The following is a 68,713-nucleotide window of genomic DNA, read 5'->3' on the forward strand; positions in this document are numbered from 1 at the left end:
TTTGAATACTTGTTTATTAGGGAGTGGTGCTACTTGACAGTGATTAGGAGGTGTGCCCAGGTTGAAGTAGGTGTGGCCCTTGCTGGAGGAATTGTATCTCTGGGGGTGAGCTTTGGGGTTTCAAATGCTCAAGCTAAAAAACCCACTGTCTCTTCCTGCTACCTGCCAATCTGGATGTGAACTCTCAGCAACCTCTTCAGCCTCCCGTCTGTCTGCATGCTGCCGTGCTTCCCACCATGACAAATATGGACTAAATCTCTGAAACTATACGTCAGCTCCAATTAAATGTTTTCCATTATAAGAGTTGCCGTGGTCGTGATGTCTTCACAGCAATGAAACAGTGACTAAAGCACCAAGTTTATAATAATGATAATGCAGTTAATAAAACAGCTATTCTTCCTGAGAATTATGGTGCATGCCTTTAGCCCCAGCACTCCAGAGACAGAAGCAGTTGGATCTCTGTGAGTTTTAGCCAGCCAGGTCCATCTAACCCAGGCCAGCCAGAACTACCTAGCGAGGCCCTGTCTCAGGAAAAAACAACAAAGCAACTGTTTGTTTGTTTGATTTTTATTATTTGTTTGTTTGTTTCTCAAAACATGGTTTCTCTGGGTAGCCTTGGCTGTCCTGGAACTTAGCCTATAGACCAGGATGGCCTCAAACTCACAGAGGTCTGCCCACTTCTGCCTCCCAAATGCTGGGATTAAAGGCATGCACCACTACTGCCCAGATGTAACTGTTCCCTTAAATCATACTTAGACCTACTTTGAGACTGTTGTCCTTTTAAACACAATTATTCCGTAAATAAAAGTACTATTGTTCCATTTATATATAAGGAACTAAGACTAAAAAGTAAGTGACTTCTCCAAGAGAATATAAATTTGGGGTGTGGAGAACTAGTATTTTCATGCAAACTTCTCTGCCAGACTCCTTTCCCTAACCTGTAGTCTTTGTTGAGTCTTTTAAGTGCTTTTGCATCCTTGTTGCCCAAGCTATGATCAGCAACAAGCAACCACCTGGCAGCTTGTTATAACTGCAAAATTTAAAGCATCTCATAGGCTATGGCCCTAGTTAGCTACTGCTGTCAACTTGACTTAGCCCAAGGTTATTTGAGGAAGTCTTGATTGGGGAATTGCCCAGATTGGGCTGGCCTGTGACCATGTCTGTGAGGAATTGTCTTGACTGATGGTTGATATAGTAGGACCCAGCTGACTGTGGGCAGCACCACCCATAGGGAGCCAGGCCTAGCCTGTATAAGAAAGCTAACTGAACAAAGCAGAGAACAAATCCAGAAGCAGTATTCCTCCATGCTTTCTGTCCCAGGTTTCTGTCCTGAGTTCCTGACTTGAACAGGAGAACTGAAGGAACCCTTTCTTCTTCTAAGTTGATCTTGGCCATGGGGATTATCACAGCCACAGAAACAAAACTAGAATGCTAACTGAATCAGAAATCTCCACATAAAGGATGGCATTAGCCATTGACAAACCTGATGACCTGAGTTCAATCCCTGGGCACACGCACACATGTGCCACTCCCATGCACATAAAATAAACTTAAAAGTGTAATAAAAAACGACTTCTGTGGTTGCTGATCACGTAAAGAGTATTGTTTTTTGACACTATGAGCATGTGCAGAATAGATCAAGAATGCAACAAATTGTCTACAATAATCTAGAGTTAGGGATTTTCAAACATGTTTGTGCTGGAAGATGGTATATCTTATTGGTAGATTTGGCAGTAGGGTCACTGAGCCACATAAGGAGAGAACCAAATCCAAAAAGTTGTCTCTCATCTTCACACAAACTCCATGACATGTGCACCCTTTCCAATCATGCATATACATATACAGTGATAATAAATACAATTAAAAATAAATTTGATATAGACAATCATTCCCAATTCACAGGAAAAATTAAACTTTTTCTCATCGATTTTTCTGTTTCACCCTTCTTTACAGAAATGCCTACAGCAAACACTCCTTTCAATAAATACTTAATGAGTGCCTACCAAAGGCTAGTGTGCTGTTCTAGAGGCTTCACATAGAGCAAACAACCTCCCCACATCCCTGTGCTACTCTCTGCATCTTCAGATCTTTCCCCATGAGCGGTCAGATCCCTTGACAAGACGACACCTCTAGTTTCCCATTCAGTGAGTAAACACAGGAAGCCAAAGCCCTGGCTTTGACAGAGAGTCAGGACATCCAGCTCTCACATCTGCTTTAGCCTCTTGTGGAGGTGGAGAACTCCTTTAATCCTCTCTGGAGAATAACTCCTTCAGTATTCTTTGGGCTGGGAACTTCAAGACGATCCAAGGCTTCAGTGACTCTTACACAACTTTCAAAACCCTTTAAATTAAAAAAAAATATTTGCGTGCCTCTGTGTGCATATGCATGGTAACATGAGTGCCACAGTAAGTATGTAGAGGCCATAGGACAACTTGGGAGTCTGTTTTCTCCTATCGTGTGGATTCCAGGAATCAAACTCAGGTTTTCAGCCTTGCAGGCAGGTGCCTTCACCCGGTGAGCCGTCTCACTGGTCCCTTAAACCCTTTTTATTTTTTCTCAACTTTTTAAATTATTATGTATATTTGGGTATTTAGCCTGCATGTATGTCTGTGCACCACATGGAGAGAGTACACAGATATCCTGGGACTGGACTTTCAGACAGTTGGGAATTACCATGCGGGTGCTGGTAATCGAACACAGTCTTCTGGAAGATCAGGCAGTGCTCTTAATCACCGAGCCACCTCTCCAATCTCCAAAAGCTTGTTTCTGTCTTGGCCCCTGTACAGCCTATACTTGCAGAACTGACATGAAGATGCCAACCTCTACCAACTTCTGACACTTGGTGGGGTGGGGGGGATAGTACAGAATGAATTCCAGGCCAGCTTGAAATATCTTGGAAACAATCTGGAGAGCTTGTTTTAAGAAATTAAAAAGAATCCATTTCATTTTAATGGCATTCTAAGAGGAAATAAAAGTAGATCTGGGTTCATCTTCACTATTTAACTCATCTGTTTTGTTTGTTTTTGAGACAGGGTTTCACTGTATACCCTTGGCTGTCCTGGAATTAGCTCTGTAGACCAGGCTGGCTTTGAACTCACAGAGATCAGACTGCCTCCTGAGTGCTGGGACTTAAGGCATGTGCCACCACTACCCAGCTTTCTTTCTTTCTTTTAAGATTTATTTATTTTATGTACATGACTTCTCTGTTTCCCTGCATACCAAAAGAGAAAATCAGATTCTATTACACCACGTAGTTGTTGGGAATTGAACTCAGGACTTCTGGAGGAACAGCCAGCACCCTTAACCACTGAGCCATCTTTCCAGCCTTTCATCAATTCTTTACACTAACTTAAATTCTCTGTTCTTCTCATTCAAACCCTCATTTTTCTCATTTGTCCTTAAAAGTAAGTATGTGAATAAAAAATATTTTTTTACTTGTAGGTTATTGTATATAAGAAGAGTTCGCTGGTACAGCCTTTATGGCTTAAATTAAAAAAAAATTATGAATGTTTGCCTGCATGTGTATCTGTGTGTCATGTGTGTGCCTGGTGCCTAAGGAAGCCATAAAAGGGTTTTGGATCCTGGGAACTGGAATTATCTATGGTTGTAAACCACCATGTGGGTGCTAAGTGCTGGATGCTGGGAACTGAGCAGGCAGTGCTTGTGACCACTGAGTCATCTCTCCAGCCCCAAGACACACTTGAGTGTGCCAAGGCCTCATATAGCTCAGGCTGGCCTCAAACTAACTCAGTATGGTCAAGGATGAGCTTAAACTTCTGATTCTCCTTCCTCTACCTCCCAAGGGTTGGGTTGCAGGCTTTTGCCACCATGCCCAGTACATGCAGTGCTGGTGATTGAACCCAGGGTTTCTGCATGCTAAGGAATTGCTGGGTAACACCACCAGCTTTACCTTAAAATTTTCAAGTAGCAACAAGATACTGCTTCTTTCAGCAGATCAAAAACTGGTGATATGTGCTTCCACGTATTCAATGAGGCATACATTTCAATTCCTGTAGCTAACCCACAAAGTTCTGTGAGTGAAGAACCTGCTCAAAACACGCCATCTGCATGGTCAAACCCCGACACAGTTCAAAAGAATGAAGTAGATTTTCATGTTCTGGTGTGAAGTCTTAGCTGTTACAGAGTATGTGTATGCATTCCTTTATGTTCAAAGTACACATACAATTTTCACAATGGTGGTAGCATCCTGAAGGGAACTAGGTGACTAGGAGACAGGAAAAGAAAAACTAAGGGAGACTTACTTTTCTTCATGTAACATTTATATCTTCTGAAATTTGTCCTGCACTACCTCCCCATCTCCCTCCCCTACCCCCATCAGGTACTATGTAGCTAAGTCTGGTTTGGTACTTGCTATGTAGCCAGGCAGCCTTTGAACCTTACCATCCTCCTGCCTCAACCTCTGATTTAATTTTGCCTATATGTCTGTGCAACATGTGTGCATTTGAGACTGGAGTTACAGACAGTTGTTAATCACTATGTGAGTGCTGGGACTTGAACCTTGGAAGAACAAAGTTCTTAACTGCAGAGCCCTCCAGACTGCTCCCTCTTATTTTTAAAATACAAAGACTAACAAATAGTTTTTCGATGTTGAAATAAGGTCGAGTTATGTAGCCCAGTCTGGCTAGACTTGTGATTATCCTCCTGCAGCCTCCTTAGCGCTGGGATTACAGGTGTCTTACCACGCGCATCTCATCTACATGGATTCTTCTTCCAGTCTGAGTGTTCTCACTACTGATCCCCTTAACTGGAAACTCTCTCTCTCCTCTAGACAGGGTTTCTCTGTGTAGCTTTGGCTGTCCTGGACTCCCTTTGTAATTCAGGCTGGCTTTGAATTCACAGACCACCTGCCTCTGCCTCCCTGAGTGCTGGGATTAAAGGCCTGCACCACCACACTTGACTCAACTGGAAATTCTTATGTGTGATGAATCATGAATGCTTTGTTAGACTAGAGACAAGGTCTCATATGTATCCTTGTCTATGCTGGAACTCACTATGTAGATCAGGCTGGCTTTGAACTCACAGAGATCCACATGCCTGTCTCCTGAGTGCTGGGATTAAATGGATGTGCCACCACACCAGTCTGTGCTCGATTTTAAATATTCTTATACTATCAATGTTCTTTTCTTGAAATTTCCATTTTGTGTTTTCACTTCTGTTTTACTGAGCCTTTTGGAAAGCATGGGTGACTACAACCTTGTAAAGAAGAGGAATACCCAGTGGAGAATGTGCAAAATCATAGATGGGAAGAAAAACGAGGATCCCTCTTTGCAGCTAGCCTACACCAAAGTGGAGGTTCATTTGAATTGGTAAACTTTCAAAAAGTGCAACTAGTTACTGTTAAAGCCTTCACATTTCACGTTGAATTAATCTAATGACAGCATTTAGATAAGAACCCAAGTTACTCAAGATACAATCAAGAGTTGAACCTGTGTAAAATTTTGAAGCTAAACTTATAGATCTGAAAAGGCTTAAAAACCAACTTGTCCAGACATCATAGTCGATAAAAGTCTTGCCTAAGGTTACAAGGCAAGGTGTGTGTGTGTGTGTGTGTGTGTGTGTGTGTGTGTGTATAACAGGACAAAGGTGAAGAGGTGACTGGTGTCCATGACAGTCTGAGTTGATGGAAGTTTGGCACGCTGGCAGAAGCCTAGTTAAGTTAATCAGCTTAAAGAAGGCTTACAGACCTCAACTTCTCCTTACCCAGCCGGCTCTACAAGAAACCAACTGTCCTTTCTTTTAGGTCTCACCCACCATTTCACAACCCCCCTTTCCATATCTAGAGTTGGAAAAGAAAAAAAAAAGTAAACTAACACAGAGTTTTCACTGTTCCCAGGGTATTTTCAATCAATTCTCTAGTATTCGTTGTGTCCATTTGGGGTAACCACAGAGATATTCTGGCCTCAGTCCTATTTCCTCCTTCTACTATTAAAATCTTTCGCCTAGATTTGAGGTACCCCATTTCTGCCGGCGTTCGGAATCCGCACGCCTTCTCTTAAGGACTTGTGTACAGAGCAAGAACATATTTTAAACAAAGCGAGTGTAAGCACAAGATCAGTCGGGTCCACTCGCTCCCGCGTTTCCCCGTGGGCGTTGTGGTATTCTACGCAGCACAGACTACAAGTCCCAGGAGCCCGCGCAGCGACGGTGCCTCGGTGAGCTCTTCCCTCGCTCCTTGGAGGAGCGGAGAAAGGTTCTGGCTAGCGCCGGGCGCCCTAGCTCTTCTGCCGGGGCAGTGGCGGAGGCTGGAGGCCCCGCCGAGTGCCGGCAGGGGCGTCGGGAAGGCGGATTCCGCTTTCCTCCAGCGCTAGGGGGCGGGAAGAGGGGGTCGGGCCAGCGGCGCAGCCAGCCGCGCAGACAGCGGGCTGAGCGATGGAGGCCGACGGGCTGCAGTGGGCCGGCGAGTCTGTTTCGGGCCCCGGGCCGGGAGGCGGCGGAATGATCCGCGAGCTGTGCCGGGGCTTCGGACGCTACCGCCGGTACCTGGAACGGCTGCGGCAGAACCTGCGGGAGACCCAGAAGTTCTTCCGCGACATTAAGTGCTCCCACAGCCACAGTTGTCCCTCCTCCCCCGCGGGCGGTGGCGCGGCCGAGCTTGGCCCTGCCGGCGACGTCGCCGAAGCCCCGCTGCCAGCGGGTAAGGACAGGCCCGAAGGAGAGAGGAAAATTGGAGGGTGGCACCCCTGTCAACAAAAACAACCCAGGAGGAGGCGGCTAGTGGGAGTGGGCCGCGGGGCCTGGGCCTCGGGGATCTAAGATGAAGGGGAAGATACCCTTGGGGAGAGGTGGCCAGGGCTCGGGACCTAGAGGCAGTATCCAAAAAGAGTAAAGAGAGTGGGAAAGTTGCTTTGAGTTGGAGGTTCTCAGTTTGGGGACCGAGTCCTTCCAGTTAGGCATTAGCTGTGTGTTGGTGGAGTCCTGGGCGCCTTTGGACTGCACTGGGATGTGTGCCGGCGCGCGGGGTTTGGGTGTGTAAAGTGCTTGCAATCCAATCAAGAATCATTCCTGTGAAGGTGTCCTCTAAATAGGATTCGGAGTTGCCAAAGAAAAAGGATATGTAATGGGTGCCAGCAGTTAATTGATGAGGGACGTTACCTCTGCTGATGGTGAATGAGTTAAGGATGGCTTATTTGTTATTGTTGGGGGTGGGGTGGGGCGGCTCTGATCCCTTGAAGAACTTGCCCTTCTTGATTTTTTTTTTTTTTTTTTCTGGGATGTGTCAGAGGTCCCAAATCATCTTAAATACTGCAAGATTTTGAGCCTCCTTGATTACTTTTAGACTGCAGTTGGTGGGGGGGAACTAAAGGGTTTAACTGCTGTGTCTCCTTAGGAAGTTGATGGAAGGGAGAAGCCACAGTAGTTCCATATAGATAGGCGTCCAGGGTTGGGGGGCTGGGTAACATAACATCAGATATGTCCTTGGTTTTAAAATAGTGATTCTCAAGTTGCAGTGGAGATTGAAATAACCCCAGGTGTATTAAAAATGCCATGTCCTCTGTCTCATGGATTCTCATTGTGTAACAGTGGTAAATGTGAAATAAGAGTCTAATTTGTCAGTCAAAGATGCTGGGATATGATACAGGTGTTTTATTAATACTTTCAGAAATATGATTTAGATGCTGGTGACAAATTTGGACTTAGGGTAAACTTATTAGTTGGACTCTATACTTAGGTGCATGTTTAATGTTTTAAATTTGTCTGAAACTCCAGAGGGGTGGAGTTAAAGATGAGATGTGCTGGTAAGTTTCGATAGGGCCTTCATTGATACTGTTTAATTGCCCAGGGTAACAATTTAAAAAGCCCTTATTTTGGGCCAGCAAGATGGCTCAGATGGTAAATGTACCTACCACCAAAACTGATGATGCCCTGAGTTGATCAGGAGAGAACCTACTCTTAAAAGTTGTCCTCTGACCTCCACACATTGGCCAACACACACACACTCTATTTTTAAAAGTTTATTTTATTTATTTATTTATTTATTTATTTATTTATTTGTTTGTTTATTTATTTAATTATTTTTGAGACGAGGTTTCTCTGTGTAGCGGTGGCTGGCCTGGAACTCACTCTGTAGACCAGGCTGGCCTTTAACACACAGAGATCCAGTTGGCCCTGCCTTCTGAGTGCTGCAGTTAAAGGTGTGTGTCATCATCGACAGGCAAAAGATCTGATTATACCTCAGGAGATAAAGAGCACTAGGGTGATATCCACCTTTTCTGAAGTTGTGTTTTTGACACATCCAGAGACTTGCTCTCTAGGGGTGAACTGGAGGAACTGACCTATGAGGCCATCAGAGAGCAGCTAGTGAGGTGGCCTGTACTTTTAGATGGCCCAGAGGATATGCCCTAAGAGTGCTTTGCAGCAACTTCTTCCATCAGAAGAAGCTGTACTTTAAAAGCCTTCTGTTTTCTGCTCTTACTTTAAAATGACTGTTTCAGAGTTACTCATTAAAAAAAAATTCAGAATATATTTAACATAGAACGATGGAGATTTTCAAAATTTCAAGCATCTTGGTTGGTTTTAGTTTTCTTTAACGGCAAACCTAAGACATAAAAACACCTTTGTATTTTGCTTAATTGGCTTTTCTGGTTGACTGCATCGTGATCTAATTTTTGCATATTTAAACTTTTTCACTCTTTGGAATGTGCCCATCTCTATAGAATCCCAGGAGGACACAGATGAGAGGATAGGGAACAATTTGATTTTGCTCCACACCATGCTTCCCAGTCATCAAGGAGGGTTTTAGGTTTGGGGGTGAGGCTGCACCAGAGTTTTAAGTATCTCTTCTTGTACCTAGTTGAAAGATGCTTTCATCCCAGTTATTTTGGTAAAGGTGTTAGAAAGTAGAGCCAGCTGTTAAAGGACAATTAGCTCTTTGTGGCTGGCTGGAGCTTTTTGACAAGGCCAAAGTCATTGGAGGCTGTCTCTACTTTCTTTTGTGAGTGTTGGTTTCTGATTAATAGGGACTCAGAATGTGAAGGGAAGGGGTGCTCAGTTCTTTTTTTTAATTTTTTATTAATTACATTTTATTCATTTTGTATCCTCCCATAAGTCCCTCCCTCCTCCCCTCCCGATCCCACCCTCCCTCCCCTTTCTGCATGCATGCCACTCCCCAAGTCCACTGATAGGGGAGGTTCTCCTCTTCTTTCTGATCTTAGTCTATCAGTTCTCATCAAAAGTGGCTGCATTGTCCTCTACTGTGGCCTGGTAAGGCTGCTCCCCCCTCAGGGGGAAGTGATCAACGAGCAGGACAATCAGATTATGTCAGAGGCAGTCCCTCTTCCCATTACTATGTAACCCACTTGGACACTGAACTGCCTGTGCAGGGTTCCAGGTCATCTCCACGAATAGTCCTTGGTTGGAGTATGATTTTCTGGGAAGTTCCCTGTGTTCAAATTAATCTTGTTCTGTTGCTCTCCTTGTGGAGTTCCTGTCCCCTCCAGCTCTTACTATTTCCTACTTCTTACATAAAATTCCATTCACTCTGCCCATCAGTTGGCCATCAGGCTCAGCATCTGCTAGGGTGCTCATATCTTAACCTGACAAGTCTTTCTCTGCTTAAAGCAGTGTGATGTTTGAGCAACTGAAGATCAGGGACTAACTATAATTTGAAGTCAGACTAAAAAGATGGCAACCACAATAAAGCAACTTATAATGTTACATCTCATATCATTTGTCATAATATAAAACATTTTTTAAAAATTTTACTTTCAACCACAGAGAACTGGGAAGAACTCCAAACTCCTCTCTTATTTTTTATAGTTTTATATTTACTCAAGTCAATGTATAAATGTAGATGGAAGGCCAGGCTGGGTGTCATGTGCCTGTAATTCCAGCCCTGGAGGCAGTTAGAAAGATCTGTTAAGTTCACAGCCAGCCTGAGCTCTATAGGGAGTTCCAGGCCAGCCAGGGTTACTTAGTTTGCTAAGGTTTTGACCCTGTTGCACACAGCTCTTCCCCCATCAAAAGAAAGAAAGGAAAAAGAAAGAGTAGATGGAATTAGGCATGGCAGCATATGCTAGCAACCCCAGTGCTCAGGAGGCTGAGACAGGATTGTGAGTTCCAGGTCAGTTTGGACTGTGTAGCGGTCGTGATGGCAGTGGTATAGATTAAGTAGAACTTTTTAAATGTATTTTTGAAAGTAGTTTTTGCTTGTACAAAGAAAACTGGACCATAAAAGAAGGTACACTAATTCAGTTCTCCTTTTGTTGTCCAAGTCATTTCATGTAGCCTTGGGGGAGAGTCCCCTCCATCTGTTGAGTTTTTTGTTTTGTTATTTTTCTTCTCCTGCCACATTTAGCAGGCGTTGAACCCTTTTAGGAGTGGCAGGGTAGAGTATTATAAAATAGAAGAAGGAAAAGTATTTGTCTTATTTTATGATCCAATGGAGGTCCTAACTATTGCAGATGGCTTAAACCTCTCCAATTTAAGTAGTTGGAATGACCCACATATGTCTGGTTGAAATGCTGTTGTTTGTGTTGCCTCCTTTTGGTCTTAACTGATCATAACGACATTGTGTCACAGCTTCCTCATCTGGAGATGGGAGTTGTCATCATCCTTACCTCTAGGATTGCTGGAGTTAATACTGCACAGGCTTAGAGCAGCCCTGGTAAGGTGCTAGTCAGCAGCAGCTGCCTTTTGCTTCAGATACAGTCTCGTTGTGTTAGTCTGGGCTGTCTTTAGCTCCTCTGTTCAAGTGATCCCTCTGCCTCTGCATCTCAATGGTAGGATTACAGGTACACAGCCGGCCCCACATTAGCTTTTATTAAATAGACATGTGAGTGCCTGGGATGTGCTAGTCAGCATGCTACATATGGGGGTTAAAAGGTCAAGTAAAGAAATTGGTCTTGTTTGGTAAGTGGATGTCTTCAGTCCTTCCACCTCTCTCCTTCTTCTCTCTGTCCTTTTCCTTTCAACAGAGTTTCAAAATGTAGCTCAGGCTGGCCCCAAACCTTTAACTCTGCTTCACCTCCCAGGTGTGGAGATTACAGGTGGTCAGCACTACTTTTGGCCTACACTTTTCTCTTAAGAAAAACTAATTATAATTGTCATTATTACAGAGCACCTATTTGTATATGTTGGGTGATGGACAAAAAGAAGTTGGAGGCCTGAACTTGGTCCTCTGCAGAGGTATAATCTCTTGTAAATTTATACATATGTAACACATAAAGCTGAAAGGAAAACAGGAAGGTATCATGCCTAGGTTATTGGCCTGCCTGCCTGTCTGTCTGTCTTGTCTGTCTATCTATCTATCTGTCTGTCTGTCTATTAATCTATTCAAGACATGGTCTCACTATGTAATTCTGGCTGTCCTGAAACTCTCTGTAGTCCAGGCTGGCCTCTTAACTCACAGAGATCCACATGCCTCTGCTTCCTGAGTGCTGGGATTTTATGGTGTGCACCATCATACCATCCTGATTTTGGCCTTTTAAAATGAATTCTCAGATTTTATAGCTAGTTGCTTCTTGTTATCTGATAAACATGTTTCTCAGCATTCTTTGGCCTCTTTTTGTCACTCTTTTGTATAAATGGGTTGCCAGAATTTTAGAAGCAAGGCACTAACACTGAAATGTTTATCACAGAATTTAGCCAGTGATGGTGCTGTGCCTGTGACCCCAGCACTCCAGGAGGCTGAGGCAGGAGGATCTCTGTGAGTTAAGAGGCCAGCCTGGACTACAGAGAGTTTCAGGACCCAGGTCTCCAGGCTTCAGGTCCAGTTATGCTTCTGTGTCTCCCTGTGCGTTTCTGACCTGGCTTGGAAATAGACAAACACTCCTCCCAGAGACTGTTACAAATGAGTCCTAATTTGGAACCATACTTTACTGCAGTGGGAGACTTTACCTCATTCATTGACAGTATAGCACGCCTTCCTCAGGCCTCTCATCCTTTCCTAATCTCTGAGGCTCAGAACTTTAGGGACCCTCTTTGCTGATCTGAAGCTTGGGAGGAAATGGCCTCTCTGAGCATAATACCTTTCTGCACCCTTTCCTTTTTAGTCTGTCTTTTACCTCCCTAATCTTTCTTGCCTGAGAAAACCTGTTTCCCATGGCACAGGGAAGCCTACTATTTCAAAGGTTATAAAATTATGGCTGCTCCTAAAAGGAAAAACATTATTGTCTTTAAGCTGTGGTGTACACTGCCTTTAAGTGTCACACTGCTTAAGGGTTTTCTTATCATTTACTGTGTTTTAGTTTTAAGTAATTCTGTTGTTTTTGAGGAATTGTGTCTCATTGTGTAGCCCAGACTGGATTCAGATTTGCTTGGTGCCTCTGCCTCTGCAACCTTAGTCCTGGGATTATAGGCAGAGTCCATGGGGCATGTCTATAATCTCAGCACTCACGAGGCAGGAGGATCACTACAAGTTAGAGGCCTGTCTGGGCTACATAGTGAGTTACAGGTCCACCTAGAATTCCAAGTTATTGGTACTTATTTCATTTTGGTTGGGTTGCTCTTCAGCCGTGGGTTTTGTTTGTTGAGGCAAAGTACTTACTATGTCTCAGCTTCCTGAGTGCTTAGATTATGGACTTGAAATGCCCAGATTTTTTTTTTTATTTTTAAAAATCTTCTAAGATTGTGCTGGATACACTATTTTAATTTTAGAAATCCATGAACCATATTTTAAAAATAATTTCATGTGTGAGTATACTGTACTTATGTCAACCCTTCTCTCTCCTTCCAATTCCGTTATGCTTTCCCCACACCCTCTTCTCAAATTCAAATATATTTCCTCCTTTTCTAGGCACTACACACTCACACACAAAACCTACCTGATCCAACTAGTGTTACATGTATGTTTATGGGTTTAGGGCTGACCACCTAGGCTTGGGCTACCTATCCAGTTTGTCTCTGAAGAAACTGATTTTTCCCTCAGCAGTGAGGCTGGGGTTTTGTGAACCTTTCCCCAGTTGATATGTTGACTGGTGTGGTCTTGTGGTCTTGTGTAGGTCTCATGCAGGCAGCCATATGGTTGAGCGTTCATAGGTTCGAATGACCATGCTGAGCATCTGTAAGTACTTTGTAAAGAAAATATGTATTTTGGTGCTGGAGAGATAGCTTAAAGCAGTGAAGAGCACTGGCTGCTCTTTCAGGTTTGATTTCTCACACCCACATGGTAGTGACTCACACTTTTCTGCAACTTCAGTTCCAAAAAATATGATGCTCTCTTCTGGTCTCCTCAAGTAGTGCACACATCTGGTAATGTACATAATACATACATGCATACATACAGGCAAATCATGCATATACAGAAATTAAAATTAAATAAGTGCTTTAAAAAGAAACCATGCATTTAGATTAAAATCCAGTGTGGTTATTAATTTTGTTTGTGAACTCGCTCTCTCCCATGTTCTGTTTCAGTAGACTAAGAGAACAATGACTCTTTCTGTGGTAAATGCACTTTATAAGCAGTCTTTTTAGGGCTGAGAATGTTGTTCAGCAATAAGAGCACTTGCTTAGAATGTGCAAGACCCCAGAATTGAGCCTTAGCACTGTAAAACAACAAAACTATCTTTTAAAAATAAAACTCAAAAATGTGTTATTGAGGTAAAGGATAATAGAAGTTTCACTCTATATTTACTGCTTAATTCCTACAGACCCTGGGTCTTGTTTCCCTTGTTTGCATGATAGCTATAATATGCTCATCTTCCTTTGCCGACTAGATTTTAAGTGCCTAAGGAGGGAGACTGTTTTTATGTCTGTGTCCCCAGTTGCAGTAGTACGTATGGAATTGTTTTGCATACAGTGGACAAAATACCTATTACATTATTTCCATTTCGGGTAGATGTTAGAATGATGTTATGAAATCAAGTGCAGTTTAATTTTCATTTGAGAAGAACATTTCCACACACTAAGAGATTTGGAGTTTTGTAGACTCATCTATATTTTACTACTTGGATCCTTTTAAAAAAAATGTGCTTTTGGTAGATGGTTAGTTAGGCTTGAGCACCCCCCACCCCCTCATTACAGGTTCAACTTTTATTGGACTTTTTATATGTTAGCAAAAGAGAATTACTAAAAAACCCCAACACTACCATGTCATTACTAGGCTCCTCAGTTTCTCTTCTTTTGCTTCTACTTTCTCAGCTGTGGCAGCAGTAATGGAGAGGGCAGGACTGCGTACCGATTCGGCACTAGCTGTTAGGACAGACCCACCAGTTCCTATTTTTCAGAGACTGTTTCCAGTGTTCCTTGTTGTTTGTTTGTTTCTGAAGTAGATTCTCATTCTGTTGCTTGCTTGGGTGGTCTTAAACTCCTAAGTGTGATCCTACTTCAGTCTCCTGAGTATCTGGGGCTATAGACATAAACCACTGTACCTGGCTGGGCTGAAGTTAGAGTTCGTGTCCTACCCAAAATAATTATTTTTATGTCCCAAAGAATGATTTTCCTGTAATACCAACTAGACTGGAGTGCCGACAATACATGAGAAGTTAGGTCCCTAATGTTCATGCACTCAGCATCTCTCTGTAATCTGTTTTCCCAGGGCCCTGGGATTAGTCATTCCAGATTGCACATAGGAAAGGAAGATTAGCATTTCATCAGGTACTTTAAAGAATCTTCTACGGGTTTGTTGACTGCTTAACCAGCGCCTGTCTTTGAGGGGATGGGGTAGGGCAAATAAGCCTGAAGATCTAAATGGGGCATGGTGGCACACAGCTTTGATCCCAGCACTCGGGAGGCAAGGCAGCTGGATCTCTGTGAGTTTGAAGCCGCCTTGGTCTACAGAGAGAGCTTTAGAACAGCCACAGCTGTTCAGAAAGACACTGTCTTAAAAACAAAACAAACAGAAGGCTGAAGACCTGGATTTAAGCCCCAGAATCCATATGGTGGAAGGAAAAATACCATTCCTCCTGTAAGTTGTCATTTTACCTCTACAGATGTGTGCATGATGCATAAATGTTCACACACACACATACACACACACACCTACTAAAAATATAGCACTGATAAAAAGAGTTGAGGGATGGTGGTTGGGTCAGTAGTAGTGAGAACTTACCTGATTGCAGGGCCCAGGATCCCATCTCCATCACTGCGAAAAGAAACAACACACTTTAAAAAGGAGTTGAGGTAACCTGCACACTTTGTGAGTAGTGATGAATGTCATGTTTGTGTGGTTCAAGGCAGAATGTATTAGCGATCTTCCCATCTATCTCTGCCTTTCTTAGAAGACTGTGAGGCTCCTGTGCAGCCACAAGAGTTGCAAGACCCAAGGTGAAGTTACCCTGCATGTGGGGAAAGAGCCTTTAGGACAGTGGGTTTTGTTTTCTCTGTGGTACAGGTCCCCTGTGGAGATGCTCAGTCTCAGGACAGGCCCTTCCTGGGTTTGAAGATTCAGTTCTTTGGTGGTCTTGGAACTTGAGCCCTGACAGAACATGTGTAGCTGTGGTTGTACTATTGCTTAGAGCTGTATAAATCAGGCTTCTGTATAAGTCCCCTGTGTATAATGTTCCTCACAGTCAGGGGAAGCCAACCACAGCATTGACATGCTATCCCCCCCATCTCAACTGCCAGTCTCATGCAGTATACTTTTGCCCTCTCATGAGTAATATGAATGGTTTGGGTGTATTCCTCAGCTCTGAGCCATGTGGCTGTGGGAATCTTTGGACCAGGCTTGCTTTGGATTGTGCTCCTGTTCCCTGGGGCACTGTTCCCTGGGCAGGAAAATGGAAGTAGGTAAGAATGGTTTTGCTTTTCACATGTCTAGTTAATTGATGTATCAGAATTGTTCAGAGGAAGAATGTCTTCGTTATGTATTCATAAAAGCCTTTGAGTTTTAAAATATATTTCTTTTTAAAAAGTGCCTTTTATCTCTTTACTTGAATAGACGTAAAGTATCTAAATTTAGGTTAATCAGATTAAGAGCTTTAATGTCTTATTTATGTCAGATTGATTCCACTTTGGTGGCTTTTATCCCTTCGAGTCCAGAGAGTAGGGAGAGAATTTCCCAAGACAAAGCTCATCCCTCTTCTCCTCTCTTTCTCTCATCTCTCTCCCTCTAGTCCTCTGTCTTTCTCTCCCTGCCCCCCAAATTTTGCAGACCAGATGCTGCAAGGTTTCAAAATTTGTTTCTATGAAACTTTCTGTTCAGATCAGAGAGACCATAGCTGAGCTGTTTCCAAGTTTTTGTTTTAGAACTATTCTGTAAAATATACTTTAGCTTTTAATGTTGTTGAAAGATCCCCGGAGGGTATCTTCCGTCTGAGAGACCCCCTCCCAAGGAACAACGAGGCCATTCGGATGCAAATAGCAAGAGGCTTTTATTTTGATACACGGGTACCTGGGGCAGCAGAGTCATTCGGAGGACCTGCTGCCCCCCCCCCCCCCCCCCGGGTGGAAAGCTGGGGTTTTTATAGGGTTTTAGAGCAGAAGCGCTGGTACAGAAGCTGGAGGCATGGTTACAGGGGGCTGATTGGTACGTTTACATGAGGGTGATTAACACAAACTGTTTTTAGTTCGACTGGGGCAGCCTGACCGCAGATATCCCAAGTGGGTGACACAGCTGGGGGTTTCTTAATAATTTTTCAGTTTCCCATCTAGCCTTCAGAGTTTTACAAAACAGTGGTGTCCCACAAAATGGCGTTAGCTATGTTTAACTTAAGGTGAGACAGGGGTCTTTCATTGTGAAGGTAGGTAAGTACCAGGAAGGATATGGAGAAAAATAGCCAATAGGAGAAAGGTTATTCTTAGTTTTTGACATAGTAGGCTTCTCTAGGGAAAACAGTTTCACTTTCTCTTGAAAGAACAACTGACCTTCTCTCTGGGGCTGATTCCATGGAGACACAGAAAATTCCTACTAGTCTAACCTGGAAAAGTGGTCTTACTAGTATAGACTAAAACTAAGTGTGGGAGGAAGGATGCCTGTACTCCTGAGGGAACTGTAAGGTTGAGCTTCTCTGCAAGCTTCTTTATTAATGAACTTATAAGTAGGTCTGAGTACTGCTGCCTTCTTATAGATCTTGATTCTAAATTTCATTCTGAACTACTTAGATTAGTGCACTGAAAACACTGTCTTCCCCAAGAGGGAGCTGTAAACCAAAGGAAGATCCAAGAGGGCAGGAGTGAAGATACTGACGAGGAAGGAACATTATTATTATTATTATTATTATTATTATTATTATTGTTGTTGTTGTTTTTGTTATTGTTATTGACAGGGTTTCTTTGTAAAAGCCCTGGCTGTCCTGGAACTCACTCTGTAGACCAGGCTGGTCTCAAACAGTGATCTGCTCACTTCTGCCTCCCTAGTAGATTAAAGGTGTGTGCCACCATGCCTGGCTAGACAACTTTATTAAGTTGTTTAAAAATATACCAAGTCCTGTTGTTACTGTATTTTTTTTTCCTGTAGGGTTAAATATGTCTCTTGCTGTCTTTATTTCCTTCGATTTAGGCCTGTGTTTTTACAGGATGTCTTTTGGGTCATTAAAAGAAAGTACTTTGAAATAATTTCAAAGGCACATAAACACTTTCAGAACCATGAAAAGAGCTTCCTAGAGTTTCCCAGTCATTAATGTTTCCCAGCTGATGGGTATATTATGTCTCATCTTTTTGGAGCCTTTTAAGAGCAAGATGCAGACAGGTTGTCTTTTCTCTGTACACTCCAGCGTACAGTTCACTCAAATAAGGACACGATTCCACATGCTATCATGCAGCTGTCCAAATCAGGAAGTTAGTGCGGATTCACTGCCATCCAGTCCTTAGCCTCATTTGAGCTCATTGGCTGTCCCAACACATGTCCCTGGCATTTCCTTTGAGCACACATTACTTTTAGTTGTCACCCTTCTTTAGACTCCCTTATTCAGGAGCAGTTTTCCTGCCCTTTCCCTGACATCTATGTCTTTGACAAGTTTAGAGAACAGGCCTTACATTGCATCTGGATCTGCATGTCATTTGTGATGACCAGGATTAGTTGTGAACCCTCATCAACATTTTTAGAAAACTGACCTGACACACTCTACCTCACAGAGCCTGTGCTACTGCTTTCATTCTGGAGACCCTAAGCTTGGTCACTAGTTAGGTGGATATCATCTAGGTATCTGTACTTTAACCTCACTATTTCTCCCTTGACTCTTGATTAATCTTTTGTAGGAACCTTTTCTTAGATTCCATTGATAGCCCACTCCTCAAAATCTTTCCTTTTTCTAGACAATTGGTTCTCAACCTGTGGTTGAGACCCCTTTGGCATTAAACGACCCATTCACAGGAGTCTCTTAAGACCATTGGAAAATAGATATTTGCATTACAATTCATAACAGTAGCGAAATTACAGTTAATAAGTAGAAACAAAGTAATTTTATGGTTGAAGGTCACCACCGGTCACAGCATTAGGTAGGTTGAGAGCCACTGCTCTAGACCTAACACCCACTGACATTTTCACTTGCTCAGTGGTAGTTTCCATAGCCATCATTCATTCTTTCTTCATCTGGTTCTGTTCTGTTTGATGAGGAGCTTTTCTTTCTTTATATCTGTGTGGAGTGAGGTTTGAGAATTTTTTGAGTGGCTCATAATTTTTAATATATTTTTTAAATTTTATGTACAAATTTTTCTGCTTAGTGAGTCCCCCTTCAAGCTGGTTCTAGTGTCCTTTTGGTGTGTCCTCAACTTTGAATGTTCCTAATGGTTAATGCGCTTTCTTAAAATTGGCAGAACCTAAGGCCTCTGTGAAGCATATGCTTGGCTTCCTTCAAGGACCTGCTTCCCTTTCTGCATCTGTAACATCCTAGCTGTCTGGTGTGTTTCTGTTCCCTGTGCACTATGATGGTGCCAGCACTTCCACTTGTCTTCATCTTTTCACATGGCTCCTGGTGGTACCAGCTGCTAGGGAGGCCTCCCTTTCCAGTCTAGGACAACCTGTATGATTTTTTAAAACATGGAGGTCTTCCTAGAGCTGTCACACAGAATAACTTTAGCCATTTTTTGGCATCTGGGCTTGCGCGTTTAGCTTGAGCATTGGCTGCCTGGATGCACTTTAGCTTTTCATCTCCAAACACCATCCCTTCCATCACAGTTCTTTGGCCTACTTAGTTCCAAAGCTTCTAAAACTCAGGCTATCCAAATGTGTTTCTGTAAGTCAGGTCTCCTGTATCATTCAGAGTCTTTTATGTTTAGTGGGTGCTCAGAGAGTTCTTTACAAATGATAAATATGTTTCTTGTCTAGAAACTTTTCTTTAAGCTCCTGGGAATTTCAGAGTTCAATACTTTGAAACTTGTAGCAGAAAGACTGTGTAGCACTTCTTTTTCAACTTAGGATGATCCTTTCCTCTACTCTTCGCACATGTAGCTAAAGTAAAATATCACTACTCATTTTGCAAATGTATGTTTGTATCATGGTTCCTTTCAGCAGTTATAGACTCTATTTCACTTGCTTTTAGACAGGACTTATGGTAGTTTGCCATAAAAGCACATACTATATATAAAAGTTAAGTTAAAAATGAGATACACAGACAAGAAAGAAAGAAAGAAAGATAGGTAGATAGATATATAGGTGGGTAGGTAGATAGGTAGGTAGGTAAGGTAGGTAGGTAGGTAGATAGATAGATAGATAGATAGATAGATAGATAGATAGATAGATAGATAGATAGATAGATAGAATGAATGGAGAAAAAAACCCTGAATGTGGTTGTAGTGGTATACACTTGAATCTCAGCAGTAGGAAGGTAGAGGCAGGATGATTGTAAGTTTGAGGCTGGCCTAAGCTACAGAACAAGACCCTGTCTCTAACAAACAGAAGGAAGGAATGTGCTTGGGCATCAGCTTAATTAAAAATTGAATGACTCTGATGTTCTTGTCAGTGACAGCTTCTCCATCTCAAGGGTCATATCCCAGTCTCCTGTAGCAATAGCAGTGATGGATTGAATTAGAGTTTCATGTACATGGAGCTTCTGAACTGTTGACCCCAAATCCAGGGAACATGATTGTGGTGCTCAGGTTTGGTGAAGAAGGGACAGCTGTGTAGAATGACACTAGTTGCAGTATGACCTAATAGAGTGGGGAGGCCCAGCATGGCCTGTCTATTCAGTTTCTTGGGTTTTTATATAGCTCTCTATACCTCTATATCCTCAGTATGCAGCAACACCGCTGAAATCAAGAGAAAAGAAATGAAGTATGGTGACTCACATCAGTAATCCCAGCACTTACAAGGTGAGGCAGGGAGATTGTCATGAGTTCAAGGCCACCTGGGTTACACTGATAGCCCATTGTTGTCCAGGACTCGATTTATAGACCAGGCTGGCCTCACCTGAGATCTGGAACTAATAGAGATCTGCCTGCCTTTGCCTCCCTAGTGCTGGTATTAAAGACATTTACCACATTCCTGGCTCTGAGAGCCTGTCTTAAAAAAAGGAAAAGGAGTGAATTTTCTAGCTTATATGGCTGACTTGGTATGGAGGATTTTCCAATTTCCATTTCCACCTCAGGGAAGAAAATACTGAGCTCTATGGCTTAATTTGGAGGAGGGTAGAAAACTGGCAGACAGAAGAACCAGGGAAGAGACTATTTAAAAGGCCTTTCGGTGTTTAACTCAAAAGTATCCAGCATGCCAAAGTGCCATATTTTTTGGCAGTCTATTTTCTGGGTCCCAGTAAATTGCAATAGTATAAAAAAGTGAAGACCAGAGTTACATTTATTCCAGATAGTACCGTAGGCTGCTGTTCCCTTGTCCTTTGTTCACATTATTGATTGGGTAGAAAACAAGCAAGAGGGGGTATGCATGGAGCCAAGCCTATTGGCCTTTCTGCATATACAATCCAGTGTATACCAACAGGGCACTAGTGACATGACATGCTACTTCTCTTTTTGGGAGTCTTAACTTTAAATCCAAACAGTATTACACCCTGGCCGATGGGAGGAACACTCAGAACTCCTTAGAAAAGCACCTACAGCTTCTTCAGAGAAGGGATTCAGAAAGTTTTAAAGCAGTTGTGTTTTTGAGGTGCATGAGTCAAAAGTAACTATTTGTTTATAAGCTTTACTCTCTGGCCAGGTGTGGTGGCACACACCTTTAATCCCATCACTCGGGATGCAGGTAGATTTCTGTGAGTTCAAGGCTAGCTTAATCAGTTCCAGGATACCCAGAGCTACATAGTTAGACCCTGTTTTGAAAAAAACACCCTTCCCACTTTCATTCATGTACATGCCATGTGTGCTGTGAGTGGCAGTGCCTGCAGAAGCCAAGAGAGCGCTGGACTTCTTGGAGCTAGAGCTGCCGGCATTGTCTGTTATGAGTTCTGTGATGTGAGGGACTCTGAGATAGACTGTGAGTTGTCTGACATGAGGGATGGGAACTGAACTGAAGAGTAGCAAGTGCTTTTAACCACTGAGCCATCTCTCCAGCCCTGTTTGTTTTCATACAGCTTCTAATTACAGCCCAAGTTGGCTCCTGACCTTACTGCCTCCATTCTCCTAGTGCTGGGATTACAGTGTGAGCCACCATGCCTGACAGGTCTTTTGTTTTCTCCCTGTGCTTTATTCCTCATGGTTGAGAGCACCATGCATAGGGGCTGTATCAGTTTAAATTGAAGTCCTACAATTAACAAATTTTGTATGTTTAGCCCTGGCTTGGATAATGGCATCTGGTGGGGGCATTTTGTCGTCTTGCTGCTGAGACCAAGGTATAGCTCTTCACAGCCTTTTTAGCTCCTGAGGCAAGTAGAGAAGCCTGGATTGCTTTTGATTTTTTTTAAAAATCATATTTCCTAATTTATAAATGAGGACAAAACTTTTCTGGTAGAATCAAGTACATTGAGATGAGACAAATAGAGATCAGAAAGGGAACAAAAATATTATTTAAAACAAATAAACACAACAGCTTACTCCTTTGTTTGCGTTTCTTCCTCCTGAACTTTTGTTAGAAGGAAGTTCAGTCAAGATAACTCTGTATTTAAGAACAACCACCGTGAGGAAAAGTCAGAGAGAAAATGCCTTGGTTTGCACTTAGGACAATTTGGTTTGAATTTTCCTGCAGTCAGAGTTGGCAGGGTTAATGTGCACCAGCTGAAAAGCCCGCTGCTCCCTTCTGGCAGCCCATATGCAGATACTGCTGTATTAATTACTAAAGAAAACTCGATTAACTCACAAGCCCTGTAACTGTCTGAGAGGCAGCTGCTGCAGCTCAGAAGCAGGTTGCCTTCATCCCTCCTATGTCAGGCACAGCTTTTAATTTCTTCTCTAAAGCATGCTAAGACTGCACTGTAGGTCCTTAGAGCCCCTGGCTAGTCTAGTTTCCTTTGATCTGTGTTTAACAGTAGTTCAGGAGGAGCTTTCATAATTAAATTCACACACAATTTAAAAATAAAAACAGCAAGGCGTGGTGACACATGCTTTTAGAAATCAGAAGCATGTGGATCTCTGAGTTCTAGGCTAGCCTTATCTAGCCAGGGCTACATAGAAAGACCCTGTCTCAGTATAGCAACAACAACCAGGCCAGTTAAAACTAGAATTTAAAACTGGAAAGAGTGTTAAAGGTAGTCTAACTCTCTCAGTTCATAGATGAGCAGTGTAAGGACCAGAAAGGGCCAGTAGCCCACCAGGATCAGAAAATCACCCCAGAGCTGTTCCCATTGCCAACTGCGCTCCTTGTCACAAAGGTACCCAGAGAAGGAAGATCACCCCATCTGCTTTCAGCTTCATTTCTTTCAAGCACTTATGCAAAGCTTACAGACATGTTAGAGATCAGTGAAAAAGCTAATGCTTCATGGAGAAGGAGAGGGCTTGGATAGTGTTTTGTTGAAAAACCAGAGTAGCAGTGCCCATGATGAAGGCCTTCCTAGCTCAGTAGGTTGCACATAGAGTCCTGGCAGAGTGCCTGGAAATAGGAAGCAGAACTGGGCTCAACCTCAGCTGCCTTGCCAGTACATGAGCATTGGCTGCTTTGACTGTAGCAGTTTGTGTCTGCAGACTATTTTTGTGGAGAGATGAAGCACGTGAAGGTGATGATTTGGGTCAGATGAATAATGAGGTGTGTCTCTGTGGTTTTGGCTGATGCAGCATGCTTTATTGGCTTTCCTGTTGCTGATAGTTAGTGTCAGAAGGTGTCCTGAAAGAAGCTTAGGTTGGTTTTGTTACCCACTCTCCTAGAGGAAGCAGCAGCGATAGAACTCACTTAAGACTGTTGAGTTGTTTTACTTATAAAACAGAATGTCTAAGTGCAAACAGACACTTAGTCACTTAAGTGAGAATCTGGGAAGGACTAGGAAAAGAGGAAGACGGGTACATGTAATGAGGGTGAAGGCAGGGTAGCTGACGTACTTTTTGCAAATTCTGCAGTTCTGTTTTCTTCACAGCTACTCACTATGTAAAGATGGAGCATTATAGAAATGATGGTTTGCTTGAAACTTTATCACGATGCTGTACTTTGCAAATGTAGTAAAGCAGTTCTGTAGACAACTCTTCGCAACCAATGAATTCTTACACAGAACAAATAACTGTAGAACTTTCAAATGCTGTCAGTCATTGTGTTGGGTGCTGAGGATGCAGAGAAATAGGGAGGCTTTTCATGCTTTGATTCTTAGAAACAGTAATAGAAGAACCTCTGCACCGTATGGTATATATTATGGTATATAGGGGACAAAGGTATGTGGGACTCAGGACTTGCCTATTGTTCTTTGCTAAGTAATTACACAGACAACTGCTCTAGAGTGTAGGCCAGAGATTAGACCTGTAAGTAGCCTGTTTACTCTGTACTCATTAAATACCTTGCTCAGAAACAGGCACTCAGGAAGTGCTCTCTACATTTTCAGAGGAGCCCATCTCTTTTCCAGGAGAGTAGATTTCCTGTTATAATGTTGCTGATATATGTGGTGAGGCCAGGGTGCTGTACTCATAGATAGACACGAAACAGAGAACCATAATAAATACAGACAGGGATCTAGGGAGGAGAGACCTCTTGAACCTTTCTGGTGATGTCACTTGTGGGATATAAGAGAGCATGAGGCAGGTACATTCTGAAGTAGAACAACCTTTTCATGGCGTCAGGCCTCTTGCTTCAGGAACAAAGCAGCCTACAATGGTTTGAGATAAATTGTTAGGTGACCAAGGCAAATAGTATCTCAGTGTAACTACCTTAAGCTTCAATTATGACATGTGTGTTTGGCTCAAAGATTGGCTTTCTGAATCTTAGATGTTGGGAGATCCCGTTACTGAAGCAATTTGAGAGTAGTAGGTTCTTCCTTGAGCATTTCTAGGAACCAATTCCATATTCTTTCCCAGACAGGGTTTCAAGATGTTTGATTTTTATAATAGTACTGAAATCTGTTTGCAGAAGTGAGCCCTTTAGATTACGGTGTTATCTTCATAGGAGATTATTTTTGAGATCACATCTCTTAGAGTTGTCTAGATTTTATCCTGCTGGGCAGTTTTGTCCCTTTGTCTTACTTTTGATCTTGCCAGCCATCAGTAAAAAGAGAATGACTTGATTAAGGAGTATAGATCTCAATTAAGCATCCAGTGTCTTGAGAAAACTTGGCAGATGGGGTGCTATGGTCAGCTATCAGGATGATGAACTAGAGAACACGTTAGAATTCATGCCATCTGGGAGGGGTTTTCAGTGTCCAACCCCTTGTGTGTATTAGCATTTAGGAATAAAATAAGTTTAAATGAAGAGCATAAGCTAAACCTGTGTAGGGCAGGGATTTTAAAGGGCTGCATATCCAAATATTCTGCCTTCTATCAGAAGGAAGGTTGTTTTTCTTTAAGTTAAATTTATTTATTTTTATTTTATATGCATTGGTGTTTTGCCTGCATATTTATCAGTGTAGGGTATCAGATCCCCTGGAAATGGAGTTACAGACAATTGTGAGCTGCCATGTGGGTGCTGGGAATTGAACCCAGGTCCTCTGGAAAAGCAGTCAGTGAGTGCTCTTAACCACTGAGACATCACTCCAGCCCTTCCATGTCACCCTATCTCCCACCCCCACCCAGAAGGAAGGTTTTGATTTTGATATATTTAGAAAATAGTTTCTACTTAGACTCAGACCCTAGTTATTGCCAATTAGTGATCTTGCATTTGTGATGGAATCCTTGAAAATTCCTTAAGATGTCCCTCCACTGTATGAAAGAAGAGGGACTGTCAGATCACTGTCACCTTGTTTTCCATGATGAGCTGGCCAGGTGACTCTGACATTTGAAGAATGTTTTCTAAGTAGTGCATTTTCTCAATACCTCCTTTAACCAAAAGTTTCCTGGGAGCTTTCCCTCTAGGACTCTGCCATTCTAGTTGGGTTTCTGTGTGAGCCTCTCTCTACTCCCCTCACTCTGTATCTACTTCTTTTCCTCTACTCTTCCCAACCAGGCCAGCTGAGCTGCATTTCCTTCCCACCTAAGGAAGAGAAGTATCTCCAGCAGACTGTGGATTGCCTTCCCTGTATATTGATCCTCGGCCAGGACTGTAATGCCAAGTGCCAGCTGTTGAACCTGCTGTTGGGGGTGCGGGTGCTTCCCACCCTCAAGCTGGACAATGACAAGAGCTGTAAGCTTCGGCGCCTCCGCTTCACCTATGGGACTCAGACTCGGGTCAGCCTGGCACTCCCCGGTCAGTATGAATTAGTACACACGCTGGCGGCACACCAGGACAACTGGGAGACCATCCCTGAGGAGGACTTGGAGGTTCACGAAGACAGTGAGGACGCTGCTCATGTGTTAGCTGAACTTGAGGTGACAATGTGTCACGCTCTCCTACAGGTACCACCCTCATACATGCCTGCACCAGTTTCTTTTCTGACTTTTTAGGAAAAGTAGTCTGCTGATGGATTCTGGGCTGTGAAAGGAACATAGGCTGAGAGGACTGTAATCCAGGAAGCTGTGTGAGCACAAGGGGTAGCAGTTTCATGCCTGCCTCTGCTGGGCCCTGGGGAACATCTGTTTCCACCAGATGGAAAAGGATATGTGGTCGTTGCATCTTGACAAGATCTTGCAGAGTAGTTATCAAAGTTAGAAGGCCCTTTTCATTTTAGTAAGAAGAGATGGCTAGAGACAGGTCAGTAAGGGACAGTAAGATGATGAATAATTAATATTCTTAACAGAACGGAGACAATGTGAAAATTTTTACTGCTTTCTCCTCAGTGCTAGCTGTTAATTTACTGAATGGGGCAGCTTATTTCCCTGACCTTATAAAGAACACAGGTCTGATTCAATATAAGGGAACAAAGCAGCCCTTTCATTTGAAGAATACCTTGGCTTTTTCATGTAAATTCCCAAAGAAAGCATGTGCTATGTCATCTCCTATGCTATCATAGTGCCTCTCCAACCTATCTCAAACAAGAAGGCCTCCTCTCTTTTTCTGACCTTCCTTTGCTGCTAGAAAGCTAGGACTCTGTCATGGCTAGAATGAAATGGGAGTTGGTGAAGGATGTGATGGTTGGGTGAAAGTGGGTAGGATTAAAAGAGCATGATAATGCTCAGAATTCAGGGTTCATCACTTTGGTGTCTGTGCTGCATGGGACGGGCTAGTTTGGCTGGCCACCTTGGGAGAGTGCTTCTTTGTTAGTACCTCTCCATCTATCTCTCTTCTGAGATACTTGGTCTCTGTCAGTGAATGAATCCCTTGGTAGGCAGTCTTCTCACTTCTGCATGTTTCTTTTATCTTGATGTGCTGGAGAGAAGTATGTATTGATCCCTATTTTCTCTCAGCCTCCATTTTAGTGGTGGGCTGTTTTCAGGCACTCTACTGCTGAGCTACCCACCAGCATTTTTTGATTACATTTCTGGGGTTTTCCTTGGCTTTGTTGATTGATTGTGGTGTGTGTGTGTAAGCCAGAGCAGTGTATGTTGGTGCCTTCCTCGATCATTCTCCATCTTATTATTTTTTAAAGATCTATTTTTATTTTATGTGTATTGGTATTTTGCCTGCATGTATATCTGTGCACATGTTCTGTGCCTGCAGAGGCTAGAAAAGAGCATTGGATCCCATGAAAGTAGAGTTACATAGGATTGTTAGCTGCTATGTGGTGTTGGGACTTGAACCTGGGTCCATTGGAAGAGCAACCAATGTACTTGCTTGCTCTGCCATCTTTCCAGTCCTTTCTCCTTATTTTTAAAGACAGGGTCTTCCACTGAATGTGAAGGTTACTGTTCTAGTGAGGCTAGCAGCCAGCAAACTCCTGGGATCTACCTGTCTCTGCCTCCCAACACTGGGGTTACAAGCCCTCCCCACTTTGCCTGGCTTTATAGGAATACTATGTATTTGAACTCAGGTCTTGTGGCTTTCACATGAAGGGAAAGCTCTTACCCACTGAGCTGCCTCCACAGCTCCTTGCATTTAGCTTATATTAATTTACTTTCCTTCCATGAATTGATTAACAAAGTCAGTATAAGGAAAGTGCAAGTTGTTCCCTTAGTGTATATGTGAGCACATATCTTACTACCGAGAGCTCCCATGGCTTGCTGCTAATAGATGATAAGTGTGCACACGCGCACACGCGCGCGCGCGCACACACACACACATACACACCACACCACCCCCTTCCATCATAATTGAAAACAGTACTGGGATTATAGTACCAGAGCAGCCTTTTCTTGGCTGAAATTCTCTAGTTTTTCATGGTCTTTCCTGTGGCAATGAGGCTTCCCTTAAGCAATTTCTCCAGATTTTTTTTCTTCTCCACAGGTTTTGATGTGGAGCTGGGAGCAGACTCCAGGGATTCTAAGTTTAGCTTCCTATGATGCAGAGCCTGCTGGAGGCTTTGTGGCCACTGTGGATTTGGCTACCCTTTTTCACCATAGGCTTTCATCTTTTGAATAATCAGAGATTATTCTCAGAGCAGGGCACAGCTACCTGAGGAGTGTTCATGCCCATGAAAAAAGTTTTGTTCAGCTCCAGTTATATTTAGGATCAATGAGTTCATGCTTTGATTTGGAGAGGAGGTGACAAAGAAAGGAAACATTTAACTAAAGGAAACCAAAATTAAATTAGGGGAAATGCATGTCCCTTTGAGCTGTCAAACTATCAAAGCAGAATTTCCCCTGCCCTCTTATACAATGGTCATTCTTCTAATATATTAAAATTCCTCATAACCTTACCATTTTCAGCATATTCCATAATAGACCAACTTATATCATCTCACACTGCACAGTATTTCCAACTTGTTAGTTCTGGATCCCCTGAGAGTCCTGGTTTATATTTCAATAAGAGGAACTTTGTTAAGCCATTAGCATTTGAGACCTTACATAGTGTTCAAATATGGCATTTTTCCTAGTTGGCAGCACATTTCATAATTCCTCATACAAAGTATTTTATATGCAAAAGTACTTTCCCTTCCCTACCCCCACCCACTTTCTAGCATCTGTATATACCCAAGTCTAATGGAACAACTGTCTGCCTTACACTTTCACAATCTGGTGGTAGTGGTGTGTGTGTGTGTGTGTGTGTGTGTGTGTGTGTTTCTCTTTTGTAAAGATTGAATTTGCTCAACCTGAAAAGATTTCTGCAGCCTCAGCAGTACTTCCTTTACTGAGGTGGCTGTTACATAATTTCAGTTGCTCTGAAGTTATTCTTCCTCTTCCTTTTTCTTCTTCCCTCTTTTTGTCCTCCTCTCCTCTTCCATCATCATCACCATCATCAGGTCTTGTTATTTATTTTGTATAAGCTGGCCTGGAACTTAAAATTCTCCTGTCTCAGCCTCCCCCATATTGGGATTCTACATATGAGATACCACAGCCACTGTGTTGTTCTGCCCTCATCAGCAGTTTATTCCACCATGTCCTTCCTGGCCATTTGAGAAATCTACTTGTCACCTGGCAACTAGCCTGCCAACAGCTGGCATGGTTGGTCGCTCATCATGATGTCTGGTAGGGCATTTGAGGGGACCCAGGAAGACTACTTCTTCCAAACAAGGTCTTATTATTAACTTGTAATTAACTAGTTACAGTGACAAAATTTTCTCTTTATAACCCTATTAGTCATTAGTGGGAATAACCTGTTTTTAATACATATACTAATTTTTATTATATTTTAGCAGTTAATGCCTTCAGAATCCAGTCACCATAAAGCATCGTAAGAGAACAAAAAATTATATGAAAATGTAACCCTGAAATTTCCTAAGATTGTTTCTCGGAGACTAGCTTCTCTCAGGTTCTAGCTAGTTATTGGCATTTGTTCAGGTACCTAATAAAACAAACATTGTATATTACCTGTCTTAGTTAGGGTTTATATTGCTGTGATGAAACACCATGACCAAAAAGCAAGTTGGGGAGGAAAAGGTTTATTTGTCTTATACTTCATCATCGAAGGAAGTCAGGGCAGGAACTTGGAGGCAGGAGCTGACAGACTGGCCATGAAGAGTGCTTCTTACTGACTTGCTTCTCAAGGCTCTTGCAGCCAGCTTTCTTATAGAACTCAGGACCACTAACCCAGGGATGGCCCCACTCACAGTGGGCTGGGCCCTCCCACATTGACCACTAATTGAGAAGATACCCTGCAGCTGAATCTCATGAAGGCATTTCCCCAGCTGAAGCTCCTTCCTTTCAGATGACTCTAGCTTGTGTGAAGCTGACATGAGACTAGCCAGCACAGTGCCTTTAGTTAGATGCTACATTGTCTGTAGACTAGATGAAATGGTAAGAGTTGGTAGGTAAGAAGTAGAAAAGAAGACAGTGCATGGAATTAGGTCCAGATGGCTATTCTAAGAGAAAAGAAATAAGGGTGGTTAGACCATCCAAAGCAGAGATGTAAAGTGTGATATTTTAGAGAGGTAATTGAAGTAAAGAAAGAATTATTTTATGGAGCAAGAAAGGAGAAACTGAAATGATTTGTCAGATAGGATATAGGAAGTTCAGACCAACACTAAATCACAAATACCTTGGAGACAGTAAGCTTGTGTTCTTTGCCTAACAATCTTACTCTTCCCCCAGTACACACCACATATATAGTGAAATGCATCCATCCTGCTTACACCATATGCCAAGAGAATCAGGAACACCTATCACAGGTTAATGCACATATTAAGTAGACAGTGGTTTAAAGGTGAATGTTTTCTTTGGTACTAGGGATTGAACTCAATGCCTTATACATGCCAAATATGAATTGTATCACTAAATCTCTAGCCAAGAATTTTGGTTTTTAAAATTCTTATCTAGGGGCTAGGAATGCAAAATTGATTAGTAGGTGTCCTAGCAATTTTTATGTCAATTTGACACAAGTTAGAGTCATCAGAGGAGAGAGAGTCTCAATTGAGAAAATGCCTCAGTAAGACTGGGCTCTAGGCAAGCCTGTTCAGCATTTTCTTAATTAACAATTAATGGGGGAGGACTCAGCCCATTGTGGATGGTGCCATCCCTGGGCTGGTGGTCTTGGGCTCTGTAAGAAAACAGGCAGAGCAAGCCTCGTGGAGCAAGCAGGTAGGCAGCACTTGTCCTCTGCATCAGCTCCTGCTTCCAGGTTCCTGCCTGTTTTGAGGTCTCATCCTGTCTTCCTTCAGTGATGAAGCGTGATGTTGGTTGAAGTGCAAGCCAAATAAGCCCTTTCCTCCCCAACTTGCTTTTGGTTATGATGTCTTATACAGCAATAGTAATACTAAGACAGTAGAGTACTTGTCTAGTATGCACAAAGCCATGGGTTCCACCCTAACAGCATAAATAAGGCATAGTGATACTACCTGTAATTTTAGTACTCAGGAGGTAGAGGCAGGAGGATCAGAAGTTCAGGGCTGTCTTTGGCTACATAGAGAGTTTGGGGCCACGTGGGATATATGAAATTCTGCCTCAAGAAAATAAGCCTGGGATGGGTGTGGTGGCACACTCATTTAATCCCAGCATTTGGGAGGCACAGGTAGGTGGACCTCTGTGTGTTTGAAGCCAGTCTGGTCTACATATGAGTTTATGGCTATGTAGAGAGACTCTGTCTCAAAAAAAAATTATAAAGTTTTATTTATACCATAATGGCCTTGATAGCTCTTAAAAAAACACTTCAGTATTCATTTGCCTTTGGCCTTCCAAGTTAGCTTTTGGGGGTTATCTGACAGTTTAAAGTCTTAATCTCCCCCTTTCATCATCTCCTTTTGCTCCCATCATATCCTGCACTGTAACGTCTTTTTTTTTTTTTCTTTTCTTTTTCCTTTCAAAAACCTCGATTATGTCTCCCTCTGAGGAACATGAGGAACAGCTAGTGTGGGGAGGGAGCCTTTCTTTCTTCAGCCTCAAGAGACAGAAAGAATTGTCTGTAGGCAGGAACTTGATTGTTAAGCCTCTTGAAAATATTTTCTCTGTGATTCTTTTGTGTTAACGGCAGCCATTCTTGAAGCATGCTATCTTGTTTCATAATGGAGTTTTTCCTTTGCAGCTAGTGTACTGTTTAAGCATAGAGTGAGATCTGTGCTTGGTATATCATGTTTTCATTAACTTTCAGAACTTCCCTGGCATCAGATCAGACCATTCCTGATACATAATGAGTTGTGGGTAACTGATTAAACACAGCCTTTGTGGCTAGATGGGTGGGGACCTGTGTAGCCGCTTAGCTCTGTGACTGTGTTAGAAGGGCCTAGTAATCTCTATCTTTTGGCATTGATGTGATGCTAAAATGAGACAAAATGTATAAAAAACCCAGCAATGTTTGGCACATAATAAGCCAGCTCCTTCCTCCATCTGGATGAATAAATCAGCAGACTTTTTGTTTGTTTGTTTGTTTGTTTTCTCTTTTTGGGACAGGGTTTCTCTGTGTTGTCCTTACTGTCCTGTAACTTACTCTGTTACTTGGCCCCAGACTCAGAGATCTGCCTGCCTCTGCCTCCCAAATGCTAGGATTAAAGGGGTGTGCCACTATGCCTGGCTCCTGGCTCAAATTGGTGTTCTTTAGAAAAGTTCCTTGGGATAGAGAGGTGGCTCAGTGGCTTAGAGTGCATACTGTTCTTGCAGAGAGGACTTGAAATCAGTCCCTAGCACCTTCAAGTTGGGCAGCTCACAACTGCCTGTAAATCCGGCTCCAGGGGATCTGACACCCTCTTCTGGTCTTTGCAGGCACTGCTCTTACATGTACCTACTCAAGCAAGTACACACACACACACACACACACACACACACACACACACGCACACGCACACACTTACTTTTTTCTTTTGGAAAGAACAGTTTGTATTTTCTCAGTCATTTGTCTCTTCCCTGATAATCAGACAAATATAGACTTCTGTTTTTTTCAAACTGGAGTCTTTGTGCTAGCTAATTTCTAGCCAACCTTACTAGAGATAACATTCTTCATAATTCATTATGACTTACTTTTATAATGAAATGGAAAGAGAAGTTGTTTATGAACGTAAATAGTACAGAAGTGTATAAAAGTTTAAGTCATATCTTCTCTCTTTTTCATATGTTTTCTTTTTGTCTGTGAGCCTTGTAAGAGTTAGAATAAAGCTTCAGATTCTTATTGAGATAAACTTCTATCCATTCTCTGTGCTTCTGGGACAAAGCTCTGGGGTGGCCTCACGTAAAACTGTTTCTTAGGAGGCATCTTATGGCCTAGCAACCCATTTACTTGAAGCTCCCCTTTAGAGAGTATTTGTACCAACCAGAGTCAATATTTTCTTTAATATGTAACTAGCATTCAAAAGTGAAGGACAAGCTGTGTGAGGTGGCACACGACTGTTATCCCAGCACTCAGGGAAGCAGAGCCAGGCAGATCTCTGTGAGTTCAAGGCCAGCCTGGTCTACAAAGCTGGTCCAGGACATCCAATGCTACACAGAGAAACAAACAAATAAACAACAAAAAAGTGAAGGGAAGGTGGAATGGCTCAGTGGGTAAAACTACTGGTTGAGCGAGCCTGAAGACCTGAGTTTGCTCCCCAGAACTCAGGGCAGAAGGAGAGAACCAATTTCCTCAAGTGACCTCTATACCTCTACATGTGCACATGGCTACCTGCATTCTTTCATACATACATCATATGAACCACAGTAAAAAATAAAGCTAAGGTTTAAGAAAGTGTAAGTGTTCAGAGTCAACCTGTAAAACAACAAAAAACAAACAAACAAAAAAACCTTTTCAAGTGCCCATGAGAGGCGACAGAGAAAAACTGGAGGTAAAGATGCATAGGGTGCTCTTAGCAACAGAGAGACCTGGAAGATCTGTTCTGTGGAGGAAAGCAGACAGGTGGACCTCTCTCACCCTTCCCGAAGCCTCTGACTAAAGTGTTTTGACTTAAAAAAAATCAGTAGGGGCAGAGGCTCCACTCTGTAAGTGGCTCTTCGAGAGTGGGACTATTCCTAGATTAGTGTATGCTGCTTTCCATGTGGTTTCATGAACCTGAAGCTTTGGATGTGGAGAAAGCCAAGACTCTGCCACTTCCCAACGTCAGCCTGAATATACAGCTGTTTGCTGTTTGAGTCACAGTTAAAATAATCACCTGTCTTAGTCAGGGTTTCGGCTGCTGTGGTAAACACCATGACCAAAAACAACTTGGGGCGGAAAGGGTTTATTTCAGTTTGCAATTCTCAGGTCCCACTACATCACTGAAGGAATGCAGGGCAGGAACCTGGAGGGAGGAGCTGAAGCTGAGGCCATGGAGAAGTGCTGCTTACTGGCTTGTTCCTCCTGATTTTCTCAGGCTGCTTAATTATAGCACCCAGGCCCTGCTCAGCAGTGGCACCAGCCAGAGTGGGTAGGTGAACCTCCTTACATCAGTCACTAATTACGAACATAACCCACAAGCTTGCCTACAACCCAATCTTGTCATTGTTATTTTGGGCTTTTTTTTTTTTTTTTTTTTCGGAGATAGGGTTTCTCTGTGTAGCCTTGGCTGTCCTGGATGTGCTTTGTAGACCAGGCTGGCCTCGAAACCACAGAGATCTGCCTGCCTCTTACTCTTCTCTGCACATCCAACTCTACAGCCCAAACTTAAGGATTCAAGTGCTGTTCCCTCTTCTTAGATAAGTGTGGCTTGTTTCAGGTTGACAAAAGCAAAACAAAGAAAACCAACTAGGACATCATCCTTTATGTAGTTGAACTTTAGCAGTGTGCCACCGTGAGCTACAGAGGCCCTACCAACAAGAACAGTTATTCTTAGGAAGCAGTCAGCCTTCTTCAGTGACAATGGTTCCTGCTAGGCATTTGTCACTTCATACAGAAAACAAAGCCAAAGAGCTGTTATTCTGCTGCTTTGATAGTAACACACACCTTTCTTCCATATTCTCTTAATCTTGTCAGAAAAACTAATGGTTAACAGAAAACTTCTGTGGGTTCATGACTTTGTGCAGAATATGTTCTATGAGAGAACTCTCCTATTATGATTCAAATGAAATTAAGGGATTCTCTCATTCCCTGAGTTTTTTCCTTGATTAAGGAGCAAAATACTTACTTATTGCTTCAAACATCACTTTCAGATAAATGTGTACCTTTCAGGTAGAAGATTTTATATGATGATCACATGTGGTTTTGAGGAAGTAATAAAGGCATTGTTTCTTTTTCAATTAATCTCACAGTTATTTATGGTATGCCTTCTAAATTATGGGTACTGTTCTGGGTGCTAGCAAGGTATATAGCCTTCAGGAAATAGATAGTTGAGGTCAGACTTCTATCTTAGGTATATACGATGGACTTGGGACAGCTCTGGCTCATCCACTCAGTATGAAATATGTTTTATTGACTCTTTCATAGTGTAAACAATGTATCTTCATCATATCTATCCTTAATTCTCCCCTCCCACTCTTCCTAAGCATCTCCCATGTCCCCATCTCCACTTCATGTCTCTCCTCTCTTTGTAACCCATTTAGTCCAATTAGTGCTGCCTGTTGGACATTGACTGACATTGTTGACTTGATCTTGGGCAAGTCACTATAGCTTCAGTGAGCTCATGAGTACACTGGCCATGTCTTTTCCAGAACATGGCATTTCTCAGCACTCCTTCCCCATCCTCTGCTTCTTATAATGTTTCTGCCCTCTTTTCTACAATGCTCCATGAGCCTTAATGTATGTGGGAGTTTATACAGATATCCCATTGATTAGCTTATGAATTCCCTCAAGTGAAAATTTTCCAAATAATACATTTTGAATATTTTGCTTTTTTCCTACACTAAATTGACTGATTTATGTCTTTTTACAATATATCTAGGGGGCCAGAGTGTAGCTCGGTTGGTAGAGCGCTTACCCATCACATAAGAAGCCCTGTGTTCAGTGTTCAGCACTGCATAAGGAAAACATGGCAATGCATGCCTATGATGTAGCACTCAGTAAGTGGAGACAGAAGGATCAGATTCAAGGTCATTCTTGAAAACACAGCAAATTTGAGGCCAAACTGGGATACATGAGACAATGTCTTAAAGGGAGTGGGGAGGTGTATACTTAGAGGAACTGTGGTTTATAAAACAAACTACTTATAATTTATAATAATTATAAACTACTTATAATTTATCTATCTTATGAGCCTAAAACAAGCTTAAATTCAATTCTGGAGCCAGTGTGACAAACCAGATGTGCTGGAAAGCATTTGTAATCCCAGTGCTCCCACAGAGAGATGGGAGGCAGAGACAGGAGAATTGAGTAGATCAATTAGTCTGTAGTGTGTAGCACACTAGAGATGTTGTCGAATGAAGAAGGAACCAACTCCTGAAAAGTACCTGACCCATCATACAAATATCCTCCTGTTTGTATCTCTCTCCTCCCTCCCTCCCTCCCTCCCTCCTTCCCTTTCTCTGTTCCTTAGGATTCTTTTTACTCTTTTTCTCACCATTACATGTGATTTTGCTGCTGATATTTATGCAATTGTATAGTACAATCTAAGCCTTGAAATTTCTTATCTACTAGTGTTTTGAAAATGCTTCCCTGAAGTAAACAGTCACATTCCAGCATATGTAAGTCAGGGTAGTAGAAGGGGTTTTGGACAGCAAGATGAGAGCCAGGCATGTTTTTTCAACTAGAACACACTCCCTGCAATTTGAGGCAGAGATGAAACAGAGGAATCTTCTTGTCCTGGGTTTGGAAAAGGAGTGGATAGATTTATGTAGTTTGCTCAAATAACAAATGAGGAGATGCTAAAAGGCTCTTAGATTTCTTGAAGTTAAAGTGACTGATTAATTAAATGAGTATCATGTGACTTACCTGAAAATAAAGTTTAGTTCTATATTGATAAGAAGGTGATAACTTTGTGATTTGCAGAGAATGGAAAAGATGAAAAACAAAACAGTATAGTTCAAGCACATGTCAGTGTCATTAGAAGACACGTACTAGATAGATAAATAGGCTAGTTTTCCTGAGCTTTTTATATATATATAGAAGGCTATAAAGAAAGAAAAAAACCTCAGGATTTAATTTTAAAATATATTTTATCAAATATAGATACCTCAAGGGTAGGCAAGATGACTTAGTATGTATGTCTCCTGACAATTTGACCTATGGTAAAATGAACAGCTGCTAGTTGTCCTCTGATTTCATATGCTTGAACATGAGTACCTGTGCACACACACACACAAAGTAAAATGTAAAAAGAATGTTCCTTCCAGCCCAGAACTGTTGTACAAGCCTTTATAAACCAGGCACTTGGGAGGTAAAAGGAGTATCAGGAGTTCAAGGCTAGTGTTGCCTACATAGCAAGTCTGAGGGCAGGAGAGACCGTTTCAAAGAACAAAGCAGAACACAAACTTGTCTTAAGTTTTAGATATTCAGACTGGCAGTTGTTAAGGACCTAAATTTGAGCAGATATAGGATGGATTCTTTTAGAACTTTGTTTGATGTATTCTGTAAGGTAACTCTGCAATAAGGGTTGGTTTTGAGTTTGTAGAACTCTGAAGACAACAGAAGTGTGCACCTATGTTAGTGATAATTGGCTAGAGTCTCCACTCACACCTTTGTGACTTATTTCAGAGAGATGAGGAGCAACTGCACATTGGACAGAAATATATGCCACTCTTCAAGAGAGAGATAAAAAAAATAAAAGCAGAAACTATAGGATAGGAAAAAGACCAATGGAGGATTTATTTCAAAAGGGCATTCTGGAAACTTTTTTAAAAAAACAAATTTGGGAATATCAGTTAAGATGAAGTTCTGTTCTGTGTAACAGATCACCACAAACACAAATGCTTAGGCAAGATAGGTTACTATCTTCCTTTTGTGTGAGAGAAAACTTCAGATAGGCAGTTGAGGGCCAGGCTTCCTTTTTAGTTATTTTTGAGACAGGGTTTTTTGGTGTAGCCTTGGCTGTCCTGGACTTGGTTTGTAGAGCAGGCTAGCCTCGAACTCACAGATCCACCTGCCTCTGCACGGTGTATACCACTGGCACCTGGCACAGCTTTTCTTTTCTTTTCTTCTCTTCTCTTTTCTTTCTTTCTTTCTTCTTTTTTTTTTTTACTGATTCATTTTACTGATTCATTATTCTTTTTTTCTTTTGAGACGACGTCTCTCTTTATAGCTCTGACTGTGAACTCACTATGTAAATCAGGCTTGCCTCAAACTCAGAAAGATCTGCCTGACTCTGCCCCCTGAGTGCTGGGATTAAATGTGTGCACCATCATGCTCAGCTTTCATTATTCTTAGTTCTGGCTTCTACCTACAAGTTTGCCTAGGTCAGCTACACGCTGCTGATGCTCTGCCTATCATATTTGTATGCAGATGGAAGATGGGCAAGGCCAAAAAGCATGTTTCATGGTAAAATCAATTCTGTCTCTTTTCTCTTGCCTCACCCCACCTTCCCCAAAATACAAAGGCTAAATATTGGCTTAGCGAGCCTTATTGTCTGCCATACCAAGTGACCATATGTGTGTGTATGTGCACATGCATGCAGGAAGGTGGCATACATGTGAGTTTGTAAGTTCACACACACACAGAAACCAGTGCAGAACTTTTGCTATACCTCTTAATCTTATTGCCTCAAGACAGGGTTTCTCACTGAACTTGAAGTCCACTGATCCAGGGGCTTCTTGTGGTCATTATATAGACAGTAGGGATTGAAATTTAGACTCTCAAGTTTGTACAGCAAGCACTCCTACACAGTGAGCTACCTCCCAGGCCCCAAGTGATCATATTGCTAATGGTAACACCACAGCTTAACTTGACTGAGCCTTTGAGATAGCTGCAGAATCTTGGAGTAGGGTAGTAATGTTTGGTGACCTTGACTGTTAGTTTGCAGAATGGTTTCTTGTTTCAGCAACTGATTATATTGAGGACTTAACAATTGTGTTAGACATTGGAATTCTGATAGTGAGTAAATATGGCCTCTGTCCTCAAAGGATATATAGGCCAACAGGGAATAAAATCTCTTCTTTCCTCTCTTCTCATTTTTCTTTTTAACTTCTCTTTCCTTTCCTCTGTCTTCCCTTTTCCCTTTGAGATAGGGTCTCTCTAGGTTCTAGCCCAGGTTGGACTGGAACTCACTGTGTGACCCAGGCTGGTCTAAAGCTTTTGATCTCTCTCCCTTAGGTCCCAAGTGCTAGTACTACAGGCATGTCCCACTACACCTGTCTGAACAAGATGGTGTTTATATAAACAAACTATGAATGTGTTGAATTAAGATAAGAAGAAATAGAATGCCAGTGATTGCCTAACAGGAAAGACTGTAAGGCATGACATGCTTTATATACTGTTAAAGGATGCTTGAGGGAGCCAGGCTGGCAGGGGGGATAAAGTTGTGAAAGAAAAGTAAGAGGAGGAATATAGTATTACTTCTTGTCTGATAGTTGCCTTAATAATTCATTTTTCTTCCACTATTTGTCTTCTTTTCATGGGGAGTCAATAGGAATGTACAAGCATCAAAGGAAAGCAGAGACTATTCTTTTCATCTGCAGTGGTAGAAGGGACTGCCATCCTTTCTCCTTTTTTTTTTTTTTTACTCTAGACGAATGCTTGCCTTTGTATGTCACAGAAGTAGGTGTGTCACAAACCAAGGAAGGAGGAGAAGTGACTGGGGCGCTCTTAAAAAGTCCAGTTGCTCCATCATTATGCATCTGGACTTTGGTCTCAGTGTAGGTGAGATTCAAGGAAGGCAAAGATTGGTTTTGACCCTGAAGTGCTGATCTGACCCCTTCTGCTTCTAGGAAGTGGATATTGTGGTGGCACCATGCCACAGTCATCGGCCGGTGGTAGATGTTCTGAGTGACTTGGCGAATGATTTCTTGCCTGTAATAACCTATGCACTTCACAAAGATGAACTCTCTGAGAGGGATGAGCAAGAGCTTCAGGAAATTAGAAAGTATTTCTCCTTTCCTGTGTTCTTTTTCAAAACACCCAAGCTGGAGATAATGGACTCTTCCAGTGGGAGAGCAGAGAGTGAAAGATCACCACTGTATCGACAGCTAATGGACCTGGGCTATCTGAGCAGCAGTCACAGGAACTGTGGAGCCCCTGACCAGGATAGCAAAGCTCAGAGCATGTTGGTGGAGCAAAGTGAGAAGCTGAGACAACTGAGTACATTCTCTCAGCAGCTGCTGCAGACTCGCCTAGTTGATGCAGCCCAGGCCCTGAACGCAGTGCACTGTCACTGCCTTGACATCTTTATTAACCAGGCTTTTGACATGCAGCGGGACCTGCAGATCACTCCCAAACGTCTAGAATATACTAGAAAAAAGGAGAATGAATTGTATGAATCACTGATGAATATTGCAAACCGAAAGCAGGAAGAAATGAAGGATATGATTGTTGAGACACTTAATACTATGAAAGAGGAACTTCTGGATGATGCTGCCAACATGGAGTTTAAAGGTAGGTTCTAAAAGTGTCTGGGGCACTGGGACTGCAGAGGCTTCTGATTCCTTGGGCTAGAAGTTGGATGCACTGATTCTTAAGGTCCATCCAGAGGGTCACCTTTAGTCATTTAGATGAGGTGGCCTCTTTCTCTTTCATAGATTCACTTTCATTCCTTCCTGGGCTGATAGCTTAGCTTTTGGTAAATTCATTTTTATAGCTGTCTGTTGAATGAAAGGTTTTTGAGGTTTTTTTTTTTCCTATGCCCACTCTAGCTCCCAAATAATGAGGAGACTTGTTAAATTTATTAATAAACTTTAAGTACCATAACTGGGCAGATATTGATCTATTCTATCCTGTCTATGCTAGTCTAGTTATTTCTCAGCCACATACCCTACTACCTGTTCCCTAGTCTCACCCTGGCTGCCTCTGCTCCACTTTTGTCCCCCATGGTGACTACCCAGTGGTGACCTCCTCCTAATGGCATGGCGACCTTCTTCTCCTTTCCCTCTCCCTCTACCTGGAACCACCAGACTGGGCCCAAAAGTCCCGCCTACTGTCTTTTCTCAGCCATTGGCTCTTCAACTTCTTTATTAGCCAATCAGATAACTGGGGAGTAATTTTTACACAACAGTGAGACAGGTGATTCCTTCATATAGTATAATACCAGAATCTGTTAGCATTTAGCTATCTGCAGATTAACCATACAGGCACAACTTAATACAATGGAGATGAAGGTCACCTATATACTGTCCTGTTTCCACTGTTTGTCTTTATCTCTGCATTCCCAAGAAGAGCAGCTTGAAGAACCATACTATGTTGTACTTTTACCTTTGCTCTGTCAGCATGGTCCAGGGTGCCTCACCGTGTTGCTTTTTGTCCCATGGTCTTATTTTATCTTCAGGCTGCTATCCAAAACTCAAAGCATGTTTAGCTTTTTTGGCAGTCTCATTCATCACAAATGACCGCTAACAAAACTGGGGAAAGCCATCAGTCAGGGCTTTTGGTGTCTAAGTTTTCGATACTGCTGACTTCAGTCTCTATGCATGAGCATGAGCTCTATCTTACAGCAATTAAAAATGACACTGTTTTTAGTTACTCTTTAGATTTTCAATCATGAATATGTATGCACTTCATCTCAGGGGGTGCTCAAAACCACAAAGACCACTTCAGACTTCACCAGCGCTGCATTTTTCAGAACCTTCACTGGGTGGATTCTGCTTATTTTCATTGTTCAGATGAGGGAACAAAAGGGTTAAGCAATTTTACCTTAGGTCCTACAGCTAGTAAATAGTAGAGGCAGGATATGAACTGATTCAGTCTAATTCTTGTGTGTGTGTGTGTGTGTGTGTGTGTGTGTGTGTGTGTATTTGTTTGTTAAAATGGTCTCACTTTGTGGCCTGGATGTCTTGGAACTCACTATGTAGACCAGGCTGGTCTCGAAACTCACAAAGATTGGCCTGCCTTGGTTTCCTGGGTAATGGGATTAAAGGAGTGCAGCTTAAACCAGCTGTTCTTAACATGTTGACCATGACCCCTTTGGGAGTCAAATGACCCTTTCACAAGGGTTACCTAAGATCATCAGAAATGTCAGATATTTACATTATAATTTATAGCAGAAGCAAAATTACTATTAGGAAGTAGCAATAAAATAATTTTATGGTTGGGGGGTCACCATAACATGAGAACCTGCATTAAAGGGTCACATCCTTGGGAAAGTTAAGAACCTCTGTTCTAAGTTACTGATGCCACCTTCTTCCTGGTACCCAGCTTCAAAGCTACAATATATCCTTTATTGTCTTCACTTTTGAATTTTCATGTTTAACCAGTTGCAAGTACCCATGAGTCTCTGCAATCTTATATCTAACCATACTTTTCTGTGTACTTTTGAGACAGGATTTCATTGTGTAACCCAGGCTGGCTTATTTAGCTTATAGTCCTCTTTGTTCAACCTCCTTACGTGCTGGGATATAAACATTCAGAACAGTCCTGCCTCTTTTCTGTCGTTTCTAGTCTGTCTGAAGTATTTTCACCTAATCAGTCTACCTGACTTGTTTTTTTTTTTTTCTTTCTTTCTCTATCTTTATTGGCTTCCTGTTTCTGCAGACTAGTACTGAGTACCTCAGTCAGTCTAGTATTAGAGAGCTTCCAAAGTCTTCATCAACTTTGCCAGCCTTATTTTCTATTTCTCACCTCTTTTTGTTTTTTTATTTTGTTTCTGGAAGTTCGTTCTTTCTTTCTTTCTTTCTTTCTTTCTTTCTTTCTTTCTTTCTTTCTTTCTTTTCTTTCCCTCCCTTCCTTCCTTCCTTCCTTCCTTCCTCTCCCTCTCTTTTTTTTTGACATAGGGTTTCTCTGTGTGGCCCTGGCTGTTCTGGAACTCACTCTGTAGACCAGGCTAGCCTTAAACTTATAGATCTTCCTGCCTCTGCCTTCTGAGTGCTGGGACTAAAGGGGTGTACCACCACCACACAGCCTCTTCCTATATGTAGTTTTAATTGGGCTGATATTAACTATTTGCTGTCCTCCATACAGCCCCTCAGCTTTTTCTTTGCATGTGTTTTGCCTTAAGTCTGAAATATCTTTTTTGTGTGTGAATTTTTCCAAATTCTACCTACCCTTCAAATGCCATTTTTTGTGAAGTCATTAGTTCTGCCATCTCCTGTCAGCTGTAGTCCTTTATGCCCCCACACATTCCACCTGCAACTCTGTCATCTTTTACTTTTTCTGTGTTCTGAAATGCCAGAGTTGAAGAATATGAACTTGGGGTTATTCATCATATTATACCGTGCAGCAAAACCACAAAGAATCTTCTTCCTTCTTTCCTCCCTCCCTCCTTCTTCCCTCTCTTCTCTTCGTTCTCATTGAAAATGAACAAAGATATACCTTCAGTGGCCGAGAAATGCTCATTTCAGTGGAATGAAGTCCTCTAGCATGTCACTAAGCACCCTGGAGCATCTGTGCTAGCATCTTATGCACATAATAACAGCAGGCCAGGGCAGCAGGTCAGGTAGAAAGTGTAATGTCAGATTGTACTGTGTTGAGTGTCTTCCATACAGTATTTAGCTTAAACAGATATGGAAATAACTGGAACAAGTAGATCAAATATCTGACTCTGCTGGCTGCATTGTAGGTTTGTGATCTATGTACTTAGATCATGTACATGTTAGGTGCATTTTAATATCTGATTCTCGCCTTGTTCTGAGTCCTTTCTGGGTACCTTTAAAGCAATAATTAATTGATTTAAATGAGAGCTTGCACATAATCTGGTAGAAACAGATTTATATTAGTATTTCTGTTGTCTTTAAAGGTCATACATGTATGCTGGGTAACAGGATGTACATACTTTAGAAAATATTTATGTTTTAATCTAGGTGTGGTGGCATATGCCTGTACTCCCAGCTCTCAGGAGACAGAGGCAGAAGAATCGTAAGTTTGAGGTCAGCCTGGGCTATGTAGGGAGTTACATGTCAAAAAATTATTTTCTTGTTTTACGTAGTAGCAATTGACCTTAGGGCTTATGCATGCTAGGCATGCACTCTACCACTGGGCTGAATCCTCCCATTAAGATAAATGCACATATATAATATTAATTCAAACACACGAAAATGCTATTTCTCAAGCATCCAGTTCCTCTTAGGTTCCCGTGCATTTCCACTTTTCGCTTTTCTAATGTATAGCTCAGAAAGCTTTCTGCAGGTCTGTGTTTAAGTCTGTCTTCTAATGGACATACCTTGCATAATTTTCAGTCTATTGAATATTTAGATTCTTTTGTGGTTTTGTTTTTGCTGTTTCAAAGGACTGAACTGATATCATTGTGTACACAGTCTGAGACTTGTGAGGGGAGTTCTAGGGAAAGAATGTCCAGAAGCATAGCTATTCAGAGGGTGTATACAGTTGTCATTGTTGGTTGTTTAAATTTTTGATGTCTGTGCCTGCACAGGTGGTATCAAAGTCTGTATGATTAATATGACAGGCAGTGTGAAATTTAACAAAGATCCTAGATTTGGAACCAGTGAGGTTTGTCTTAAATGATAGCTGTATTGCTTCTTGACTGCATATCTTCTCTCCTAGTGCCCACTTTGTCTTATCTATGAGACTGTTTCCTGGTCTGTAGACTATATCCATTAATTCCCACTTACAAAGGTACTGTAAGATAAATTTAGATTACTATATATAATGCTTACTATTGTGCCTTTCAAGTAGTTTCCACCAAGTGAATGGTGTTCCTCCCCTCCTGTAACTGCAACCTATAAGCTAATGAGATCAACAGACTCCATTTAGACATAACTGCTCATTTTCAGGATCTTACGTAAGTAGCTGAGTATTACCTGACCCTTGATCATCTTAAGAATCAGAATTTGACAACCAACCATATCTTTTCGTAGCCACCATCATGATAGGTCACTGGTGATGACTTGGGAGATGCCCTTATTTAGTGTGTCTGCCCCTTTCCTTCACAGCTAACTAGCGTAGTCTCTGCCTCTATAGATGTCATTGTCCCTGAGAATGGAGAAACAATAGGCACCAGAGAGATCAAATCCTGCATCCGGCAGATCCAGGAGCTCATCATCTCTAGGCTTAACCAGGCAGTAGCCAACAAGCTGATCAGCTCAGTGGATTACCTACGGGAAAGCTTCGTCGGAACCCTGGAACGGTGTCTGCAGAGCCTTGAAAAATCACAGGATGTCTCAGTTCATATTACTAGCAATTATCTCAAACAGGTATGAAGAGAATGGTTGGTAAGGCACTATGTCACAGATAACATCTAGAATAATTCACACACAAGCCCAACCTCAAATTAGACCCTTTGAAAGTGGAAACTTCATTTTGTTTTCCTACTTCATGACTACTGCCTGGGGGAGGTGCTTTGAGTTGTAAAATTATGGTTGATAAAAAATGAATATAAAGTAAAATAGGGGTGATGAACTTGAGTTGACATTATATGTGTATTTGTGTGTGTGTGTTATATATGAATAAATTTGGGGACATTTGGACTAGCCTATAATTCTTTTGTTTGGGCCAGCAGAAGGAAGGAGTGGGGTACATAGTAGCCAAGACTGGCCTGGCATTGAACTTGCTATTTTGGTCAAAGCTGGCCCTGAACTCCTGATTCTTCTGGAATTAATTACAGACATGTGCTATATCTGGAGAGATTGTGGGTTTTCTGTTGTTATTGTTTGTTTGTTTGTTTGAGAAAGGGTCTCACTATGTGGGTCTGGCTGACTGGGAACTTGCTATGTAGAACAGGCTGGCCTCAGAGAGGCTGGCTTTCCTCTTCCAAGTGCAGGGATTAAAGGTGTGCATCACCACACACAACTTGAAGTTGTTCAGAAATGACAGCTTATGCTCCTTCATGTGTTCTCTTTCAGATCTTAAATGCTGCTTATCATGTTGAAGTTACATTTCACTCGGGGTCCTCAGTTACAAGGATGCTTTGGGAACAAATCAAGCAGGTGAGCATTCCTCAGAGGAGTCTTTTCAGTGCATGTTTGGCTCACCTATATTTTAGAGCATGAGTCAAAGTAGGGTGGCCATTATTTTGGTTTGCCTCTCTGAGAGAATTCTGTTGAATGCCTATTCTCAATAACTACCAGTGTTCCCTTCAACTCTTAAAAAGCTGTGGATTCATGTAACTTGATGAAGCCACAAAATTCCACCTCATTAGTTTCTTCATCTTTCTTTTGTTCAGCCTAAATATTTTCTCAAAAGTATATATTGTTGGGGCTGGGAGATAGAGCTTGGTGACAGATGGTTTGCCCAACATATGCAAGGCCATGAGTTTGATTCCTCAGTATCACAAGAGTAAACACATAAATAACAAAAATCTAGACATTGAATAGGTTATGGTGGTGCATGCCTTTAATCCCAGCACATAGGAGGTACAGGCAGGCAGATCTCTGTGCGCTCAAGGCCAGCTTGATCTATATAATAAGTTCCAGGATAGCCAGGGCTATGTAGAGAGAGACCCTGTCTCAAACAAACACACACCCAACTAGACATTGCTGTTAGGAGCCAAGAATGTGGTTCCTGTCCTGGACTTGCATCTGTGTAGAGTTATTGCTGCTTCAGAAGAAGAGTCATCAGTTATTCCCTGTTACAACCCAGAATACACACCTTGAGGGGTGTGAGCACTTAGATTAGGACTACTTTTCATTGGTGTTTTCCTCTGGTTGAACCCTAGTTTTGAGATAGATGGAGTTAGAGACCATGTTGGATTTCATAGGCTCCTGCCCTGAAAGCTGTTCCCAAAGAATGAAAACTCAGAGAAGGAAGGACATTGTTGGAGTTGAGTGGCGGTTTCTTCTCCTTCCATCAGTGATCTTACTGTCCTCAACTTGGCAGATTATCCAGCGTATCACATGGGTGAACCCACCTACCATCACTCTGGAATGGAAGAGGAAGGTGGCCCAGGAAGCCATAGACAGTCTCAGCGCCTCCAAGTTGGCCAAGAGCATTTGTAGCCAGTTCCGCACTCGGCTCAATAGTTCTCACGAGGCTTTTGCAGCCTCCTTGAGGCAGGTGGGTATGCAGGGAAGGAGTGAAAGCTGCAATAATCAGAAAAGCCTCCTCTAGAGGGAAATAATTTGCTTTCTGCTAGCCTTATAGTTAAAAAAAAAAAATCAGTTAAAGGATAATATGTTGCAGGAAGTTTCATCAACAGATTTTTCCTGTTGATTTTTTTCTAACTCTAGGAAAGTTAGAGGGAATGCAGTTAATTTCTTCCCATATAACTGAGCAAGAAAAGATATAGAGGAGTACAAGCTTTATATAAGCTTGTTTTTATTCGATGTTTTAAGAATAAATGATAGGCTGGGCATGGTGGTGCATGGCTTTAATCCCAGCACTTGGGAGGTAGTGGCAGATGGATCTCTCTAAGTTCGAGGCCAGCCTGGTACACAGAGAAACCGTCTTGAACAAACAAAAAAATGACACACACACAAAAAAAGAATAAATGACTTTCTAACTTCATTCCAGTTTACAGTTATGTGCCTCTTCTCTCTCTCTTTCTTATACACACAGAGAAAGAATGAGTAGATGTGATTATGTATCTAAGAGGAAAATGACTATTGACGATTCACTGTCATTGTATTAAACATGTCATATACATGTCAGTTCTCCAATTGGCACAAGAGAGATTGTTATTTCTGTGTAACAGGTGGGGAAGCTGAGGTGAGGGACTTTAGAAGTCTTATGTTGTCTTTTCTGCTTCCCTTCTAGCTGGAAGCTGGCCATTCTGGCCGGCTGGAGAAAACTGAAGATCTGTGGTTAAAGGTGCGAAAAGATCATGCCCCCCGTCTGGCCCGCCTTTCATTAGAGAGCCGGTCTTTACAGGATGTCTTGCTTCACCGTGAGTTCTTGTTTCTTTCTGTAGATTGGAGGAACTTCAGGATCTTCTGGCATTTTTATACCTGGCCTCCAAAAATCCTAATGTCTCAGGCTATTACTACTTTGCCAAGCTGCCTCAGCACTTAGTGATGTTTTTTAATTCCTGTTTGGTTCTGCTGCTTATGTAATATAATGATGATCAAAGTTTATTCATAGTCATCCAACTCAGTTACTGTCTACTGGGTAGAACACCTGAATTTCTTCCCAATGCATCACTGCATAACTACAACTTCTGGTCTAGGCAGTTTGCATCTAAGACTTTTAAAGAGAATTCTTATTCTATGTGCCTTATTTTTGTCTTTATATCTTATAGGTAAACCTAAATTAGGACAGGAACTAGGCCGGGGCCAATATGGTGTGGTGTACCTGTGTGACAACTGGGGGGGACACTTCCCTTGTGCCCTCAAGTCAGTTGTTCCTCCAGATGAGAAACACTGGAATGATCTGGCACTGGAGTTTCACTACATGAGGTAAGTCTTAGTTTCAGTCATCTCTCTGGGGAAGACCTAGAGAAGCCAAACGGCTGGGATAAGTTTTGAACCATGAGCTACAGCATGTCCCACCTCTCTGCATCTAGATTTCAAAATGGTTTTTTTTATTTTTTTTGTTACATTTTATTTTTTAATTCTTTATTAATTACACTTTATTCACTTTGTATCCCCCCCCCCGTGGTTCCCTCCCTCCTCCCGTCCCAATCCCTCCCTTCCTCCACCCTCTGAATGCATGCCCTTCCCCAAGTCCACTGATAGGGAAGGTCTTCTTTTCCTTCCTTCTGATCCTAGTCAATTAGGTCTCATCAAGAATGGCTGCATTGTCTTCTTCTGTGGCCTGGTAATGCTGCTTCCCCCTGGGGGGGGGGGGAGGTAATTAAAGAGCAGGCCAAACAGTTCATGTCAGAGATAGTCCCTGTTCCTATTACAATGGAACCCACTTGGATACTGAACTGCCATGGGCTACATCTGTGCAGGGTTATCTCCATGTTATAACTAGTGTTTTTAGTCCAGAATGCTATCTTTCTCAAATCTTCATTCTGTTATTTTTGTTAGTCACTAAGGATTGTCAGTATTGATAATCCATGTTTTTGTTTTTGTTTTTTTTGGCCTTGGTAGTGAAGCAGTTTTCTTTTCCCTCTTTCTGGACTGGGACCAAGTTGGCTGTGAGGCTTTTTTTTTTTCTACATCCTGGCATCTCATGCAGAATTAGAGCCCAAGTGTGGTGGGTGGCCTGAACCTCTCTTTCTCATAGGTCTTTGCCAAAGCATGAACGATTGGTGGATCTCCATGGATCAGTCATTGACTACAACTATGGTGGTGGCTCCAGCGTTGCTGTACTGCTTATTATGGAACGGCTACACCGGGACCTCTACACGGGGCTGAAGGTGAGTGAGGCAGCTAGTGACCGCCAGCCAGGAGCCAGAATCAGCCCTTCCTTCCTGGACTTCATCCTTTCCTGTTTATTCAGAACTTCTCACTTTCATAAAAATTGGAGTAATCTAGCTTTACTGAATTATTTCAAGAAAATGTCAAACATTTTTCAGAGTCCATTTCTGCCCCTGTGTATAACTATAATGCTTTTATTCACTACTTTAAAATTTTTTTTTTGTTTATTTGCTTGCTTTTTATTTTATTTTATTTTTTCGAGACAAGGTGTCACTATGTAGCACTGGCTGGCTTGGAATTGGGCTGTGTAGATTAGGCTGGCCTCTAACTGTGGAGTGCTAGGATTAAAGGCATGTACTACCAGTTTATTCCATCTTGATATCCTGTATGTGATGAATAAGAATAAAATAGCTTCTTGTTACTTTTCTGGAAAAAGCCAGTTTTTGTTAAATGAACAAGTATGACTTTTTGGTGCATGGCCTTGTTTTAAGCACCATTAAGCAATATCAAAATGTGTAATTCCAGGCACTTTAAAGAGACTGTAGTCAGTGAATATTCCATCTGGATGTTGTGTTTGAGTTTGACATGTGCACACTGGTGTGTAGAACTTGAAAACTTTGAAAGATGTTTTTTCATGAAACCATGAAAAAAACCATGGGAAAGGAACAACATGCCAGAGTACATGAAGACTAGACTTCTAGACTCATTAGACAGCTAGTTTATTTTAGGAATGAGAGATAAAGTACAAAGAAATATCACTATCAAACTATATAGGACTAAAGTGTGAAGAATTCAAGTGAAGGTTGGAAAGATGGCACTGTCTGTAAACTTCCTGTCATGAGAGCACAAGGATTTAGGGTCAAAACCCTTATGAAAATCTGGGCATGAGGATGTGTGCTTATAACCTAGCATTACAAAGATAAGCTTCAGGTTCCCTGAGAGACCATCTTTAAAAAATACAGGTAAATGGGGGACTGTAGAGGTGACTCAGTTGTTAAGAGTACTTGCTTTTCTTGCAGAGGACCCGAGTTCCATTCTGAGCAAGTACATGGTAGCTCACAATCATATGTAACTCCAGTTCCAGTGCCTCCAACTTCCTCCTCTGTCCTCTACAGACACTGCATGCACACGGTGTATATACATACATGCAGGGAAAACACTCATACACATAAAATAGACAAACTAAAAAATAAAGATGGAGGGTAATCCAGGAGAGATTCAACACCCACATAGATGTTCCCACGTACTCCATACCACCACATGCACAACATGCAAAAACTTAAAAGGAATCAAGTCAGTTATAGATACTGAGAGGATCTACAATCTACACATTCTAACATAAGTTCCAATAAGGCTTAAAGTGAAATCGCTTATATGGGGCTGGATGTAGCTCAGTGATAAGAGTACTTGCTTCACATATGGGGCAGAGAGAGAGAGAGAGTCAGACAGACAGACAGACAGACACATGCGTTGGGGGCAATCACAAAGTCACTCATAAGTTCTTGTTATATAATCTTGATTTTTAAAGATAAATTGGAGTATGCCACCGAAGAATTTCACTTGAGGAAAGGTGAGACTCTCAGTTGTATGCTGAGTTTAAATCCCCTAAAAAGTCGCCAATAAGGAATTAGGTTTCTCCTGTCTGCACCCTACATCAGAACTGAGTATAAGGAGAGAGAAGCTGATGTCAGAGTCTCTGAATTCCCTGTAAGAACTTACTTGCAGACTTTCAGAAGTAAGGTAGAGAAAACTCAGAAATGTTTCCAGGAATTATAAGAATTAAAGAAATGAAAACGAGACTTCAAATAGTTTCCTCTTTATCTCAGGGGCACCTGAAGTTTTTCTATAAGTGGGCTAGAAGACCCACTTGAGATTTTGGAAGAAATTAACATGACATTCAGAATCCCAAAAAACATAAATTAAAGCAATCAGAATGACTTTGGAATAGGAACCCATAAAAATCAAACCTGGGCTAACCAAGCCTATGAAATCAGGGAAAGCAAATCTCCCATGAGGCAGTGCCAAAGTTGCTCTGTTGGTGGGAGTGAGTCCTCATACCTTTTCTGCTCAGATCTGGGTGTGGTCCTGATGACCAACAGGCTGATGAAACTTGCAAAAGGCTTCATTTTGCTTTGTGTCCTGTACAGCTTGTTCTTCCCTGCACTTCCCATTTACTGTTCTACCCTCTTATGCCACCATAAGTCTTTTAGTTGCTCACAGTTGGTTAGGTTAAGGAATTCGGCTTCTATGACATCTAGGCTCTTTTGTGTCCCCAGGCAGGGCTGACCCTGGAGACACGTTTGCAGATAGCTCTGGATGTGGTGGAGGGAATTCGCTTTCTGCACAGCCAAGGGCTTGTTCATCGGGATATCAAGCTCAAAAATGTGCTGGTAAGAAAGAACTATATCCAAAGAGGATTCTCTGCCTCGCAGAAGGTCTGTGTAAAAGGCACTTTGATTCTAGGGAAAGTCTACATGGAAAGCAGGAGAGCTAACTCCCTGGTGGGTGGATGGTGTCCTGGACTTAAGCTTAAGGATCAATTTCAACAGACTACCTTATGTTGAATACTTTTTCCTCCACTGTTGAGAAATTTTAACTTCACAGAAAAGTTAACAGTGACATAATGGAGACCCAGATTTTTTAATTTATTTTCCTGCATCATATGAAAGTAAGTTGCTGATAACACTTCAGTCCTAAATATGTCAGTGTGTCTCTCCTAAGAAGAGGTTTCTACATAATTAAAATGCCATTACCACACTCAAGAAATGTAACATTGAGACAGTACTATTATTAACATATATTGTTATTGTCTCCATTATAGCCAGTTGCTCCAAATATGGTGTACTTGGTGTTTTCTTGTTGTTTTTGTTTTCTTATCTAGGTTCTAATCCAAGAATTCTACATTTTGTATATTTTGTTATACAAAATATGATTTATTCATGTGATTTAAATTTCAGCCTTCTTTAATCTAGAAGAATCTTTGCCTTTTTTTTTTTTTTTTTTTTTTTTTTTTGGTCTTTATAGCATTGGTATGTTTGAGGAGTCTATGTCTTTGTTATTGTTTAGGACTTGATCAGAGATGCTAGATGAGAGTTGACATACATAAATGCACCGTACAAGGTCATATTACATAAATCATAAAGAATTATTTGACAGATTCCTCTGGAACATCTGTTAGGATCAGTGGCTGTACAAGCTATGGTACCTGTTATTACATAGTGGAAGGAGAGAACAGACTCCCACAAGTTGTCCTCTGACCTACACATATACAAAGTAAATAAATAAAATGTAATAATATAGGAAAAAATACCTTCCTGTATCATTTGGCAACACCCTATGAAGTTGAAGTTAGGGGGAGAGAAAGATAGTCCAGAAATTTTAGATAGATAATAGACAATCAATAACCAGATGAAGCACATTTATTCTCTAGAATCGACTTTTGTGTATTTGTTTTTGTATCATTGTTGTTCTTTCTACTGTGCTAGGGTAAAGCCAGGGTCTTGCCCATGCTGGTCCAGGTCTTTGCCACAGAGCTACACCCTAGCCCTCTATTAGAGCTTTAAGAATTAAAGAATCACTTTGGCTGACAAAGAGGGAAATCAGGTGCCAACATGTTTTCCTCATTTACAGACCTTCATTATTAATTCTTCCAAGAGTATAGTGATCCTAGTATGTGCCAGGGATATAAAGATGAAAGAAACAATCCCTGCCACCATGTTGCTCACAATCTGGGGAAAAGGACAGGGACAGGATGAGTCTGAGACTGGAGGTTGGAGGCCAGACTTATTAAGTACTGCTTTGAGGCCATGTGTACAGACACAAGGTGACTCTGACCTGCTACTTTTGGCAGCTGGACAAACAAAACCGTGCCAAGATCACTGACTTAGGATTCTGCAAGCCAGAAGCTATGATGTCAGGCAGCATTGTGGGGACACCAATCCATATGGCCCCTGAACTTTTCACAGGTAAGGCTAGAGAGCAAAAATGAGTTTAGGCAGACCCCAGTGCTCTGACCTGGCATCTATCCCTCAGGGTAAGTAGTGTGTACCAGTACTTCTGGCAGGTCTGACAATGAAGAAACCAGAACAGAGGAAGAGTAAAGAGGTAAAAAAGTGAGGAAGAAAAGTACAAATATAAATGGGAATTACCAGGTACTCTTTTGTATATGTGTCTTGGTTATTAGCATTATAATTGCCATACTTAGCACTTACTTAATCATAAAGTATTGGCTGAATAATATCTAAATGATGAAACCTGTCATTAAAGAACTTATCAACATGGAGATATATTGAGAGGTAAAATGATTTGGAAGCGATATAAGGAAGCATTAAAAGCTAAATTACATGGGGTGGAGAGAAGTCTTGGAGGTTAAGAGCACTTATCTGCTCTTCCAGAGGTCCTAAGTTCAACTCCCAGCAACCACATAGTTGCTCACAACCATCCATACCTTCTAATGCCCTCTTCTGGTGTGCAGTTGTACATGCAGATAGAGTGTTCATATACATAAAATAAATAAAATCTTTAAAAAAAAAAAAGCTAAATTTCAGGTGCTGTGATGCACTGCTGAGGCAGAGTGAAAAAACAAATTGAGGTTGAAATGCTGGATGGTTTTATGGTAGAAGTGAAATTTGGGATAACACTTGTGGTTTTTGTGGAAAATTTGGTAGTGGAAAGGGAACTTGGGTTTAAGTGTACACTTTTTGGTAGACAGGGCAGGTTTGCGTCTGGCTATCTTATTTTACTTAATCCTTACAGCAATCCTGTGATGATATTGGTATATTTTTATGTCAGATTAATAGATAAAATTGGGATCAGATTGACTAACTGACTCTTAAAACACTGAGGTAGAAGGCAATGGACCTGACTTGAATCTAGGCCTTACTGTCTTTACAGTCCAACCATGTATCATGAAGGCAGAGGGCATCTGAAGGCTCAAGAAGGGGAAATAGTAAGGGATATTACAAAATGGTGAATAGTGACAGATAAGGCCAGAGAAATACAGAGGTTGAAAACCTTGTGGAGGGCTAAGGTTTTGCAGATAACGAGGTGCTGAGCTTTTGAGCAGGGAGGAGAGCATATGTCTGGAAAGCTTTGCAGCACTGATAGAGGGGATGAGAGGGAGAAGAATCAGAGTGAGGTGACCAGTTAGGCAAAGATTTGTGCCCATGGCTAGTTTGGTACCAATGCTGAAACAAACAGGGTTACAGGTTTGAGATGAATTCAGAAGACAATGGGAAAGTGTTTTTATTTTTACCGGTGAGTGTTGAAAAGAAAAAAAAAAACTGGCTGGCATGGAACATTGAAACTGAGCTGGAGTGGATGGGAGAGTGATGGCTCTGTTCCAAGGAAGAAATCACAGGTCAGTCACTAGTGTTTACATGAGGAAAATTTTGCAATGCATTTCAATTTCTTTTTTTAAGAGTATTTTATGTCTATGGATATATTGCCTGCATGTATGTATGTGTACTGTGAGTATATCTGGTGCTCAAGGTTATTGAATCTCTTGGAACTGGAATTACAGGTGTCTGTGAGCAATGTGGGTGCTGGGAATCAAATCCCAGTCCTCTGTAAGAGCACCAAGTGTTCCAAACCACTGAACTGTCTCTCCAGCCCCTGACTTCCATTCATTTCATAGAAGTTGTCACTTGGCTCTTCATCATGTAATACACAGAAGAAGTAGGATTAGTGCGTAGCGCTTGTCCAACCCTCACTGGAGCCAATAGGAAAGCTTTTCTTTTTCTGTTTACCTTGTTTCTGACGCTGTTACTCTACTCTGGCTGTTGCTTACTTAAATCCCTTTTATTATTGTCCACCCTATTGCGATCAGAAGAATATTTCTAAAATATGTTCTCCTTTTGTACCTCTACTAAGACCTTCTGGCCCTACCTTCTGTATGGCTCGTTAGAATTGATCTTGCAGACTGTCCCATTAAGGTGAAAGGCCTTGTTTTCCTTCTCTTTTGACCAATTTTCATCTCTGTTTTAGCATCTAGCTTCCTGTGTCATAAAAGGGGCCTTTCAAGTGTGTCCTGCCTTCCAGGCAAGTTGTGAAGAACAGCAGATATCAAAAGCTTTTAAAAAGTATGTAAAGGAAGTTGGAGATGGCTCAGAGGTTAAGAGCACTGGCTGCTCTTCCATAGGTCCTGAGTTCAATTCCCAGCAACCACATGGTGGCTTATAACTATCTATGATTAGATCTGGTGCCCTCTTCTGGTGTGCAGACAGAACACTGTCTACATAATCAATCAATCAATCAATCAATCAATCAATCAATCTTAAAAAGAAAAGTGTGTAAGGACCTATAGCGTCAAGATGATGGCTCACTGTTGATCATCTGTCTTTACTGTAGGAAAGTATGATAATTCTGTGGATGTCTATGCTTTTGGGATCCTTTTCTGGTATATCTGCTCTGGCTCTATCAAGCTTCCTGAGGCATTTGAGAGGTGTGCTAGCAAAGACCATCTCTGGAATAATGTGCGCAGAGGTAAGAACCACCAAGCCTCTTGGCTTTAACCCTATCAGACAGCCTGGGCACCACAGCAGCTACCCTTATCTTCTGGCCGCTCCACAGCATGACCACACTAGACAGCCCATCATAGAATGCTAGAAGGACACTGTAAACCAATTTTTAGTGTTTGGTTTCCTAAGCCAATGTATTTCGGTTTTCACCATTCCTGTTAAAAGGTGATAGCCTAAGTATCTGCAGTAGTATCAAACTCTGCTCTCCCAGACTGGCTGTACTTCCTTGCTCTTCTCTATAGGGACCCGTCCAGAACGTCTTCCTGTGTTTGATGAGGAGTGCTGGCAGCTGATGGAAGCATGTTGGGATGGTGACCCCTCCAAGAGGCCTCTCCTGGGCATTGTCCAGCCTATGCTCCGGAGCATTATGGACCGGCTCTGCAAGTACAGTTCTGAGCAAGCAAACAGAGGACTGGAAGATTCTACTTGAAGAGAAAAACCTTTCTCTTCCCCTCTGTTCCTTTCCCTCTCACCTTTTGGCCGTGGGAAGAACTTGACATTTGTTCACTAAGAGAGCTCCCAATGGAACTGGTGCTTGTTGGCAACTTCAGGCCTTCCTGGGCAGAGATGGCTTCTGGGCAGTGAAGAATTCAGTGGCTCTTTTAGTGTTCATACTGCCTTACACTGTCTTTTTGGCAAAAGATTGTCTCAGATGTGTAAAAGCTAAAGAATGTGACGTTCTGGCCTCAGAACTGAAAAGGAGGCAACTGTTACCACTGTCTATTCACTGTATGTTTCTAAAACAAGTGGAACACTGCAGTGCAGGGTATAAAACTATCATTTTTGTGACTTCAGCTTGAGCTGGGAACCATTAAGTTCTATCCAATGGTAGAGACCACTTAGAAAACATAACCTTAGTTCAGGATTGTAATAATCCGCATTGTATGACTGTAAAGGAAAACAACAACAACCAACCCAGCCAAATGTACCTTGTGGTTACCTGGTTCTTGTTCTCTGTAACCAGGATCTCAGGTTGTAACAAGTCAAAGCCCTAGGAGGCATCTGGGTGTGAAGCTGTCTGCCTTCACAATCCAGTGTGTTTACATTTCCGGGCCAGGGTATCCTGGTTTTTGCGGAGTAAGGCTAAGCCAAACAGAACCTGCTTGATTCTTGGGTCTTTCCCCACCCTCTACCCTTTTAGCCCTCAAAAAGGAGGGAACTTCAGATAATATGGTACTTGGACTTGAGAGACTGATCAGAAATAGACTATAATGTTGTTGTTTTTAATGGGAAGTAGCCCAGGCTAGCCTTAAAGTCCAGCCTTTTGCCTCAGCCTTTATAGTGCTGGGATTACAGGCATATACTACCATGCCCAGCTTTTAACTCTATAACTCACTCTTTTCTTCTTCTGTGCTAGAGATCAATCCAACAGCGCACATGTGCTGATAAGTGCTCTCCTACAAGCCACACCCCAGCTTCATATAGTTTGTAAAGTTCACTTTGAACACTAGGCACCATGAGCCTCATGACGACACAGTTGAGCATGGTCTCCTAAACACTCTTCAGCAGTGCTTCAGAAACGCATGCAATGCTTTATACATGCAGACTATAATGGACAAGTGGTGGGCCAGTGTCTCTGGATTCATTGGCTCTGGCCTCATTTTGCAGAATGCTTAGTTTAGCTCTTAGAATTTTAACACCTACTCAACTATAGTTAGTTACTCTGCTCTGAGCATTCACATATTGCCCTCTGCAGACAATAAGATGTTCAGGAAACCAGGAGTTGAGAAAAAGAAATGAGTCATTGCTACTAGTTAGGTCTGCTGTGTGTGAAACATGAAGAGGTCTTGTTTAGTTAGTAGACCTGTTGATCCTTGTTCTTGAGTCTGACTGTAATAAGAAGGCTATAGTTCCAGAATGAAAGCCATATTCCTAACATTCTTTGGACTGTTCAGCTCATATTTGGACTCATAAATAGGTTAGATTTTTTTTCCTCATCCAGAATCCCTTTTCAGTCTACGGTCAGATTACAGGTTCTTTTTATTTTAAAAATTTAAAAAGCCTAGTCCCTACATTTTTCTGCTCCACAGGAGGAAGGGAGAGGCTAATGATAAGTAGGGAGACAAGCAGCAGTTTTATAGTTCATTCATTAAATGTATCTGAGAAAGGTCCGAGACACTCCTGAAAGTGTTCAGGCAAGCCAAAGGCCACATAAGGTATTTGGTGGCGTTTTTTCAATGCTCAGCAGGCTGAGTATGTGGACACATGTTTAGTTTGTATGTATTTTACTTTATAACATTGTAAGCTAATTTTGGATTCTGTGGTTTTTGGCATCTATTATTATTTCAGTGATGAAATGTCATGAATGTACTGTATTGTATATCACTTAGGACACTAGGCAGTCAGAGGAGTGTGGAGGCACTTGCGTGGTACAGGGCTTTACAGGGTCAGAGTTTTGAAGATTTACCTCTGGGCTGAGGGAGGAAGAAGGGTGGTATGAAGAGTTACCCTTACTGTGTGCCATCTTTCAGAACATTTCCATAAGGGCAGTTTACTCCAGCCTAGCAGTGATACCCAGCTGCTTCTTGGGAGCTGAAAGTCTGGCTACTCATTTTGATGTGGAATGGAGTAGCAGGCCTTTCTGCAAAGCAATCAGAAGAAATGCTGGCAGAATCTGGACCCTGCATGGCTCACTTGTGCCCTAGAGCAATCTTTCACTGTTCTCAGAAAGAGGACTGCCCTGGTTGATGCCAGACCAAAAAGAGTCGCTTTTGACTCCATCGAGTTTAAGGGACAGGGCTAGGCAGCCGTGGTTCAGCGCTAACACTAATGCTCAAGGAAATCAAGGAAAGGATGCATTCCTACCACAGCTAGAGCAGAATGGTAAGCTCTGCACACTTGTCAGCTCCCCAAATTTCTGTATTTTGTATTTTCACTTGAGCGGCCAAACAGGTTAGAGCACTCAGGGTATGTGTAATTCAATGGTAGGATGTGCTTAGCATGCACATGGCCTTGGGTTCAGTGTCTAGGGCCAACAAAAACAAAAACAAAATGCAAAGGTCAAAGAGGGGCTGGAAAATGTTTTTCTTGACAGAAGTGGCTGGGGTAGTAGGGCTGCAAAGTGACAACTGCACTAAATGACACTTTATGTTTCTTGTTGTTGTCGTCTTATTTAGCACTGAGAAGCCCAGGGGATGGTTGAGTACAGTAACACTTAGGGAAACTTAGGCACCCTTTGTTCTTGCTCTGGAGAGATGCCCTGCGTGTTTGATCTAGCTTCTGGGAAAACTCCCAAGACTGTGTCAGGATCAATTAATAGCCTTGGAACAGTGCATTCCAAAGGAGGAGCTGCTTTAAGTGTTCGATACTTGCATTTTCTATTTGTTGCTCAAATAGTTCACATATTCTTTAAAAGAAAATGAGGATTTAGTTTTCTAAATGTTGGGGTATGTGAAATTGAGCTAGTGTGTGTTAGTGAGGGTCAGGATGTGGTAGCCTTAAGACAGTTGTACTGCAGACTCCCCTAGTAGTTCCAGCTAGTGCTGCTCTTCAAGAGTTTTATTTTAACTTCACCTGCTTTATTAGCATCAGTGTGACTGACATAGTGGTGGAGACTGCAAACACCTGACATTGGGGAGACCAGAGGGTTGACAAGAAAATTAGTTTGGATGGCTTGCTGTTTTTGTTTGTTTGTTTGTTTTTTCTTTTTTTGTCTTTATGTAATGTTTTTATTTGTCTTAAAGGACTAATGTTTATTACAGTGTTATATACAAGTATAACATATTAAGTGTGTAGAATAAAGTGCAATAACAAAAAAAATTTACTTTGACACAAATTTTATCCTCTGTACCCTCCTTTCCTGTGCAGTGTGGCTCTTCCCACACAGTGGGACCATTTTTTTTTTTTTTGAGAGATACAGCCCTAGGTTTTGTCTCAGTGTGTCTTGAGTGGCTGCACTAGGTTTTGTGGAGTCGTTTATAAGATGTTAGGATATGGACACCACGTGTGCTATGTAATAAAGATCACATTAATATTTCAGTGTTACCCATTTGGCTTCAGCTTTTCCTCACTTCCCTTCACATGTTCACAGGATGTTCCCAAGCCCCAACACCATAACCTGTTATCCTTCCATTTGGGGAGATTGCTGTAATACTGCCAACTTTTTTAGCTTTGTGGACTGCAACATACTTCTTTCTCTTGACCTAATTCCACTGGTCTGCAGCTTTCCTAAGCAGGACTCTGGAATCTCAAATATCTTGGGTCTCCAACATAATCCAGGTTTCACCTTCACAGCTTCACAAAATGGGTTCTCTGGAGCTCCATGCACTGACATCAGACAGTGGCTTTCCTCATCTATAGAGGGAGATTCCACAATCCCTTTCTTGTATTTTTTACTCTAAAGCCAGAAGCATGTGGCTGAAGCTGCCAAGTTCTGGTGCTTGATGGGGCTGGAACTTGGCCTCCTGTTCAATTACATTTGCCTCTGCTTTCTATTGTGGTGGTTTCCTTCACTGCTTGAGCGTTAATTCCTTTTCACAAGGTGTATATTTAGCTGGGTGGAGTCTTACCCTGAGGTCACCACCCTCTTTATTACATTTTTATTCCCATGAATAGGACTTAGCTCTGATTATACTTCCTAGTGCTCCTTTTCTCCTCAAACTATACACTTGTATTTCTCTTTGTCCAGCTTACTCCTTTTCATTCTAGATCTGCATGAGACTGATCACTAATAACCACACTACATAGTCAGTAACAGGCTCTCTCGAAATCTCCTCTGCCAACATCCTTAATCCAAAACTCTTCAGTTTAGCCTCATACAAGAGTTTTAGGACAAAGGCAAAAAGCAGCCGCATTCTTTGCCAAAATATGACAAGAATGTTCTCTAGGCCACTTAGTAATATTCTTCCCCTCAGAAACTCCTAATATTCTTCCCCTCAGAAACTCCTTGAGCTGCCTTTCACAGTTCAAATCCTTCTCAGGAACTGTCTTCCCTGTTCCTACTAGGACGGCCCATTAATCCCTGCTTAAAGTGCCCAATCTCTTTTCCAGTCCAAAGTCCCAAAGTCTTCCATATTTCTCCAACAGCATAATCAGGCATGTCACAGCAATACCTGAGTCCCTGGTACCAACTTCCATCTTAGTCCCTGTTCTATTGCTGTGAAGAGACACCATGACCAAGCAACTCTTATAAAAGAAACAGCAAAGTTACGATGGGTTACTACAGATTGAAGTTTCTTATGGCCTTAAGGGTCAGCTTGTTCCTTGTATATGCTGGAAACATTTCAAGACATGGAAAAAAGACTTCAATAAAGCTGGTTATCAATCTGTTCCTACAATGAAAACCATAGATAGAATGGCTTTTAAGTAGAACAATCTTGTTTCTCACGGTCCTACAGGCCAGGGCAGTGCTGCTTCATAGACCTAAAAAGGAGATGAATGCTGTGTCTTCATAATGGAAGAGCGGAAGGACAAAGGGATCTATGTTACCCCTCACATGGCAGAAGAGATGGAGAGGCACAGCGGCTCCTGCAACAAGTGCCTAGTTATAAAATGAAATGGCTAGCTACTAGACTCTACATCTATGTGATCTGATAAAGAAGGGTTGAGAAATCCGGGCAGTGGTGGTGGCACATGCCTGTAATGCCAGAGCTCAGGAGGCAGAGGCAGGTAGATCTGAGTTCTGAGTTTGAGGCCAACCTGGTCTACAGAGTGAGTTCCAGGACAACCAAGACTACACACAGACACCCTGTCTCAAAAAACCAAATGGAAGTGGTATCAACGTAAGAGAAAACACTGAGAGAGGGGGACCAGGGAAAAGCAGCAGAAATTCACAAAAAGAACACAGGCCATGTTACACTGCCTACCCTTGAGTCAGGGGAAGAGAAATTGAGGGAATCCTGATGAAAAAGGCTGACAGCCCAACTATAGGGCAAGTCTCCAGCCTTCACAAGCCTCAAATCCAACTGCAGGGCTTGCTGAAGCAGTGGCTTCTCCTGTGGGGTGTCTCAGCAATGAGAAGAGTCCCCCTAGTTTAGAGGACTGTGGCAGGGCACCATCTTGAGACTATTTAACCTGAGTTATCTTGAGGGCCAGAGAAAAGGAATAGTCTGAAGTAATGATGCCTTAATTAAACTTTCTACAGCCCCAGGGCAAGAGATGGCCCTGGGAAACAGCTATGAAAAGCAGGAGGGCTGGGTACTGGCCAGCTGAAAAGTCCAATTAGCATGCTACTCAGACAGTGAAGTGCAGACAACTTAGTATCTACAGCTACATCCCTTCAGCAGGGTGATTAATGCTTATGGGGCTCTAAAAGTATGGAGGTAGGTCCACTGGTACAGAACTAGGCGTTGTGGCTCGCTCTGCTAATCCCAGCATAATGGGGAGACACTTCCAGCTAGAATACTAGCCACCTATGATCTGGAGAGTTTGGAGAGAAAAGCTGTCTAGCCCACAGATTGCGAAGCTGAGTTTGACCAGCAGAGGCCCTGAGTACACAAAGAAGGGAGACAACTGCAGCCCGTGAAGGTGGACACTGCACACTGGTTCCTTATAAACTCAGCACAAACACAGATCACAAGGAAGATCAGAGTTCATCTAGCAGGATTACTATCTAGCACATATAACGAACACCACAAATTAAACACTGCCACTCCTAAACTACCCAATCAATAAACGAGCCAGGGAACTGAAAGGACGGTTCTCAAAGGTAGAGACGGGAATGGCCAATAAATATTTAAGTAAGTGTTCAATATAAATTAAAGCTGCTCTGAGATTCTCAAACCCAGTCAGAGTGGCTATCACCAAGATAACAAATGATTAAAAATGATGACAAGGATGTGGGAGGGAGCAACCCTTTGGTCAAAGGAGTCAGTGTGTCATTGCTGCAGCAAGTGACAAATCAAAACCACCTATTTCGTAGCCAGTGAATAAAGAGAAGATGAGGAAGGGACAAAGGTCCCACTATCCCATTCAAGAGTAGGAACCCATCTCCAATGTTCTGCCACCTCTCAATAGCATCATGCTGGGGACCAAGATGTTGACACACAGACCTTTGAGGAGCACTCAAGATCCAAACTATAGCATCCTAAAAGCCTCCTCTATTAATACCATCCATCACCTTAGGGTTTAAGTTCCAACCCTGAGTTTGGGAGGAACACATACATTCAAATCATAGCACCATTAGGAGGAGGAGGGGTAGTGTAAAAAAAAATAGACCCAAATCATCATGCAAAAAAACCAAGACAAAACCAACAACAACAACAAATCCCAGTTATCTTGTATAAATGTAAAAACTTCAAACTATGAAGATAATGGCACTGAATATTATGTGCTATTATAAATGTTTCCATACAGTAATTCACTTAATCCTGACTACAACCCATTTTACTGGTGGGGAGACAAAGAAAAGATGGTGTCTTAGTTACTGTTCTATTGCTGTGGAGAGACACCATGATCAAAGCAATTCTTATAAAAGGAAGCATTTCATTGGGGACTTGCTTACAACTTCAGAGGGTTTCACAAGCAGTAAGCAGAGAGGCATGGCCCTGGAGCAGTAGCTGAGAGGCTTATATGCTGATCCTCACATAAGCAGAGAGAGAATATGAGAGAGAGGGGCACACCTGGTATGGGCTGTTGAAACCTCAAAGTACGACACACCTCTTCCAACAAGGACACTCCTACTCCAACAATACCACACCTCCTAATCAATTCACCAAACAGTTCACCAAGACTAAACATCATAGATAGGGTAAGAAAACAGTGTGGTACAATTAATAGGTACTAGAGCTGGGATAGAGCTTAAGAAGTCTGTGGAATCTAAGCCTGGTAAGATGAGCAGAGACGACATGAGAGGACTACAATATAAACAAAGTTGGGTTAGAATCACAGAGATCTTGGTAAGAATGAAGAAAATTTGACTAGCATACTACAGTAAGTGAGAAACAAACCAGGATTATATTTTGAAGAACAGGTGCTTAAAATTGGGATCTCAAAGGTGGTACAGTGGTGCTTTTTTGGGGGTGGTCAAGGCATTGCGACCCTCAAGTGAGAGGCTGGAGTGCAATAAAGTGTAACCAAAGAGGTCATTGGAGGGAAGAAGGCAAGAAACCAGGAAGTCAAGGTGCTGAGTCAAAAGCAAGGTTGTAGACTTGCCAGGATGATGAAAAGAGTAGGACAAAAGGAAGACAGAGTCAGGCACTGACCAGCCAACACGTTATGAAGGTGCCAGCAAGAGGAGGAGGAGTACTGTCACTTGGTGGCAGAGATTTCAGTGGATAGAGATTTCTTTTCTCAGAGATTTCTCAGAGGGGGAGAAGAAATGGTTTGATAGAGGTTTTGGTGGGAGTCGTCACAACTGTATAGACTACAGGAAGGAACAGCATGCCTTTTCCTGGGATATGTAAACAAATGTGTGGTCCAGACAGGGCAATGATGAGACCAAAGAAGCATTTCACTTAAGTTTGGCTTGGGGGAATGAGTTTACTGGGGATACATACAGAAGCATGGGTAGGTAAAAGCCACTGCATTACCAGAAAGCCCACTTAGGCATAAGTGATGGCAAAAGAGCACTCAGCACTAGAGGCCTGTGAGCAACTTGCAGCTAGCTCCAACGAAAAGTCTCCGTTCCCACAGCAATAGCTTATGAGTCAGATAACCTTGGGAGTCATGTAGAGGTCTGAGTTTTCTAAGCCTTTTTATTTTATTTTTTTTATTTTTATTTATTTATTTATTTATTTATTTTTGAGAAGGTCTTACTACTTAACCGTGGCTGGTCTGGAACTTCCTATGTAAATCAGACTGGCCTCAAACTCACAGAGATACACTTTATACCTGTCTCTCCTGAGACCTGGGATTAAATGGCTGAACCACCATGACAAAATGCTTTCTGAGTCTTATGAGCTCCATCTTCTCTCTAAGAGGGGAAAATTCAGAGAAAATAGCTATGTAACAGAAGGTCAGAATTAAATTTGACTCTAATTTAAAATCTTTAATTTGGGGTGCTGGGAGATGGCTCACAGTATAAAGGCATCTGCCACCAAGTTTAATTCCTTGGATGCACATAGCAGAAAGAGAACTGATTCCTGCTTCAACATTGTCCTCTGACCTCTGCCGTGCCATGGATGCATGCCTACACACAAACAATAAATAAGTAAATGAATAAATAAAAAATTTAATCTACAAACGAGTCAAGAGCACTCAGTAGAGAACTTTGTCTAGCATGCACAAGGCCTTGGGTTTTGTTACAGTAAAAACAAATGTTAATGTTAAAATGAAAGTTAGGGTTAAAATGCTGAAGTCAGAAACATTGAAGAAGATTAAAAAACAAAAACAAAAAAAAAACAGGGCTTTGCAGCTGGCTATGAGTCAGCCAAGCTGACCAGATAAGAGGAAGGACAGGGACTCTGAGAAGAACAAGGTCAATGTCAGTAGGCTGGCTGGCTCCCACTCCCATTGAATCCTTTCCCCAACATATACAAGCTACTGCTACACTTTCATAGATTCTTATCTCCACTGCACTAGTTCTAACAGAATAAACTTTAAGAATGGCTTTTAAAAACCCTCTACCTATTTGAGAAAGGAGACCCCCCCCACATTGTTCCCCACCCAGCCCCAGACAATTAGCTGGATGTGAGGTAATGCAGAGATATCCTGGGAGCTGTGATGGGACTTAGGTTCCCTGATATGGTAAAAACTACACATTGTCTTATAGAAGTATAAAAACAAAGAGAACAGTCTAAAAATGGCGCAGATCCAACCAAGATCTAAGATCCATAACACTCACAAGGTTGGCTTCTAATGAACAGTGACCTGTAGACAGCCAGGGTCAACAGCTAACAGAGCCAAGTCAAAATACCCAGGACAGCTGAGACACAAAGATGTGTTTTCTCCTGACAATCAAGAGGGAGAGATGGGCATCAGGACGGAGGGACAGTCTCATTCCATGGGTCTGGAAAAAGAACCCCAGGAGATTTGTGAATCTCCTGTTTTTTGTAGTTGAAATTACATTAAGGGAAAGATAGTCAAGAGAGAAAAATTGATCCAGTAATAGGAGAAAGGATAAACTTAATGCCAACTCTTTTGCTACCTAGGATTCTAATTGTAACTGTCTAGTTAGTTCCTAGCGAGAAAACAAAGTAGTATGAAAGGTTCAAAATTATGAAGGTCCCAAAGGGCTTAGCAGCTGCTAAGAATTAGTGATGCTTAGGAAAGCTCAACATGGAAAATCTGAACACATGAAAACTTTGCACCTTTCTGTCTCCTTTCTCTTTCTGATATGTCTCACCTCTGCTCTCCATGCTACTCCTTTCCTCTTCCTTCCCCTCTTCTTCTCCTCTCCTTTCCCTCCCTGATTCCCTTTTAAGTTTATTCACTTTGTATCCCCCCTGTACCTCCCTCCCTCCCTCCCTTCCCAACTCCACCCTCCCTCCCTCTTCCCTACCTATACCCCTCCCTTAGTCCACTGATAAGGGAGATCCTCCTCCCCTTCCCTCTGATCCTAGTCTATCAGGTCTCATCAGGAATGGCTGCATTGTCTTCCTCTGTGGCCTGGTAAGGCTGTTCCCCCCCCCCCCTCAGGGGGAGGTGATCAAAGAGCAGGCCAATAAGTTCCTGTCAGAGACAGTCCCTGTCCCCATTACTATGGAACCCACTTGGATACTAAACTGCCATGGGCTACCTCTGTGCAGGGGTTCCAGGCCATTTCCATGAGTGGTCCTTGGCTGGAGTATCAGTCTCAGAAAAGACCCCTGTGCCCAGACTTTTTGGATCTGTTGCCCTCCTTGTGGAGCTCTTGTCCTCTCCGGGTCTAACTATTTCCCACTTCTTTGCTAAGATTCTTTGCACTCTGCCCAAAGTTTGGCTATGTGGGGCTGGAGAGATGGCTCAGTGTTTAAGAGCTATGTCTGCTCTTCCAAGGGACCCGGGGTTCAATTCCCAGCACCCACATGGCAGCTCACAACTGTCTGTACCACCAATTCCCAGGCATCTGACACCTTCACACTAATGCACATAAAATAAAATTAAGTAAATTTTTTAAAAAAATTTTTGAGACAGGGTTTCTTTGTGTAGTCTTTGGCTATCCTAGACTTGCTTTGCAGACCAGGCTGGCCTTGAACTCACAACGATCCACCAGCCTTTGTCTCCCTAAGCACTAGGATTACAGTTGTGAGCCACCATGCCTCTCTTGCCCTTGTACTGTCTTTAAAAGCTTCAACATTTACCACTGCTTTTAGGTTGTTTTTTTTTTTTTTTCTTTTCCTTTCTTGATAAATTAGCTTTACAAGTATATAATATCAACAGAAAAAAAAAACCCACCATTTTCCTCTAGGTTTCTAAAGCTTCCTGTCACAAAGTTGTACAAAGTGGTTCTTTTTGGTTTTTTAGTGCTGAGGATTGAATCCAGCGTCTCACACATACTTGGTAGGCAAGGGTACTACAGCTGAGGTACATTTTCATCTCCAAAGAGAGAGTCTCATACTGTAGCCTAGGCTAGCCTCAGACTCACTATGTAGCCTAGGCTGGGGCTGGCTTTTAAGCCAAAATCATCTTTTACTGTACTCCTGAATGCTGGGCTTCAGGTATGAATAACTACACCTCGTGGAGGGTGGTGTTTATAATTATTTCATTTTCTTTTTTTTTTTCTATCCATTTTGAATGGCAGATTTCTTTACTTTTTTTCTTTTAATCTCATAATGTGGGAGATGAGGGTTTCTTACTGGTAAACTGTTTAATCACCCATCTATAATATACACTTTACTTATTAGGAATCATAAAACATGTTTTCAACACTTAATTGGAGTTTACAGCATAACTAGTATTGCAGACAGCAATGGCTGATAAACTGCATTACTGCTGGTCACTTCATACATAATCTGTGATCACAACAAACTTCTACAAACATTTGCTTTCAATGTAAAAAGCTAGAACAGAACAGGGCATCAGTGGTGCACACCTTTAATCCCAGCACTCAGGAAGCAGAGGCAGGAAGATCTCTGAGTTCAAGGCAAGCTTGTTCAACAGAGTGAGTTCTAGGACAGCAAAACCACACAGAGAAACCCAGTCTCAAAATATAGATATAGATATGGCAATTATAGACAACACCGCAAGGAATAATCGTGTGTGTGTCCATTGTCCTCAAGTAAATGACATCCATACCTATATATTTTTCTTTCCTTCTCAATTTTTTTTATCTCCAAGGAAGTGAGAGCTGTGTTGTAACTATCTTTTTTTTCCCTCTGACAACAAACACTGACTTCAATTGCCCATTTTTTTCCTGAGAGAGGCTCTAATCTTTGTCTCATCTAACATTTCTGATGTCCTCCCCAGCCCTTTGCTATGGTTTTCAACCTTGTCTGTATGCTGGAATCACACAGGAGTTTTCAATCATACTCCTTTTCTGTGAGCTAGCTGCCCAGAGGATTGCTTGGTTTGCTGTGAAGTGGAAGTGCTCCAGGTAAAGATTTCTCCCTCTCACCTTCCCCTATGGATCAAACCCAAAGCCTTACCTGAACTATACCCTAGCCCAGAATTTATGATTTTTATCTGGAAGAGAGGTAAATGTTCTCATGCATGAAGGACATAAAATACCGTAATGAGAGGGAAGTCCAGTCTGGCTAGGAACCAAGTTCTGTTTTCAGAATGACAGAATAACAGGTACAAATTGCTCCAGGCCAAGGAGGAAAAATATTAACATGTTCTCCCCTTCAGCACGCAAATTCAGATACCCTGTTTTGGCAGTTGGTTGTCTTAATAAGCTTTAACTAACCCTCAGGAAGCAAACCCCACTAATAACAGTTTTCATCAAAGTAGAATACAATGAATTACAAGAAATACAATGTATACCATACCAAAAAAAAAAAAAAAAAAAACCCTGCTAATTCATTATGAGGGATAATCACACATATGCTCTATCCCTAATTTAGAGATTTTTAAAATGCAAAAATATGCATATCATAAAATTAACAAAATTAAGTACCTCATTAACCTACACTTCTTTGAAGTCCATGCTTTAAGGTCTCTGGCCTTCTTATATCCATCTTAAACCCAGGATATCCGAAGCTGGACTCTTCCATCTACCTGTCCAAGCTGTTTCTTTCTCAGTGTCCCATGCACTAGCAAATGGAGCCCCCAAAAGTAGAAACATGGCTCATGACAGACATATTACCCCCATGATTTCCCACATTAAAACAAAAGAAAAAAAACTTTCCTGTTTTGCTGTTTCCAATTCTGTCTCCTAATCTCTCTCCTTGCTTGCTTTCCTGCTCTACTGTAGATTGGATTCAGATCATCCTCATCCTCCCACAGGGTCACTGCAGTAAACTCTCAGAGAGTTTTAACCCCTCAAGTGAATTCCTACTCACCAGTGTCTTTAAGAGTTTGATTTTTAGGGCTTCCCTTATGGGTAGGGCCTGTGGGTAAGGCTTCCTAACCCTAACAAAGCTGGGTAGGAATTTTATTTTGTAACCATCAATTTGATCATATCATTCCTTGCTTGAAAATTTTGCAAAATTCAAGTTCCATTAAAAAAAAACTGGTAAGGAACTACTTCACAGAAGAGAAAATAAACACATAGACATGTGAAAAGTTCATCACTATCACTAAACAAGTGAAACATGCTTTTATTTAGCTAGTGGGGACAGCTGAAGAGACCTGATAATAAATCATCATGAGAGGTTTAGAAATACTTCTATAGACTATTTCTGGCAGTACAGTATCTGGATATTATTTTGGAAAAATTGGATATGTAAAGGAGTAAAATTGTCTAATATCTCAGCCTCAGTTACTGTTATTTGATTAAATGGCTACAAGAAAGTGACATATTTAGAAGCTAAGTGTTAAATATTGGCTAATATTTGCTGTCACCTGTTGTTTTATGTGCTTTGTATGCTAACTCATTTAATCCTCAC

General features: G+C 41.9%; 1 protein-coding gene across 2 annotated transcripts; it reads left to right on the plus strand.

The window, feature by feature from the left end:
• The first annotated feature begins 6,238 nt into the window (after window positions 1–6,238).
• Window positions 6,239–58,842, plus strand: Dstyk (dual serine/threonine and tyrosine protein kinase). 2 transcript variants are annotated; one of them, XM_055598129.1, is made up of 13 exons: window positions 6,239–6,655; window positions 25,292–25,680; window positions 38,941–39,604; window positions 44,075–44,307; window positions 44,956–45,039; window positions 45,929–46,105; window positions 46,805–46,934; window positions 47,286–47,442; window positions 48,218–48,350; window positions 50,628–50,741; window positions 52,202–52,316; window positions 54,700–54,834; window positions 55,112–58,842. In XM_055598129.1, exons 1-13 carry the CDS (start codon window positions 6,391–6,393, stop codon window positions 55,297–55,299), a joined length of 2,784 nt encoding a protein of 927 aa, XP_055454104.1. In that variant the 5' UTR covers window positions 6,239–6,390; the 3' UTR covers window positions 55,300–58,842. The 2 variants fall into 2 exon arrangements, with proteins under 2 accessions (XP_055454104.1, XP_055454105.1); XM_055598130.1 differs by lacking the exon at window positions 45,929–46,105.
• The last annotated feature ends 9,871 nt before the right edge of the window (window positions 58,843–68,713 follow it).

This window comes from Psammomys obesus, unplaced genomic scaffold (assembly GCF_907164565.1).
Source record: "Psammomys obesus unplaced genomic scaffold, mPsaObe1.curated_primary_1811, whole genome shotgun sequence".
Lineage (NCBI taxonomy): Eukaryota > Metazoa > Chordata > Mammalia > Rodentia > Muridae > Psammomys > Psammomys obesus.

Excerpts from the sequence above, each read along its gene's own strand:
- Dstyk (XM_055598129.1), top strand. The coding sequence starts at position 6,391 with ATGGAGGCCGACGGGCTGCAGTGGGCCGGCGAGTCTGTTTCGGGCCCC. Across the intron at positions 45,040-45,928 it reads TTTGGGAACAAATCAAGCAG|ATTATCCAGCGTATCACATG; the intron begins GTGAGCATTCCT and ends TCAACTTGGCAG. Across the intron at positions 46,106-46,804 it reads TTGCAGCCTCCTTGAGGCAG|CTGGAAGCTGGCCATTCTGG; the intron begins GTGGGTATGCAG and ends CTTCCCTTCTAG.